Consider the following 72089-nt stretch of genomic DNA (forward strand, 5'->3'; position numbering starts at 1 on the left):
GAGTTAAAATACTATAAATGTATGGTGAGCTATATGCCATAAAGGGGTTTGAAACACAAGCTTGACGACCAAGTCTGCAAGACTAGCGGCCGTAGTTAGCAATGAATTGATTTTTAAAGTTACAAATTAAAAAACATATACAAATTGCTAGCACACAGAATATTTAAGTACAAAATACATTTTATATTTAAATAAAAAAAATAAAAGCAGTATGTATATAGTTTTAAAAATAAGATTGAATAAAGTATTTTATTTGTCGCTTCAAACGAAATATTTTAGCATCAAACTGTGATAGGCTAGGCAAACGGCCTAGTGACCGTTTAATATCCTTGTTGGTATTATTCCTAACGCTGAAGGGAAAGAGGAGGAAAGGTGTGCGTGTCCGGGTCGTGGTAATATCGTTCCTTTTTATATATTATCCTGAACCCGCTTTTATATTCTACTACGCAGTACGTGTCTCAAATGCAAGACTATAATATAGGCCCTATTCGCCCGTCCCGTATTTGGTGTGACCCTGTTTTGGAAACGGGAGGGACAATGCAATAAATAGCTATTATTTTTCAAGTTTCCCGGCGGTATTGGTTTTCGGAAAGCCTAAAATACGCCCGTTTCCGATTTTAATTATATTTGTTAATTATATGCGTTATTTAGCATGTAATGGGTCCACTTTTATTTGTGTATAAGCCGGAATAAATAGTGCCGAAGTGGGGCTGTCGGGGTTATCGGATTCTCCGTTATATTTTATATTACAGGAATTGCGATTTAAGGTGTCAACGAATGGGGTTTACCGGGTTTAACACCCACCCTGCACGTACGAGTTAATTACCCTATATCGGGTTGAAAATTTACCAGATTAACAAATTAGTGCGAACCCAGAAATGGTTTATATGGAAATGAGGGTGTTTTTTTAACAACGCATATATAATAATTTTTCGGAAATTCGTGTGCGGTACCAGAACGCTTTTTGGCGTACGGACCCCCATTTCGATGTCGGAAAATATGTAAAAAAAATCAAGCAAATTCTCCCCCACCAATGAATTTGAATTATTAATCCCAAAATCATTAAACCATTTTGATGAACAACTTTAGTGCATTTAATGCATTTAAACCCTGTAATTACAAGTTTTTATAACGCAATTAACACCAAACCGCACCTAGGCTAATACCTAAGCCCCTATTAGCAACCCATATTGTTAGTAATATGAAAGCCCGGCAAGGTTTTAGTTTGTGCACTAAAATGTATTTTGCATCGCTGGAAACCCTGAAGTTCAAATTTTATTTTGGTTATTGCCGCATTTTTACAGCACGTATATTGACGAAAATATTGCTGTTTTTGTATGAAATTGTTAGTTATAGGCGCTAATTTAGCATTTGACCCCCTGTATTTACAGTAGGGACTGCTAAAAATTAGCGTTCGATTGAAGCTTTTTCAGGTATTGCAACGATCGCTTGCATTGCAAATCCAAATTTTTTTGTTGTGGTTTTTATGGATCGTGCACGCTATTATAATTGGTTTAAATTTTAATAAGGTTTACGTTAGCGAATTAAGGCCAAAAACCCCTGTATTCGTTTGCCAATAGCCCATTAAACTTTTTTAGTGCGTTTAATAGGGTTTATAATAACCCACAAACCCATTAGCGGAATTACGTTCATTGGTTCGTTATTTTGCACGATATGTGAGGAGGTTACGAGATAGAATAAGCTTAATCTTGAACGCGGGGAAAAGTGGATCACGTATAAGGCTGATGGAACGTTGAAATGGCAGATAACCGTCTGCTAGCGGGTAATAGAGATAATATATTGTTGTTGCACAATCGATTCGTTGAATCGTTGAATCGATGAAGGTTATGAAGGTAATGAATCTAGGGCTAAGTTGTGAATTACGTGTTCGAATCCGTAGGTGCAGATCTTCGATCCGGATGTCCGGAATGCGGGGTCACGTCACATGATTTGGCCTTATTCATGTGACTGACCTGCCGACCTATTGAGCCTAACGGCCCATTGAGCCTAACGGCCTATTGTGCTTATGCATGCACAGAAAATCTGCGACCACAACGGGATTCGAACCCACGCACTTCAACGTATATATGATATAGATTATGGTACGTGCATTATACCACTAAGCTAGATTAAATATGACGTATTTGTTTTGTTGTTGAAACTATGAACAAAGACGTAATATATAAAGCTTTGTGTATATGAACGCGTATACGTTTTATTTGTTATTTATTTATTTATTCGATGCAGGGTGACTAATAAAACTAGCCCGTGCTAGCCGTTATAAAATAATGCAGGGTAGCTAATATAATTAGCCCTGTGCTAGCCATGTTCACACGATATTTTGCACGTTACCCTGCACGATACCCTGCAGATTATTTTGCACCTATTTGACGCATTAAATTCGTTACGTGCACCTGGATTGGTATAAATACCAGGGCACCCACTAATTGCGGATTTTAGGGATTCTAACCCTGTAGTTTTTAATGGACTTCGACCACTGAAAATAGCAATAAACCCTGTAAATGGCAATTACAGGCCTATGCCCGTTAAAAGGCAAACGGTATAGCAAATCCTAAGTTTAATAGGGTATTTACCCTTAGGCGACGAGGTTAATTAATTATAACTATAAATTAGCGAATTGCAATTATAATTTAAATTACCCTGCGATGGAAAACAGCCCTATGTCGGGCTTTTCAACCCCAGTTCCAATAAGTAAGGCGCCTAAACCCAGCTAAAACGAGGTTTTAACCGCTACATTACAGGCCTTAAACCTGCAATTAAAAGCGTTAATTACCCAAATAAATTAATTTTAAAGGACAATTTAACAGTTAACTGCCCTATTAACCCTAAAAGGCGGTAATTCCACTAATTTTAATGGTAATTTGGATGTTAAGCCAATTACCGCTACCGCACCCCCTAATCCACCCGGTCACTTAATTTTAAGTGACGGGACAGGTAAAACATTATTGAAACGGGTATTTTCCTTCCCCGAAAATTGTAAATTAGTATAGTCCCAGGGCTTATCCCTGAAGCCCAGAGCTCCACAATTGATCCACTCCGTTCGCTTCGCTCCATTTCGTGGCTCAATTGCGGTTTTGCAATGTACCTGTGGGTCTATCCAAAGAACGCTTCGGTTCAGGTTTGAGGATAATTTGTCGATTTTCGCCGTTTATGGCGGTATTTTTGGCCTTTTTCGACCGATATTCCCTTATTATTCCACAACCACGTAAAATATTAAAAAAGGAGAAATCGTTGAAAATAGCGTTTAGTACCGTTATTAGCAGCGATTTGATTTATTTTATTATTTGTTTTAACGGCCGAATTGGATACCATTTGCCCTTAATCCGTTGATGGCGGTACTGTTTTTTCGATTTTTTTTTCGATTTTCGATTTTTTTTAATATTATCTTTAATTTTCAACCAAATTTTATGATTTTTGCACGTGGAGGGTCGTTTATATAATTATACCGTTATGTCAAGTTTTGGCTCGGAGTCCGGACCATGTAAACCGTTAAATAAGCGGATAGGTAAAGTAAACACATTTTTATATATAATTTACAATGGAAATTCGTTTATATTTTGACCAATTTTAACGACAATAGAACCAAACTTACAGGGATTAGAATACGTATATAGAAACACGTGCACGGTACACCCAATCCATAATATTCGCCTTAAACAATTCTTTATGAAAGAAAATGTTAAATATATATGTTTTATCCATTTTTTGCTTTATATAATTAAGTTTAGCTTATTTTATTTTGCAGCCAAACTTTATGCATTTTGCACGTGGGAGATGGCATATATATACATAGCATAATGCTGTGACTTGGTATATATATCAAGTTATATAAGCCGTTAAATAAGCGGATAGATAAGATCTATGTAGCTTATTATATAATTTACGATCGAAACGTTTTTGTATTTTTACCAATTTCTACGATAATAGAACCAGAATTTCAGGGATTGAATGATATTTATAAAAAAAAGTCAACGTGAAATTTGATTTTTAATACCCGTCTATATTATTTCTTTATAAAATGAAATGTTGAAATTGTGCTATTTTTCTATCTTTTGCTTTACTCAATTAAATGAAATTTATAAAAATGAAATTGGTTAACGATTCTATATAAACCTACAGGAGAATGGAACTATTAAAATTTCTTTTTACTTTTAAGTTATTTGCGTAAATTATTCAGCTTTTCGACAATTGAGTAAATAATATAAAAGTATTAATAAAAGCTTTATTTCAGGCGATAATTGCATGCACTTTGTAGTCTTAAATGCGCTCAACTATAAATATCAAAACTTGGTTCTAAACCAGTATTATATATTATTATTGAAAATAATAATTAAACATAATAATAAAATACAAATTCAACCAAAAAAAGTCTCTTTCTACATAAAATTAGATATGAGGACGCGGTTTTCAATTCCCAAATTCTTCAATTCCAATTAATTTAACGCAGGTTATTTTATATTTTTATAATTTTTATTCAATATTCTAGTCGAATATTTAATTGCTTATTATAATATACCATTTTTTTTGCGATTATATTTTAAATGCAATGTGTTGATTATACCGCTGTTCAATTGGTTACGCTTATAAATAATGCAACTAATTGCATTTAACGAGCGGTCGCAGGGCGTTTATAAAACCTTTTTCTAATATAATATATATACCCGCTATAAACGGCGAAATGCGACAAGATGTCCTTAGACTAGAACGAGCGCGATCTTTTCGGCCAATGTAATTGGTCGAAAAACCATGTGGCTGAAAGGTACATGGAGCGCTCGGTCCCCACTGCGAAGCAGGGGGGTCTACTATAAGCACTGAGATTAATTTAACCCCTGAAAATACAATGCCCGCCAGGCCTGTACAGCCTACTGTTCGCCCCCCAAAACCTATAACGGTAGCGGTATTTAATCAAGTACCTAAAACAATGGAAATTCCGGTGTTTTCAGCACTTAAAATACAGAATATGGAATTAAATTCGCAGTTCGAAAACCCAAATTTAATGGATATAAATTACGTGAATTATCTTTATTTTCTAGCAAAAATGAAATAAAAAACCCATTAAAAACGGTAAACCAAATAATTACCACCAGGCCTTAAACAGCCCTGAAAATGCTAAATAGTTAGCTGTTTTAACGTTTAAATTCAACTAAGTCGTCATTGCAAAAACCTTCCGCTTTATCCCTAAAATTAAAATGCCTGCAGGCCGTAAACTCGTTTCTACCCGGCCGGTAATCGAATTAAAGAAGAATAAAAATAATAAACTTATAAAATACGAAATTAGGTTCACTATTAAAGGCTTTTTACAAATCGAAGACCTAAATTATATCGAAACTTTTACCAGCATCAATATACCACCTATATGGCTTATATTCTTAACTATAGCTAATACACAAAATTGGAAAATAAAATAAATCGATTTAATCGGTGCGTTTTTAAATAGTAATTTTACCGACGTAAATATATATTTGCAAATTTTAAACGGTTTTAACGAATGGGCCAGAACTTATAACCCTACCACCGCTAAAATTTCAGTGGAAATGGGTTATAATCCGAACAAATTGCAGGTTATACAATTGGAAAAAGCGTTATACGGTTTGAAATAAGGTCCAAAAGAATGGTAAAACAAACTTAAAACCCTATTTTTTAAAAAAGGGTTTTAAACTATTAATTTCTAATCCCGTTGTTTTTTATAACGTTAAATCCAAATATTTTATCGCTATTTTTGTAAACGATTACCTGCTAATAGGTCCTGAATTGCAATATATTCAGGATGTAAAAACCCGTTTTAACAAAATATACGCGTTAGAAAATAGGGGCCCTATAGCCTATTTTTTAGGCGTTCAAATTATAAAGGATAAGCCTAAACGCCTATTTTGGCTCCATTAAAGTCAATATATAAAGGAAATATTAGCAACGTTCGGATTAATTGATTGCAAACCTATATTTGTTCCTGTGAACATGGCTAGAGCAGGGCTAATTATATTAGCTACCCTGCATTATCTTATAACGGCTAGCACGGGCTAATTTTATTAGTCACCCTGCATCGAATAAATAAATAAATAACAAATAAAACGTATACGCGTTTATACACACAAAGCTTTATATATTACGTCTTTGTTCACATTTTTAACAACAAAACAAAGACGTAGTATATAAAGCTTTGTGTGTATAAACGCGTATACGTTTTATTTGTTATTTATTTATTTATTCGATGCAGGGTGACTAATAAAATTAGCCCGTGCTAGCCGTTATAAGATAATGCAGGGTAGCTAATATAATTAGCCCTGCGCTAGCCATGTTCACAGTTCCTTTGTAACCGGGTGTGTTAAAATATAGCGGGGGTAAACCCGTAAATGCGTTAAAAATTAAATTATTACAACGTATTATCGGTATTTTTATATATTTATTGCTTTAACCGCGCCCGGATATCGGTTTTGCGGTTTAATGGTTTTTACGTTTTTTAATAAAAATTATTATAATGCATTTAACGGTAGCTGAAAATTTATTACGTTATTTAGCGGGTATTAAATCCTTATTTATTTATTATGGAAATAAAGTATTTAAAGCCAATTTACCACCCAATTTTTAATAGGGGGTTTTAAAGGTTTCAAATTATTGGGTTTTAGTGATAGCGATTTTGCCGGGGTTAAGGAAAATTCAAAATCCATTTACGGATATTTGTATACCTTATTTGGGGGCCTTATAACGTGGAAATGCAAAAAAGTTAGTATTATAGCTTTAAGCATTCCAAAAACCGAAACCGATATTTTAACGGAAGCCCTGCGTGAAATATAATGGTTTAAAAGCCTATTTATAAAGATTGGATTACTTATAAAAGGTTTTATTGCAATATTTGGAAATAATACAGGTTTTATAATTAACGTATATAACCCTACGCACCCATAACGTATTGAATATACGTTACTAAAATTTTATTACGTACGGGAATTAGTTATAGAAGGATTAATAACCCTAGAATACCTGGAATTCAAACAAATACCCGTTAATAACCTAACAAAACCTTTAACGCTCCCAATTTATAAGGTCTTTTTAATCTTTATAAGGTTTAAACCCTTAAAAACTTAACTTTTACCTATTAAATTTTAAAGCATTTAATCAATTCGTTAATTAATTTCCCATAATATTTCCTTTATTTGCAAATATTAAATTTTTATAAACCCAATACCGGCCGTATTACCCGAATCTACCCTGCATAAATTAATTAATAAATAATTTATACCGACCTTATACTAAAAATTGAATTAAAATTGAAAAATCTCGTGTTTTAAGCGATTTACGCATTCGAAATACCTTATATAATATGCTTAATTTGGATTATTACTAATAAATAACCAAATTAGTTATTTGGTCTAATAATTAATTCCGTGGGTTAATATTATGCAAATCGGGGGTTCGAATCCGGGGGTTATTACAATTTTGGGGGTTTTTTCAAATTCGGGGGTTCGTCCATTTCGGGGTTTAGAGGTCGGTATAAAAGGTTTAATTATCCAGGGGGTTTATATCGGGAGTTTAAATCGGGTGGGGATATAAAAAGGATTTGTTTTTGGGGTTTTATTTTTTCTATTATATTTTCTCTTTCCGATTTTATGTAAATAGTAGCAAAAAAAGGGGGTGTTAATTATATGCGTTATTTAGCATGTAATGGGTCCATTTTTATTTGTATATAAATTATAATAAATAATACCGAAATGGGGTTATTGGGGCTGTCGGATTTTCCGTTATATATTATATATTGCAGGAATTGCGATTTAAAATGTCAGCGAATGGGGTTTCACCCTGGACTGGGTTTAATACCCACCCAATATTTATAAGTTAGCTACCCTGTACCGGGTTGAAATTTTCACCACATTAACAAATTAATACCAACCCAGAAATGATTTGTATGGAAATAAAGGTGTTTTTTCAACAACGTATACAAAATAATTTTTCGGAAAATCGTGTGCGGTACCGGAACGCTTTTTGGCGTGCGGACCCCCATTTCGATGTCGGAAAATATATAAGGGAGATAAAACAAAGTCTCCCCCACCAATAAATCGAATTTATTAATCCCAAAATTAGTGAATCATTTTAGTGAACATTTTAATGCATTTATTGCATTTAAACCCTGTCATTACAGGTTTTAATAGCGCAACTAGCACCACGCCGCACCTAGGCTAAACCCTAAAGCCCTGTTAGCAACATATATTGTTAATAATATTGATTAGTGTTAATAGGTTTTTCGTAATGTCGATCGATGAATAGAACGTTATTATACGGATATAAAGATCTTTATTGTGTGTTTTCCATCAAACTGTTTAGAGGTGAGCTTTTGAACGTCCTTTCGTTTTATACCCGCAACTGGGCGGGTGAGTCACGTGTAATTGGCCTGTGCGGCATTGCACGTTGATTATCGCTCTATTATTAATTTGACCGCGATTACCTCTATTCCAATATAACTATAACCGTTAACTAGGCAAACTAAGCTGCTAAGTTTATATCACTAATTGTTCTATGATTTATACTTTATTATGCATTTATAATATTCTAATTCAAATTTTAACAAATAAAAATCGGGTTTTGCCCAAAAACTTAATATCTCGTTCAAAAAACGCCCTTTGAAACCAAAACCTGCACCAACAAAGAGCCAATATTTGGTTTTATATACCTACAAATTTTGGTCTCTATTGAATCATCCGATAAATAGTTATAAAAGATTAAACCACAACCTTGGGGTGTCCACTTCCGAGTCATGTCCACTTGTGGGTCACCCACTGTAGGGACAGCTCTGCCGGATTCAGTGAAACAACAAAAAAGGGATTTTGACATGGAGCGGGGCAGTGGAGTACGTACTGACCGGCTGGGGTAAGAATCACGTGGGAATTCGGCCTAACACACGGTTTCCACCGCCTAATCGTTCACCCACATGATATCGCGGGAGATGTGCGGGGTCTAATCCCGACCCTCTTGCCTTATCATCGGTTTTTCCGCGGAATAAGCATGACACAGTCACCACACTTGATGGGAAAGATTCTTTGTCTTGCTTTTCCCGATCAATATCACATAAACTATCAAATCTTTATTCCGCGCAGACGCCTCACAGACAGTGGCAACCATGTTTGATCCTGTGCTTTCCACTGGCGCCCAGGAAGAGTTGCCAAACCCTGGGACGCCGGGCGCGGCAACCGACACACCCAAGGCTCGGCTCATCAGACGACGGAGGCTTCGCGCCGTATGTTCACTTTGCTTGCCATTGCTGATTTCTTTTTCTTTTTTTTCCGTTTTGGAGTTCAGATCAGGTAGCTGACTAACTCCGATTTGATTTTACAGTGTGATGGCTGCAGACAGCGCAAGGTGTGTTTTCCTCCACAGCCGCCGGAGATTACGAGAGTGACTTGTGGGGTAGCTTATATCTCTTTTTGCATGCCTTATTAGATCCGATGTGACAATGGTCCAGGGTCGTGCCGCAACTGCAGGATATATGGTGTGGACTGCGTCATCACTCGCGCCGAGGATGGCACAGATATCAAGCGAGGGAGCTGCAGGTCTGACTGCAGTCAACATGGAGCGAAATCCAACTGCCAGTGTCAGAACCCAGACTCTCCCCCAAAGACGAGGAATGTTCCTGTATCCAGGCGTCCGAGTCCAACCCACAGTCAATCCACTCGGCAGATAACTGTTGGTTTAGAACGTGACAGCAGCAACAGTAACGTCAACAATACCAATGAGGTTCAGACCACCAATGGTGAATCGCCTAGCGCCTCATCTCGGCCACACGATGTGTTGGAGGGCGTGGTGGTCATCGAGACGAGCAGGGTTCCACAGAAGAGCAAGTTCGCAGGGATGAGCTCTGTGCATGTGCTGGCCAAGTCTGCTGAGGAGCTATTCAAGAGCGAGGACCGGACAGGCCAGGTCGACGTCATGGCCTTCTTCTGCCCGCTGATGGCATTGTCTGAAGAGGTCGCCACGCCGCCTTTGATGCTCCGACCCCTAGTTGAGCGCGAAAAGGCGCAAAGATGCCTGCAGAGTAAGCAGTGGCGCCGGCGATGGTATCGCTAGTCAGTATGGGAGGAGATCAATGACTAACGGCTCCTTCGTTTGAAGAGTATTTTGCTACAGTGCATTGCATCGCGCCGGTATTGGATGAGGACACAACCTGGCGTTTGTTCGAAGATCTCTATCGGGACGGAAGCTCGAGCGACGTGAGCAGGATGTGCTGCCTGTACCTCGCTATCGCGATAGGAGACTCATCGCCGGACGGGCACGCAACCCGAAATGTGCACTTTACGACCGTATGGAGCTTGTACGACCGATTAATCGCAACTCCATACCTTCCCAGTGTACAGGCACTCGTTCTGTTGGTAGGTTTACCCGAAGAACCCATGAATTAGCCATGGCACCTGGCCTGATCGTAATCCGCTAACCTCCGCTTTGCACATGGCAGACGTTGTTACTCATGAACCTGCACCGAGACGGACAGGCTTATCTGGCCATCGGGTCTGCAGTACGCATGGCCCAATCGATAGGCCTACATCGACGACTCGCCGCTCACAAGCGAGCACAAGAGCTCGTATTTGTTCAAAAGGACATTGGGCTGCGGAGTAGGGTGTGGTGGACTTGCTATTGGTTAGATAAGTGAGTGTTGAAGCACCCTAGTTGACACTTGATTTGAGTGATTCTGCAAACATCTTTCATGGGCTGACAGCCTGATTTGTAACTTGTTACCAGGAAACTATGCTTCGAAGGTGGCCGGCCATCGTGTATTAGTGACCCAGACTGCGATGCCGATCTCCCCACCTCGGACGAGGTCCTGTCCAGCTCATCATTGGCTCGGCAAAGCAGGCAGCCTGCGCACCCCAACGTCTTCTCAGACCTGATAAACTTATGCAAGGTCCTCTCCTTCATATCGTCGAACCTCTACTCACGCGACGTGGCTGAGTGCTCGGAGGAGGAGCTGCTTGCGCGAATATCTCAGGCCGAGCGGGAGCTTCGTGGCTGGGCCGAGACGCTCCCAGATGGCCTCCGACCCGGTAGGGCTGAGTCACTACTGGCGGCATTCGAGGCGCAGCCGGCCAGCCCTCAGTTTGGGTCACGAGTGCTGCATTGCATGTACCACAACGCGCTGCTCACGATTCACCGGGCGTCACTGTTGAGCTGTGCAAACATGTCCAGCGAGAGCGCACAAAAGATGGCGGCGGCGGCGAGGCCAGACGCAAGGATCGTCGCGTCTGCCAACGCATGCTTGAGTGCTGCGGCAGGGCTCGCCAGGTCGGTTGATGAGTTTGTCTGTACGCCAAGGTGCTGTGCCATGGTGCGGTAAGTCTGGTTCTTGTCTTTGATTTGCTTATGTGTTCCCAGGCGAAGTCCTTTCTAACTGATGTGCAAAACAGCTGGGCCATGCCATATATACTCAACTCAGTCTTCACTCTTTACATTGGCGTGATGAAGTCTTCACTGAGCTGGTCTTGCGAGACCTATATAGCGATCATGACCAGCCTGTCGCGCTGCGTGCCATTGATGCACATGGATGCGCAGACGACAGAAGGGTTCAATGCACTATTTGGGCGGCTGAGGGCTGCAATGGAGGCATCGAGACAGAAGGGGTTAGGTGTCGGCGGTGGTAGCGGCAGCGGGATTGGTCAGGGTCCTGCTACTACCAACTTCTCTGCCAATGGACAGGTACAACATCAGCCGCCTGCAGGCGACGATTCACCATCCTCTCTGTTGATACAAGATTGGCGAGCGGGCGATGAGACGCCACATCAGCAGCATGGTCCAGGAGAAGTAGGAGAAGAGGGGCTGGGTGGCTTGCTTGACTATCAACTGCAGGACTACATGGGCGACGATTTTGGGTTGTTGAACGTGGACCTTTGGCCAGCGGCTGGGGAGGATCTGGGAGCGGTGGGCAGCAGGTAAATCCTGGCCTCGAAAGTTCTAGTTATCATCTCAGTTGAAAGGGTTCGTCTTCGATTGCAGGTCTGTGGGATTTCCGGGAACAAAATCAAGGTCAATCATGCAAGTGTTATGTTGTCTTTTATTGTCTAGGCGCCCGGCTCCCCAATCGTAGATGCGAGGGATGGGGCTCGCTGTGTATCATATACCTATGACAACCTCCAGTGTGCCCAGAGTAGATAGATACATATTCATGCCAGTGAATACCGATACCCGACAATCCATGGCGTTGTCTCTTCTATCACAGTCCGTCTCTGCCGCCCGCTCCGCCGCCCCCAAAAACGGCCGTCAGTCGCACCCTGCCGCCTTCCGCGCCGTAGTGTCTACTAGTGTGATGACGCCTCATCTTTCTCCTGGTATCACGGCGACCTTTTTGTAAATATGAAGCCTCCAGTCCCTCGGCGTGTTTTCCTTGACATGTTTCGCATTTGTGGGTTGGCAGTGTCGGTCGACGAGGATTGTAACCGAAGAACGAAACTCCATAGGGCGAAACCTAATAGATCCTCCCGCCGGCAATGCGCTACCGTAATGGGATGCTTGTTCCCCAGGTCGGACTAGACCATTGTTACAAAAGGATACAAAGGCCGGATGGGGGCCAACTTATGCCACGATTTGGCCCGTTGCCTAGCAATATCAGTAAGCAAAAGCGAGCCCGCCTTTGCTCAATGGCAAGGGGCGCATTGAGATGGAGTCTAAGCTTGAAATCGTGATGGATAATAACCTCGTCAACCAACGATGTGTCAAGTTTTTTTTTTTTTTAAAAAAAGCATCGTAAAACTCTGGCTGAAACAGTCATTCTATCAAAGACTTCCCTGGAGTTATTCAGAAACTGAAAAGTAGTTTAACAATGCGCTGAATAATTTCATAAAGTGGAAGGGAACTCGAAAACTCATCTGTTCCAGTTCGTTTGAGTATTGCACAGTCTGTTGTCAGCCATCGCTTCGTATGAGCTCCTGCTCAACACCAAATCAGGAGCTCCTTAGTTGCTTGCTGGACTTGACCAAGGTGTTCAACGGCAGGTCCAAACAAGCTGTGGCGTACTTTGGCTGGGATGCTCGCGTGGTGCGAGAGCCTTGGTTTGTATGTGCCTGGGTTCCCGGTCAGTTTAACGCTAGCCAAAGCATTTTTCTTTTCTTCTTTTTTGGGGGTTTTGCTTATCCATTGCTTTATCTGTGATTAAGGTTGCGCGCCGAAGAGAATATGTATGTTGTACCAATGGCAGCTTTTTCCTTCGCTCTCGTGTGGGATTATTTGAAAAAGCCGAGATAGCAAGGTCCGCCGGGGGAATGAAAGGAGAATTTACAAATACGAGAAAATTCTCATAGTGAGATTTGCCCCATGCTGAACAGAACTGACACCTTGAGGGAGTGACAAAACTTGCCAAGTTAATGCCGGATAAGGGTATATATCCACACGGAATTATAAGAAGATAACGTCGGGTACCCCCTGCTCGGCTCCCCCGCTCCCCCTGTTCGGCACCCAAAAATAACTGTACAGCCACGTTCACCTCTCATGTTCTTTTATAAATATCTCGACCAATTTTTCACTTTTAGATTTACTTTTTTCTGTTTTTTATTCTCCGTTTTCCAATAAAACAGTATACCAAAAATCACTCTATATTTGCAATTAACGACGTTAATAATGGCGATTTAATTGTAAAATCCTCCCGAAAATGGGGAATACCTAAATTTACATTTCAAAATCGATTTAAAAATTCTTAACTTTATAAGCAAATATAAAACCCTTTTTAGAAGTTTTTTATAGAATAAGAAAAGCATTTAATTAATTGGGTATTTACCCAAACAATTTTAAAACTTCCGCCGACGTATTAAAAATTACGTTTTTTTGGCGAACGAATTTTTTAAGCCGCCGGAAAAATAAATTTTTTTGGAAAACGTTGGATAACCCGTTTTTTGGTTCGTTATCAAATTTTTAAAACCCAAGAACCCCGTCGAATAAAAAACGGCCGGGTTAATAGGGTTATTACGGAAATAATTAAATTTTGGTAATTTTAAATTATTAACCCCATTATTAATAATATTAAACCGGAAAATCGGTGGAATATAAACGAAACCGGTATAATGGAAAGTAAAACATTTAACGGTTTAATATTAAACTTTAACGGAATTCGGCCGTTATAGCGAAAAAAAACCCAAAACACGGGGTTGGACAATTATAATCGAATATATATTGGTTGCGGGTATTACCTTCCCTCCCCTCGTTATATTTAAAGGTAAAAACGTATAATGATAATAATTTCCAGCGGATTTAAACCTTTTTAATAATTGGCAATTTTATATAACCGAAAACGGGTGGATAAATAACGAAACGTTTATCCAATAGATAAAAACAATGTTTACTCCGTATACACAATTTTTAACTTTTAAAAAGCGGTTATTAGTTTTCGACGGTTATAAATTATATATAACGGACCGATTAATGATTTTTTATTTGTAAAATTATATATAATTCGTATATCTACCCTTTTATTCGTTATACGTCTTCCAATTATTGGATTTATCGTTTTTTGGGCCGTTAAAAAAGGTTTATCGACGTTTATTTGGATTTATTAACCAATTTTGCTGTTTAACAATTATTGGAAAACGAAATTTCTTTTTATTATAATATAACCAAATCAGAAATATTTACAGCAAAAGATTTTCAATTTAGGTGGCGTATAACGGGTGTATAACCGGTAAACTTGGTTAAATTATTTTGAGAGCTTTTTTTGTCAAAAAATAACAACGACAACGTTATAAAAAATAAAAATAAAGATTTGTAAAGGGATAAAATACCGGAAAACCCAGCCCAAAAAATTAACGACCCGTTTTTATTTATTTGGAAAACCCTGAAAACAATCCGAAATATTCGACCTTAATTGCAAAATTTTCCCAATTTAATAAAACCAACGCGATTTTACGTTTTTTATTTATAAAAGTCCAAAAAAGTTTCGAAATTAAAAATTTATTTTTGGTTAACGCCCAGCAAAAAATTAGTTTATTGGAAATACAATTGGAGGTAATACGGCAGGTTAAAAAAAGGAAGGTAATTCCGGATCCAAACGAGTTTTTAGTTAATAAATAAAATATTATTGGATTGCAGGAAAATGATATAGAAAATTTGGAATTTTTAGCTGATAAAAAAGAGGTTATCAAACCGGAACAGCTTAAAAACGATTATATTTTTCTTCGTTGATAGATTTATATTTAAATCAATTTATAAAAGTAGGTATTTCATTGTTAGATTTTCGGGGTGCCGAACAGGGGGTGGAGCCGAGCAGAGGGTACCCGACGTTATATGTATACATATATATATATATATATATGCGTGGTTATTTTACCGCAACGAAACGCCAAATCACCGCAAATAGACCGCGAGATTGGTTACACTTCAAGACGTCGATGTCTTTAGGCGCTTTGCTGGTCCATAAATGTCCGCCTCCAAAGGGAATAGCTAGCAAGTATAAAGACCACAGATTCCGGCGGAGACCTAGTGCTGGGACGTACAAAGAAACTTCTCAGTACTCTGCCATTTTGCAATCCGGAATTTTCTATTATATTTGGAGCTCCACTGTGCCAACCACTGCGGGGGTGATTTTGTTTATTTTTGCTATTTTCGTGCCCAGTAGGGGCAAAAATCCCCATTCCTCAACAGTGGTAGCAAATTTGCAACCATCTGGGAGTATGGTTTTTTTTTTTTTATGACGATTTCTACCAGATAATAAAACGAAAAAGGCACGCGCTTTTATTGTCTTTTGGTAATATATTTAGTTGGATTGGTGTTTCAAATTTATTTCTTGCATGATATAACAATTGGGATTAACCATTATATAAAATAATAATCAAAATACAATTCCGATTCCAATTACAATTTCAAGTTTTAAAATTGTCAAATCAACTGATATGTATCAACTGGCTGTTACATGCGCCCGACTATAGGCCAATAGATTAAAATATCCTGCAGCACCTGCACTTAGCAAATACTTCGTCGGTCCCAATTACAAGGCGTGTTATCTTTTGCTCGTGAAATGTCTTAAAGCCGAAGTTAGTATACTATACCTATTCGTTTGCTGTATTTTATCTTAACCATTTGTGTATCGACTTGTATATTATTGGCGTTTTTGCCCCTGAATTACTACCAAAAACGGGAAAGGTCTGATGGTCCCAGACGGCTGCAGATTTGCGAACACTGTGGAGGGGTCGGGACTTTTACTCCTACCGCCATAGTATTGACAAATGCACGGTAATAGGGTTTATTTTTTCGCCTGGTTCTTATAGTATCTACCACAAAGGCTTGTTTCTCCAAGAACCCTGGATTCAGATTCTCGGACTAAGAAATGGGTCCAAAGCATTTGTTTCTCAGAAAACCCTTATCAAATACCGATGGGCCTTCACGCCTTGCGGAAAAAGGAGCAATATCCCCTACTCAGATCATCCGTCATACAGCCTTAATTATTCATTTGGTGTCAGAGCAAGAAGGACGAAGTTTACTTACTCACGGCACTGTTTACCTTTACCATAGCATTTGGGACACTCGTAACTGCCCGCTGGACTGCGAGCGGCGAGAACGTTGTCTCCTCGTGCAGCGATCTCCGAGCCCCCGGGAAGAACGCCGGTCGGCAAGGCGTTGACGGAAAAGCCAAGGGCTAGGACGGTGAGGACTTTGGAAAACTGCATATCGGCTAGCTTGAATAAGAAACAAGACAAAAATGGGGGAAAATGAGAAGAAAAACAAAATAAAGTAAAGAGGTAGAAAATGCAAAATAGCTTATAGGATGAGGTGGTGAAAAAAAAGAGACAAAATGGTACGTTCAAAGTAGAAGGGGGCTTAATATACTTATTAATTGCTGCTAAAGATAGTTTCGAATCGGTGAATAAGTTATGACGTTGTTAATACCGAGCATTTATTTTGAATGACGTCGTGGCTTATAGTTCTTTGATTAATAGACGGCAAGTTACTGATTAAAGGGAAGTAAACAAATGTACGAATTCTATGCGGCGAATCGAAATATATGCATGTGCGCGGCATTTCATAAATTGATGGAATACATAAATAGCTAACCGTGATAATGCCGACTCAATATTGCACCATATGGCGGAAAAAAAGCAAATCAGAGTAGAGAGTAGTAAAGAAATCGACAATTGCGCAAACAAAGTATAGCCCGGGATTGAACTGCTGTTTGGACTGTTCCTAAATCTACGTCACCATTCTTGTAACGTCTGTGCTCAAGTTTTTCAAGACATGCAAACAGCAAACCTCATGAGCTGCCTTGAAGTTTATCGATAACAGCCAGAGCCTCTGACCGGACCTCTTTGACAATCTCGCCAGCAGACTGCGACTTGTGAACTAGACCGACACCGGTACCACTGGGCAAATGTCAGACTCATCTTCTTTCCTAGGGAAACAAAGGGGGGAATAGTGACCCAAGACTCACGCAAATGTCACCATTCTTGTCTCGTCGCCTTCTGCCACGGCCTTCTTGAAAGACTCGTGGACCTCGTGCAACGGGACACCATTCGCAAGGTCTTGGAGACCTGGGTGCCTGATCACCCTGCCGGCGTACAACTTTGACCATGTCGGATAGCCCATGATTGCGTCGTTCATGGAGGATCTGTGGATGGTTGGCTTGAGGCAAAAAGAAAAGAAACACAAAGCCTTGAAGCTTGACTAAAATGGTAGTCTTACCTTGCGGTTGTGGAACCACCATCGCTGGCATTCAGGATGGCTTTCCGGACGAACGCGTTGGAGTCTGCTTCGTCACAGGTAACAAACTAAACAGCATACATTAGCCCAGCCGCCGCACAGCATCTCTTGACAAGAGAGGAGACGTTTCTTACCCTAGTGCCCATGGTAACGCCATCCGCACCCAGCGCCAGCGCCGCCGCAACCCCCCTGCCATCCATGATGCCCCCGCCCGCCACGACGGCAACCGCCTGCCCGCGCAACGCATCCACTACCTCGGGGACAAGCGTCATGACGCTGGCCGCCTCGGCCCACTGGTGGCCGCCGGCGTCGCAGCCCTGCGCGACCACGACGTCGACGCCGCAGCGCACGACCTGCCGCGCGGCCGCGACGGACCCGACCTGCGCAAACACGCGCATGCCCCACTCGGCGCCGGCGTCGCGGAACAGCGCCACGAACTCGCCGTACGCGGGCTCGGCGGGGTCCGAGCCAAACAGCCACACGAACGCCGGGCGGTGGCGGCGCAGGATGGGTAGCGCGTTGGCGCGGTAGGCGTCCGGCGTGGCCAGGAGCGTGAGGAAGCCGACGCCGATCGGGAGGGGTGTGGCGGTGTCTGGGGGGTGATGGTTCAGGAGGCGGCTGGCGATGGAGAGCTGCTCATCCAGGGCGGCGAGGTGGGGCGAGTTGGCGCTGGGGTCCATTCCTGCCGGGACCATGCCTTTTTGGTTTTGGTTGGTATGATGAGAAAAGGGTTCAATCTCTGGCGATGCCATGTACGGCCGGGTAGAAGAGGGCCGGCGGAGGGAGCGGAATTGACGTACCGAGGCCTCCGGCTTGAGTTACTGCGGCGGCGAGTGCACCATTTGCCACGGTGAACATCGGGGCGCTGATGACCAGGGGAAGTTTGGTGGTGGGGAACCACTTGTGAAGGATGTTGCCGGCCATGGTGAGTACCGTAGAGTTGGTGAGATGTTTGAGATGGAGTTGCCTCATGCCAGGTTGCAAAACAAGAGAGGAAAAATTGCAGAAGGCCGAATTTGTATGAGTCTCGTTGCGAATAAACCCCGCAGCTTGCCAAGGTCACTGCTGACAGGTAGATCGTCTTACTTTTGTGGATGACTGCATAGTGCTGAGCGAATAACTGCCTACGGATCCAAGATGATAGTGTGCAACTAAAAAGACAATCGGTGTTATCAGCGGGTAAAAATACTTGGTATTACCAATATTATAAGCTTGTATCACATCGGTGGTTTTTTTGGGCCGACTTTTTGTGAACATGAACAAGCAGCTGGCATAAAATGGATTGCCAGGAAAAAAAGGATGTGTAGACCAAGTCGGCATTGTTGATGTGGCCTATGACGGGGTGCTCAAGCCATACTATAGGCCACACACACACACACACACACACACATTAGTACGGTCCAAAAACTACCCATATCAGATTTCCAAGTCTTGACTCACCCCATCTACGTGATCTCCCCTCCAGTCCCTCTTCACGGGCTATTCTGTAGTGCTGTTTGTACCCGATGAGGGATCAGATAGGTCCAATCTGTGAGGCCAGGAAGAGTTTATACAAACACTGTGAATCGTCCACTCGTGGCAACCACTGCACGTATCTGCAACGGCCCGCATATCGTAGATGGTAAGCGATCCCAGGCATGACACAAGCACGGAAAGGTGGGTTCATGTCAGCCCTATAATGGTCTACTCGAACAAACTGTGTGGGGTCAGGAGATGTAAACCGAAAAGCATTTTTTATTGTAAGTGGTGTGGAAGACAACTTATGGTAGGTATCAGTGCCGAGATATGGTTTGTGTATCTCCAAAGCTTGCCACAAAGAGACGCGGAAATCTTGAAATCGGGGTTGATCATCCATGAGGGCATGAGGGAAGGTCCAGCCCATCAGCCTCTCCACATGGCAACTCCACAAGTCGAGCGGGAGCAGTTGCCATCTGAATTAGCTAGCACTGCATCTCGCCAGGTTCCTTCTCAAAGCGCAAGCAATCGAGTTTCCACCTAGCTTTGCCGTACATTATGCCTTTGAGAAGGCCCCACCCACCCACGCTTAAATCCAGCGCTCAAAGGAGAGCAAGGCAAAATCGGCGACTCGCATAAAGAACTCGTCTGAAGGGAACAATGTGAATCTGGCGATGTGATCCAATACCACCATATTGGTAAAAAAAAAAAAAAAAAAAAAAAAAAAAAAAAAAAAAACTAGAACAGAATTTCTGTCCGCTTTCCTCTTTCAGCCTAGATCTACAGCGCAAGGGATGGGCCGCCAAGATGTCGACCCAACCACGCCCAACAGCTCTCGGCAATAAACCACACCGCATCACCGGGGGCGCACTCTTTTCCCCGCGCCCATTTTGTTCAGTCTCGTATTCTTTACGGTCGATTTGGTCCGGGCTATTCCCAGCAGGATTTTCATTTGCAGCAGGGTTGGGAGGGTTAAACGCAATAGACCCGCACTGCGAGATTACCGACTGCATCAGCTTTCCTCCCTCCCTTGCGTTCGCTTGGTGTCTCGTACGATCACGGCGGCATCGTGTGCAACCAGCGATGCACAGATCGCGTATCGAGGCTTTTGCATCGCGAACCCAAAGATCTGGGAACTGGACACTGGCAGTGGATTCGATCTAGTATCAATGAGGATCAACGTCTCAACGATAAAGACGACCTCCAAACTGGCAGCAGCTTCATCAAAAGGCTGCGCTGAGTCCAAATTTGTCTGCTAACAAAATCGAATCGTAACTATGACGCAGATCAGTGAGCTTTGATGTGTGCTGGTTGCTGTACTTTTTGCACACCCGGCTTCGCGAGGGGGACAAGAAGGCTGCTGACACTTGATTGGACACTGTTTTCCCCTGTAGCGTTACTTTTCGAGTCCAAAAGGCGTCCTGCTTGCGAGGCCATCCAGATCATTACGTTCCACCACACCATCTAGAGACCAGAAATCTTGGTCTAGTCTAGTCTGGTCGTAGCAACCAAGGGATAAAGAATGATTCAGCTTTGGGCTCCCGCTCTATTCACGCAACATGGCCCCCATCAGCCCGTTGCTTTTTCTCGATTTTGCATCTTTGTTCTTTGTGTCGTAGGGTCCTGGCATTGGGGGGTTAGTCTTTATGCGTGTCTACCGTCTCTATATAACAAGATCTGTGAAACCAACCCCTCTGAGCCACAATCTTCTTTCCCTTATCACTGCTCCTTCGACAGAAGTACTTTGAGCTTGTACTCCTCATGACTCCCTTTGGGATCGAGATTCCATGCACCAAGATCCATCACATCTGACTGCTCTAATGATCCAGAACAAAACCTTCTTTTCAACGCTTGCAGTGCTCCATCTGGACCAACCAACAACGGATCCATATGCAGAATTCCCACGGTCGAGAGTCCCAACAAAGCCAACATTCATCATAAATCAGTTGCTACCCACCCCCTGAGCCGGACCCCCCACCCACTTTATAACCAACCAGCATGGAACGTCACCCCCTCCAGTCCAACCAATCCCTCATCGCCAGCCTCCGCAGCCTCACGGAATACGAAAAATGGCCCGAGTTCGACGCGCTCGAGGCCGAGTTCAACCGGTGCTTCGACGCCGGCTCAGAAGACGCCAGGCAAGTCCGCGAGCACGAGTCTCTGGTGCAGGCGATGCGGGCGGCCGAGGCGGGCGTGCACCGGGCCCTCGAGACCAAGACGCGGTGGGCGGCCGTCGAGATGGCCAGGGTCAAGAGGGTGCAGATCCAGGCCGACGCGCTCATGGCCGAGGCCAAGGTGATGCAGGACGAGGCGGGCAGGGAGATGAAGCGCGCCAGGGCGGTCGAGGACGAAGGCGAGACCGAGATCTCGCGCCACGAGGAGGTCGTGGCGTCCATCAAGGGGAGGCTTGGCAGGATCACCAGGGAGAGGGAGGGGAGGCGGGTGGCGCACGAGAGGAGGTTCAAGGCCGCGGTGGGGAGGCTGTGGCAGACTGTCGAGGATGTGCAAGGCGTGCGGCCTGTGGCGGGTGAGGCTCCGGCACAAGGACCGGCGCCACTTTTGTTGTCGACTCCCTTCAGCCACAAGAAACCAGGATCGACTAACCCTAAAGCCTTGTCCATCTCTCAACTGTTGATCAATACCAAGGAAGAACCATCGTCTGCCACATCTCATCCATGTTCACCACCTCTCTGGGAACGCACACAACTACCAACCCCAGAGAGCCGTGGTCCGTTTTGCTGGCCAGCCCCCCACCGAGGCCCTAATGCATCGCCACAACCAAGAAACGAACTTTCACCTCTTGGCTCAGCAAGATCTGATGCCAAGCCATCGTGTCTTGTGACCCATCTCAACTATACCACATGGCATCAACACCAGCCAATGCATCCACAATCCCAACAAGAAACAACACAACGGAAAAGACGTGCCGTGGAATGTGCGCCAAAGCCTGATTCAACCCCAGCCCTGGCCGTACCACAACTCGCGATACCATCCGGCGCTTCCACCCGGTCCTTCTCTCCAGCCAGTTGCTCTCCACTATCGACAACCTCATCTCTCTCACACATCCCCACGGCACTGCGCTTACCACCTCCGACCCGGTCCTTCCCAGGTGCAATCCAGCTATCCCCTACCCATTTCCCACCACACGCACCGACGCCTGCACGACCAACCACCGGCCAAGTGCCATTCAAGCACAGGCACAACACCATCCCGCCACCACCCCTATCCCACAGAAAACCCAAGCCCCTCACCACCACCGCCGGCAACGAAACCGAAACCACGGAGAACTGGGACACATCCTTCCTGACGCCGGAACCAGGCCTCCTGGGCAGCGTGTCGTGGGAGCAGTTCCACAGCGACCGTAGCAAGTACCCTTTGTACAAGCGGTGGCTGTGCCAGCGCCGGCAGCGGGTGAGGGGGGTGCGCGGGATGCGCGGCCCGCCTCGCTGGCTCGTCTTCAAGTGTCCCGCGCACCCGGCCCACGTCATCGACAGCCAAAAGGAGCTCGAGAGGCACTACCGCCGCGACCACGTCGACGTCAAGACGAGCGCGCAGCGGCTGAGGGAGTGCGGCGTGCACGTCAGGGGCTGCCGGCTCGCGCTGGCGAGCAGCCACAACGCGCGCATCACGAGGGATACGTACGCCGTGGATTGGGGGAGCGAGGAGGCGGTTTCTGGTGGTGGTGGTGGTGATGAAAGAAAAGGAGGAGGCGTGCGGGAGCAGGTTGTTAGGGCGGTTAGTGAGCCTGGCGGGGCCTGGTCGAGGGGCGAGTAGCGCTTGATGGCTGTTGTTTTTTTTTTTTTTTTTTTTTTTTGCATTTCTTTTCATGTCGGGCGAATCCAAAATCGGTGGGCTTTACTATGATGCAGAAACATGTCTGCATGTCAGATGGTATAAAGACTTGTGTGAATTTGCATGTCATATGCGAGTCTCTTTCCCCCATCGCTCAGCTGTGATAAGTGGCCCGCATTAACCATCCGAACCGATCAACAAACCCAAACACACGAACCCAAAGACGCTAGATTCCCCCAATGCATCCATCGTGAAATCGTGCTTTCGCCAAAAAAAAAAGAGCTCGCCAGCATGCCAAGAAGAAGAGAAAAAAAAGAGAACCCCCGTGAACGCCCGAATAAAACGCAAAGATGACGCGCGACGCCAGGTTTCGCGTTTCTTGCCCTCGAAATTCAGCCCCTCAAGACCAAAAGCCGCCCGCTTCTCGTGCTTTCTCTCAAAGTTATTTCTTCGGGTCGCACCCGGTTCTTTTCCCGGTCCCAACAGTGGAGGCGCCGCAGAAGGTATAAGTGTTGGACGCCTTGTCAAAGGCGTACTGCAGGACGAATTTGCTTGCAACGTTGACCTAGAGATGAAAAGGAACAGCAAATGATTGTCAGCATGGTTCAAACGAGTAGTCCGAACAAGACGAAACTTTCCAAATGTATATAAAAAAAAAAGAAAAAAAAAAAAAGCTTCATAGGGGTGGTGTGTGGGAGAGGCGGAAGGGAGCAAAAGAGAAACGGAAAATGACAGGCCACACCGACTTACCTGGAACAGGGGCGCCGTCACCTTGTTGCAGTGCGCGGTAGCCAGGTTGTCCGCCCTCGGTTCCCTCTGGCTGCCCTTGGGCCCCACCATGGCGGCGTCGACCTCTGCCTTGGTGGCGCTGGCACCGTTGCCGCAAGAGATGCCGCCGGCCGTGAAGCCCGTGAATGTCTGCGCGGAGGCGACAGCGGCGAGGCTGAGGATGAGGGTGTTTTTGGCAAGCATCTTGTCGGTGGTGGTTGGGGGGATTTTGGGTGAGAAAAGAAATGAGTAACCAAAAAAAAAAAAAAAAAAAAAAGTTGAAGATATGAAGAATTGTGCAAAAAAGGCCAATCAATGTTCAAGCCGGTTGATGTTGGCGATGGAGATGGAGAGATTTCATGAGGGGAAAAAAAAAAAAAAAATTGTTCTTGGTGACAGACCCTTTAATAGTTGATAAACCATAGATCCAGCACCTCTCCCAAACCATCACCATTTCCCTTTTTGGAGTAAAAGAATGTGGCGAAAATAGAGTTCACGATAAGTGTTCTGTTTCATTACTGCTAGAAACGACCAAACTTAGCAATGTGGGTTCTTGTCACCCGCGGAAGCGAACATGTTTGACCAACAAGGGCCACATGCCGTGCTGCAAATGGAGCTCATCGAGTTATTTTTGGCTATAAATCGCCCCCTTTTGGTAGGGCGGTAACCAGCAACGGCAACGGCAACGTTGGGGTATGGGTGGAGAACGAATTTTTTGGATTTCCCCCCCTTGGCAGATCGTGGCTGTCGATGATCTGCATCAATGCGTTCTTGAACATAACGCCACTTTTGAAACAGACAGCCCTTGGTCAAATCAGGAAAAATCCAGTCAACCCACATCAGACGAGCATCGTTTCCGCCCCTCCCAAGCCGTCGGCCCCATACCCGTTCATTCGGCAGTGTTCCTCGCCAATCGACCCTGCATGACCTATTCGGGTCAATTGGAAGTATGATATCAAGGCATGAGAGAGCCTATTGCAGAAATAAGTTAACCTTTAGAGACATGCTGATAGCCTTGACGCCGTAAAGGCAGTTGGTCGGCCACACAAACAAAAGGGGACGAAAACTGGGAGCCTGTGGTCCAATTAGCCTGATCGATATAGACGCCGCCTATTGCGGACTATAACAAGGCCCTTCAACAAGAGCTACATAGCACAAGGACAAGAATATGATGTGAAAAATACCACTAGTAAATAGATTTCAGTGACAAAAAAAAAGGGCCTGAACTGAGAACACCGGCAAACGAGTACTAAAAACGTATGTACACTCTTGGGACTGACTGAAATATAAAATCGCCCTTTAACTTCAGTCCCAGCTCTTGCTCTCTTTGCCGGCAGTAAAACCCCGTTTACAGAAGACAGATTAACATCCAAGAAAGCCATTGGGAATCTATTACCCGGAGCCAGATAATGATTAACTTGCTTTCTATTGCATTTGCATCGCACTGTACTGCCGGCCTCGAGTCCGCAATTACACGCGCCAATGCTGACAATATCGATGTTGGCAGTCCACGAAAAATTTCCTTTTAGGCATGTGAAGAAAAAGAGAGAGAAAAAAAAAAGACTCACCATTCCTTCGCGCACAAAATCTTGCCGTCACCGGCGACGGAGAAAGCCGCGGAGGGGAGCATGGTCACAAGTCACAAGTTGGATATATGCAGTTGACGAATCCCTCGTCTTCTGGCTTCCAAATTTGTCAAAACTGCTTGTGAAACAGATTCGTTTCGAGATAAGCTTACCCAAATAGCTACTCCTCGGCCGAGGCACGCTCAGCGAAAACAAACGATCGCCTAAATTAGGCTTGGTTTCTAAAATTTCGAGCAGTCAATAATTGATTGTACTAATGCTTTTCGAGATAACAATCGAATATGCGCACTCCAATGCTAATTTGCAAGCATAATCATAATCCTGTGTTTATACTATTGCTATCCCCAAGCCGATATATGATGCTTAGATGTTATCCGATTTATGGCTGACTGAAGCAGCTACTATCTCGGGCTGTACCAACGGTAGAACGAGGTATGGGCAAGCAACACAACTACTTGTGGTTTGAATTTGACACTCTCGGTGGATGCTATTTAACCTTGTAGGGTAGTTGCGCTTGCTTCCCCAAAGCCCCAGGTGTTCAATAATTTTGGTCAAGCTTTGTGCCGGTTGTCCGACAAGACTGAAAGACTGTTGATATAAGCCAATCACTCCGAAATCCAGTATACATGATCTGATGGTTCTCTACAGACGAATTGCCCACGAAATCCTTCAGAACCTCCCTGCGCGACAAATACGGCCGCAAGAGAAAAATAATCGAGTGTACAAAAAACTACAGGCCAACGTCGCAGCGCAGGTCCGACGGGGCCATGCTCCTGCGTGACGAGATGTCCCTGTATGGTATCTGGAAACGAGAGAGCGCTTGTAGTCTTCTTCTGGAGGAGCGCGTCGGGGAAAGAGACGCACAAGGTGCAATAAAACCCAACGTTGCCATAGAAGAGGCTTGCATGATTTGTTTCTTTTTTGCCAAGGAGATGCTCTCCAGATTCGGATGCCATGCAAAGCTTCCAGTGGATATATAAAAAAAACTCAGAGAGAAGGTATCTGGTCTGGCTCGGCGCCAAGAGCAGACTGCCGCCTTGAGCAACGATCAGCGAGAGCCAAAATACGGTAGCAACTCTCGAAGGAGCCTAAGATCCCGGTGTAAGATACCTTGGCAGTGGTTGGAGGTCCCACCGGAAAATAGCGGTAATGGGAGAAGAATGTGACAACCCCGCTATATAAAGTTTATGAAAATAGCAAGCGTGCATTCCTGTTCCCCGTTACGTAAAACATTGACGGGGCTGCCTGTTGTGGCCTCCGAGATCCATTGCAGCTACCACTAGGCCAAAAAGGAAGAAAGAGAAAAAAAAAAAAAAAAAGAAATCCGACCGTTGCTGTATTTACAAAAGCACAAGAAAGTAGCGGGTCAATTCTCTTCCCATGGACTATGACGCATGCTTTTTAGATCTCAACGTTACAAATTCATAGATACACAAAACCCCTTTTCATCTCGAAAGCTGATCTTATGGTGTTTCTTTCGACACTCTTCAACAGCGAGAGAGAGAGAGAGAGAGAGAGGATAATAGTGATAATAGTGCAAACTTTAAGTACTCAAATTCCCAGATTCACTGTCGCACTCATATCTTGAGACATCACCTTATAGGGGGGGTCCTTCAGACCATCACAGGAAGTGGTGGAGCAGTCCGCGTTAGCGTGGCACCAATAGTGTCCAATTCTTCCTGATGTCCCCCCCTGGATTACTCCGTGGTCAACAAAGCTTTTGTCCTTAAATATAGAGACGTGACATTCCGGAGCAGCGAGTACAGTCGTTGAGAGCGCCATAGCGACGAAGGCAGCAAGAATAGATTCGAACCTCATGATGACGGCTTGCGGTATCTGTTTTTCTTTTTGTTAGATTCCCGAGCCACTACGGCGAGCGAGCGGCGATCCTCGCCGTTGAAACTAATTGATTATTCTACGAGGCCATCAGGGTGGGTAGGTACTTGCTGTAATTTATTCCAGGTGAAAACAGGAGCAGATGATTGGAGTGACTTGGGACTGACATCGAGCGAGACCAGGAGGAGCTGTCGAGCCGATTGCATTTATACACAAAAGACAAAAAAAGAAAGAAAAAAAAAAAAAAAGTTTTCGCTAGACTTCGATTACTGCCCCGTATCTGAAATTGATGATTCTGTCATTCAAGAACCGTCATCCTGGTAGATGCTTTAACTTTCATGCCCACAGCTACCGAACGAGCCGAGCGGACCAATCAGCTGCACTAGACACTACCTGGTCTCCGGAATGCGCATTTAATTTAAAGCCACCATTCTGGTATACAGTCTGCACATTTATGCGCGGCGTCACCGAATATAGGCCATGGGCCACGGCTAGCATTTGAACAGTCGTGTCCCCAAGAAAAGATCCCCATAGCACTACACACCAAAGCCTCGATGCTTGGGACTCTAGTATTTACAGAGTGGCTAAAGCTTTACCCTGCATTATTGTTGTCGCCCAATGCTTTTCTGCTGGTTAGTTGGAGCTGCTGTTAGCATGGTACATGGAGTTTTTTGACTGACGTCTTGAGCAATGGACCCGACTTGGCAATGTGTAAAATCACAGGACTTGTTGCATCAAAGGTTTTCATTTGTTTTGAATATTGAGCCTGCATATAAGCTGGCACTGCCAGTATCCCCTCATATGCTTTCACTGTCCACGTGGTATCCTCTGTCTATCATTTATGCCTAACGTAATTTACTAATTCCCCTAAAGAGGAAGAGTGCCGGATGCGCGCTAGTTACTTACTGGCTGCTGTCCTTATCCCAAGAAGAGAAACTGTTTTCCAATATCTATACAGCCATTCTCTGCATTCTACAGGATAACGCGATGGACACAAAGACCAAGGCAACTCTACTCGGCGCTATAGTCTCAAAAGTCTGGACGCGGACCACCGGCGGCAAATTTCGGGGTTGTTTGTCGCCCAGGATCAACAAAAGGTGTAGGGATCATGCTCTACTCCTTGCAAGCCGGCGATATGGGTGTCCGAAAGCCTCCCCCTTTTCGAGAATAAAGGCACAACGCGTACAACAATCGCAGAGGATGGGCATTGATGATTATACCTACTGCAGGGGAAAGAAATGTCGTTTTTGACGAGTTAGCTAGCTGGTCTACAGTAGCGCAGGCCTTGGGCCCTGTCAGCAGTCACAAGGCCGTGAGCCTAGCGTGACGCGGCCCGATCCATATGTCTGCTGTGCGGCCACACCCAAGCTGACGGGTTCGAGGGTCCGGGTGTTGCCGGAGGGCCGATGTCGCTTCCGGCAGGTTGGTGTACTTGTGATGACACTTTAGCTGCTTTTTTTGTTTTAGAGAAAAATAATCACATACTGTTAATGTAAGGGGAAGAACGGTATATTGGTCTGGGCACAACTTGCACTGAGCAACAAAGAAACAGCAAATTAGACCTATTTGTCTTGCATAGATATCAGGAAACGACCGTACTGATGAATTCTACCGCGGGTATGCATAGTGTGCGCCGGACAATAATTATTAACAGCTGCGGGACTTGAAATGCTACCTTGGCATCTCCGGCAACGTGCAGTGACTAGTGACCACCAAACAAAGATACGCAAGAGGGATGTGTATGTTGAGGCCCGAGGCCAGGCAATACGCGCGGCACAAGAATTGAAGAGGACTCAGAAGAGTTATATATATAAATCACAGACTTCCTGTCATCCAAGAAAGCAAAAAAAAAAAAAAAAAAAAAAAAAAAACAAGATTAGTATTCAATCTATCAGAGCCAAATAACCAAAGCCCAAAATGTCCGTCATCTCGTCTCTCCTCTTCATCCTTGCCACGTCAGCTGGGGTCAGTGCTCAGTTGAAGCTTAGCAGGACCTACGACAAGGACAACTTTTTCGATCAGTTCTTTTTTCGGGATGTAAGTTACTCCATTGGGGGAAATTTCATGTTTTGCCAAAGAAGGAATTCAGAAAACAGCTGCCTGATCGAGGTACTAAAAACCGACATGCATCAAACTCCAGAGAGCCTACTTTCAGAAACTCATCAGGGCCAACGAACCAACCAACGGCTTTGTCGAGTATGTCAGCCAGACAGAGGCAAAAAACTCGGGATTGGCCGAATACCGCGGCAACCAAATCTACATTGGCGTCGACAGCAAAGAGCGCGTGTCCACCAACGGCGGCATTGGCAGGAAGGCCGTGCGGCTAGAGTCCAAGCAGACGTTTGACACCGGTCTCCTGGTCGCTGACATTCAGCACATGCCCGGCAACGCATGCGGTACCTGGCCAGCCTTGTAAGCTTGGCCCTGGCTGACAGCAACGGATTTGAGCACTTGGCAAGCAAGACAAAACCCCTTTGTAGTTTCAGTCACTGACAAAAAAAAAAACTCTATGATTATGATTCGGCCAAAACAGCTGGACCTTCAACTTCGAAGAAGACCCATACAGCGAGATTGACATTCTCGAAGGCAACGGCTCGCCCACCCAGGACCGCAACACCGTGTCCCTGCACACCTGCGGCACCTGCAGCTTCCCCAGCCTGCAGGGCCCGGATCTCAGACAAGACTGCGACCTGCACGCCCGGGCAAACTGCGAGGGCGGTAACAATCCGTGCGTGTTTTTTTTTTTTTTTTTTTTTTTTTTTTTTTTTTTACCTCCCACCCTGGCGGTACCAGATCCCTATGTGTGTGGCAGCCTGATCGAACAAAAAACTGATAGGCAGTTGTGACAAACAGTGGCGGGTGCGGCGTGGATGGCGCCAAGAGCTCCTACGGGACCAGCATGAACGACAACGAGGGCGGCGTCTACGCCACGCTGCTCGACAGCTCGGGCGTCAAGATCTGGTTCTTCCCCCGCTCAAAGATCCCACAAGACCTGGCCAGCGGCAACCCGACCCCGACCGTGTCGGCGTGGGGCGCGCCGCAGGCAAACATGGAGAGCGGGAACTCGTGCAACGTGCAGCAGAGGTTCAGCAACCAGACCATTGTATGTCGTGTGCTATTTTCTTTTTTTTTTATTTATTTTCTTTTTCTGTGCTTTAACGGATCTTAGCCCTGTTCCATCGCCTGGATCACATTGCTGACAAAAAGACAAATCTGGTCCTGAGCAGATCATCAACACGACTTTTTGCGGCGACATCATCGACAACTGGGACCAGCAGACCCAGGGCTCGCCCGAGTGCCGGTCTGCGCCGGGCGGGACCTGCGAATCGTACGTCGGTTCAAACCCCGAGGCGTACAAGGAGGCTTACTGGTTGTTCAACTCTATCAAGCTCTACCAATGACAAGGTGAAAGGATGCGGCTTTTACTGCAGCGCTACATGTAGGAGAAACCCACCAGCGCCGCTTGGTCATGTCATATTTGATAGATGCAATGTCAGGTCTTGTAAATAGAATCGAATAGACGCACGTGAAACGAGATCTTCCAGAGACGTTGTCTTTAGGCGGCGCCATACGTGATTGATTTTTTTTCAAACTCTTCCAGTCATGTTTGACTGGTGATTATCTATTCGACAGAGACGACATAGCCTATCCTTGCTTCCCCAACCACCCTTTGGTTCGATAGGGCTCTCCATTGCATCATCAGCCGTTGATTGGCCAAAATACTCAATCGGAATTTATTCAAGGGATAGTTCGCTTGTTTACCATGCCGCGAAAAAAAGCGGTTCCATGTCAAGATCTCGTGGTGTCGGGCCATTTTGCCCGGGTTTCCCGTTGACTGCTACTCTTCACTTTCTTTCTCTCCACCAGCATGAAATGTTGATCGTCATTCCGGACTAAAGCAATGTCCCTGGGTTTCCAAAAATATGCAATCAATCTAACATGCAAAAAAAAAGACCAGCGGGTGACCATCGCGACATGAATCGTGGCCATGTTCATCGGTCCAAGAATAGTGCAAACCAGTAGCTCGACGGACGGGAGAGGATATGGATGTTGCCAGAATGTTTGGCGTCGGTCCAATGTTTATAAAGACTCTTTCAGAGACCTTTTTTTCTTTTTCTTCTTATTTTCCTTCTCTGTTCACCCGACAATCCTACCACTCACGAGGCCACCACACAAGACATTCGCTTTCACACTGTCGCTTCAGCAATAAAAGCATCCACTCGTTTGACACATTCTATTTTTTACCCTTCTGCAACAAGTCAGCAGATCCTGCTCAACAACAATAACAAAAAACAAAAAAAAAAAAAAAATGAAGTTCTCAACCGTGCTTTCCTCCTTTGCACTGGCCAGTGTCGCCATCGCCGCCGGCACCAGATCAGGCCGGCCCCCAAGAGCTCCGACGTCGGCCCAGTACTCAAAGTCCCAGATGCAGGCCGGCGGCCGGAAAACCAGCGACCAAATTTTTAAAGAATGCATGGAGGGATGCAGAAAGGCGCTCGCTGAGTTCAGGTCTACACAAGATATCGAAACTAAGTGCGAGAACGTATGCAACAAAGCCGTCGAAGACGCAAGGAAAAATGGTTTGACATCTGATTAAGAAACTCTCGGCGGCGGTTTGTGTTTGTTGCAATACGGCAGTGGCTATCGCACTCGGCTTGTGATCCCTAGAGAGATGAGATATGAAGGTGCCATCATCATCCTGGTGCTTTGCAGGTTGGGCAGCTATGGATCCACGCAACGACTTTAATTCGTGTTTTGGAACAGACTTTGATAGTTTTGTTTTGTACCTGGAAGATAGACAGAGGCGATACAGCGATTCGCACTAATTCTGTGCGTCAATATAAATCCCTAGATCCAGACGAGGTCTACGAACTGTACTCGTTACCAATGAGGACGAAAGCAAGAAATAAGGGGAAACCTAAGTCATGAAAACCACAATACAGCACAGTCATTGCCAAGTACAGTCGCATCTAGACCCTTAGGTACCAACATCCAGACCATCATTTCGATAGTTTTTGTTTTCTTCAATATACGTCGTGAACCGATCGCTACCAACGCCGTTTTGCACAAACACATGCAGCCATCGGCCCTTTTGGTGGCCAAGCTCAAATAAATTGAGGGCATATAAAAGTTCCTGACACCAATATGTTGTACTTCGCAAGTTGGTATCAAAACATTGTCGGGGTCATCCACGAAAGTCTTCAGGTGGACATTGATGTTGGCAGAGCTCTTTGTATACGCAGGATAACACCGTAAAGTCGATCTGGGTCAGATGAAAAGAGAAAACTTCAAGGATTAGGTAGTGCGTTCCAACTTGCAGGATCAAACAGAGCTACCAATTTTGGCTGGTGCTGGTATTCATCGTCTAGAATGGTTGCCGTCATATATCGTGTAATTGAGTCAATATTTCTCAGGAGCTGCTTCTTTTTGGAGAATTCGATATGTCATAAAGACTTCTTCAGTCAGATCCGGGTTTAGGCTGTAAACTGTGGTTTTTATATTATTGGGGCTTCACTAGTATCACTGCCAAACTGCCATCGCTCCTCCTTTCCACCCGCGCCTTCTGTCGTCCTGACCAGCAGATGGTACACTGCTCAGGTAAGGAGAATCGGACTTTGCGCCGACTGAAGAATGAATGGATGGAAACGTCACAGGTTGTTACTGGCTAGTCCCACCAAGCGCCTATCTCCAGCTTGATATGCTGTCGGATCAAGCAGGAGGCCCTCAATTGGCTTGGCGCGCAATCCATAGGACGACAAGCTAAGAGGTTCAAGAGGAACCAGAAATCACCAACATCACCCTGGCTCGTGATAATAAGTATTCCTCTTGGTTTCACATAGTAACCCACCCCGTGTGCGACGCCAAGGTTCGGGAATTCTGACAAAGGCTAGCAAGTTATGTGATAGCTGGGGCAGGGGGGGCAATATTGCATAGTTTTCGACGGTTGGAGAACAACTTTAACTGGCCCATAAGCTCACCGACGAGAATGAATCCTTGTCGCCATTACTCCATATCTAGTTACACCAGTATCACTGGCAAATCCCCATACGTGTTCTAGGCTTCTCGATCCCTCGTTATGGCACCAAAAGGAAACATACAAGCTCTTGAGCAATTAACACCTTTGGATACCCTGCACTGTTGAGAAGCCGGCTTTCTACTTCGCTCCCGATTCGAGGCTGCTGCGTAACCACATAGTGTGCTTTGCGCACTGTCACTATCTGGTGCCCACGAGGCGAGCCCGAGGGAATAGGCAGCATCCGCGAAAACACTCATGGGTCTTGTTGACGAGGGCTGCAACTTGCTTATTGCAGTCGCTTCGCCCGCATGTGCCTCCAAGCGACCGTATCTGGAATGGCGCTCATTTCAACGAGAGGTCGATTTTTTTCTAGATCAGCGCCATGATGAGCGTTCAATGTCGTATCAAAACTAAGCTTTTCCTTATGCTTACTTTAGTACACTCGCAACAAAAAAAACCTCTGAGCAACGGCTGCGGCAAAGGGATTAACCTGCTTCTTTACAAATTAGACGCGCGCAGGTAGTTGTAGTTTTTTTTTTCCCGAAATATACGACAATTGACCTCCATAACCAAATCTATGGTGATGTTTGGCGTAGGCTTTTATCTTCCTGACCTTTTTTTTTCGGCGGGCAGGATAATCCAGAAAGATTATACACAGGGGTTATAAGTTATAACTTGGTGTGAGAGGATCATTACATGGGTCAGTAACAAAGTGATGGAAATTTTGTGAGCTGCTTAACGCAATTGATTTTGTCGGTTATCTCATTTCTCGTGCTAGGATTTTGCGGAAAAGCCTTCCTAATTGCATGAACCGACCGAATAAAGACACCTGTTTTGGAACTTTATATCCCTTTTTTTTTCTCTTTTGAATGACGGGCGCGCACGTTGGCCAATTGGCCTGATAGAAATATGCTAGCAAGCCAAACCAACATGTGTACATTGTTCTAGCGTAGCTGCAAGAAACAAATCCCCCTTTGCTCTTTGCACCAAGTCTTCCATGTCGGTCGATGAAGCCCTTGTCGATCAGGAGTTTCCTCATTTCCACTGAACCGAATGTTGTTGGTAAGGTTATGGCCGCTCTCATGGACACGGGGTGAAGGATTCACAGCAGGTAAGATGTGCTTGGCCCTGTCCGCCACATTGGGTGGGAAATCCCTTCAGTTTGGACACGGGGTGGAGAATTCACAGCAGATAAGCCGTGATTGGCCCGGTCCACCACACTGGGTGGGAAATCCCTTCAGTTCGGCACAAGTCACTCCCTGTGGTGCTTCGGTGCATGCCGCCAACACTAGAGAAGGGCCAAACGCCAGCGAGGCCACAGTAGTGAGAAGAATCGAAAGCTTCATGATAAAGCGATAGGATGTTATTTGGAAATTTATCCTAAGCACATAACCATTAGCTCGGGCAACAACTGAGGGGAGATAAATGTCTTACGGAATTGGTTTATGTAGGCTTATTAGCTTGTTGGTAAGGGTTGTCCGTTGGATGAATCGATAAAGAAAAGAAAAGAAAAAAAAAAGATAAGTGGTGATTGGATACGATATAAGCGTGGAATCGTTATTTGTTCTTATACTCCCGTCGTCTTGGTTCGTGCGTCGCGTCCCGTCGCACCATAACCACAACCAAAAAAGACAAAAGCTCCCCCGTCAATGACTAATGCCAGTGACTTTCGGTAAGCGTAAACTGCAACAAAAGCCGTAATGATACTCTAGCGGCGATCGATGCGAGTCAAGCAGGTGGCAGCCCGGATCATTATTTTGCACGCGAAATTAACGCAGAAAACGTAACATTTGGAGTGAAAATGAAGCCGTGATTTTAAAGTCCTCGAAACTACAACTGATAGGTATCAAGATCCCGTGCTTTGCACCGAGGCCAAAATATTTCAAATGTGACGCAGGTGGCACTTTTGCGTGTAAAACAGCAAAGATAAAAGCCTAATACCCACAATTTAACGGATGTTTGGAGCTCATCCAAACAGCTAAATCCAAAGAGGTTGATATGTAGATACAATTCCAGGAGAAAGGTCTGCGGCCTGATTCGTACTGTGTTCTCTTACTCTGCATTACAGAATGGTACCTTGTTTGAACGACTTACATAGTGATAGCTGCCATGGGTCAAACAATTAGTGTTTTATCCATCGATTAATGCGCCTTAAAAGATAAAGTTCACAATCTGAAACCGTTCTTGCTTTGTCGCTTGATGCACGAGCTTGTAGGTTTAAAGTCTGTAGATCTCTTGTTGATCCGTTTGAGTCATTGACAACGAAAAAGAAGAAGTAAATCTAAAGTGGGTAAGAAACCTTTTGGCAGACCAGCGTTCTCGGGGCTTTCTTTTTTATTCATTTGTTTATTTTTTTTCTTTTTTATGACTAGCTACGACGGTCTACTTTAGGGCTTGATCTTCAAGACTAAGATCTAGTTGCCAACTCGAGTTGTTGGCGATTAGGTGGTACTTTAGTTTGCCAAAGCAAGTGGGCAACTGTTGTAAAGTTATTTTTTTAAAACATGCAAACTAGTCCCAAAAAAAAATAAAGCATCGAAAAAACGTAATCTTCTTTACGCATTTAAACCTTGAGGCTTTCAAATATGGTTTCCAAAATGTGGCGGGTTTGCGGAAGTTACTTAGACGCGAAACATGACTTTTGAAGAACGGATCTTCAAAGCGCAGGGGGACCCAGTCGCCCAAGCTCGAGTAAGTTTGGTTTAATGAGCAATCCAAATGAGGTTAGCCGCGCGGTTTGTTTACCGCTGTTCCCGTATCCTGACCTTATCCAGAGGACTGCATCTGCTTATTGTCAATGCTGCAGCTGTTCCAACAATGAGAATATCTGCACCTGTGCTTGCTGAATGACGAACAGGCTGGCCTGGCCTGTCGATTCCCATGCATGCGTATTGTAATCGACAAGTTCTTCTGCCTGGATTGAATGATAAGGGTAAAGTGCTGGAAGGGATATGAGCAGATGTATCTGGTGCATTTTTGCCATGTTGCTTATGACGAGTACTGGAATATTGTATCAAGATTCCGGGAACCGATCTGCAGTCTCTGTAAAGTCGTCATTGTTTGGACCAAGTCACAGTCAAAGAATAAGACGAATTGCTCCTAACAAAGCCAAAATTAGGGCTCTCTTTACGGTGAGGAATGTGTTTTTCCATAAGATAAAATGGCTTGTATCTGATCAGTCAGTTAGCAACATTCACATTACATCAAGATCACACTTGTGAACCATGTTAAAATATCAGAGAAACCTCTGGAAATAACCTGAGGCTCTCGGCAGGATCACAACAGACAGTCGCTTGTGACATGCAGTACGAAAAGAGCAACCGACAATAACCATCGGTGAGAAACTATAAATTCTCGCAATATCCTCCGGCTTCAACGGCCATTTCTTCCCATATCAAAGTTTACAGGACCGCACACTGGATTTGAGGGAAAAAAAAGAAAATCAGCTACAAGGCCCGCACAAGAAGCTTTGAGGACAGTTCTCGCTGTTTCCTCTCAAACCTTCCATCATCGACTCAAACCATCCACGCCAAGCTTTTTAACCCTAGATATGAATTCGACACAAGAAACCTTTCTTGGGGAGAACCAGCGGCAGCTAGCAGGTTCACTCGAGCTCGTCGACAGGCCTCCCAAGCTGCCCAGGCCGATGCCGATTCCGCCGCCTCTGAAGCCTCTGCCTTGGCCAAAGCCGTGTCCACCGCAATAACCGCAACCAGGCAATTCTTGGGTAATGGGGGCCCAAGAGAACCGAATCAAAGTAACAAAAGTGCTCTAAGAGGGCTTTCTTAGCCTTGGTTAGAAAAAGCTGCGTACATTGCGCTGGACTCAAACTGCGTAGGCACGACCGCCGCAGACTGCGATGCTATGTCGAGTAGCCTAGATAAACAGATTGTTTTTGTTCATCTGTATCCGCTTCGACTTTGTAGCCTTTGGTCAAGTGATTTGATAAACTAGAGCTGAGACGACTGATAAAACATCGCACAGCCCATTTGCGAGGTGTTAGCGTCTGCTTGTCATCCATAAATATGTGCTCTTCCTGTCGACCAAGGTCCTACACCTCGCAGAAATATCTAGCTCATGGCGTAGCTTGGCAGATGATGTTGTCTTACATGGCCAACACTCGAGAGGATTTACAGCTCGGCTGATAAGAATCACGTAAGCTTGGCCCACCACCCTGCCAATGAAACAATGCAGCCAGCACCTTTGTGCGCTCAATGAGACAAAGCAGATCTTTAGTAACGGCGCCGCCGGGAGGGCCGTGCTGATGTCATACCCCAAGGACAAAATTCATAATGCGCTGCTTCCACGTTGATTGGCCAAAGTCCCGACCCTGGGGATAAACAGGATCCCGGGGAGATGGTAATATTGGAGCGCCAGGAATGCCAGGGTAGTATTTGGTCAGCTCAAGGCAGCCGTCGTGCCCTTGGGGGATGACAACACACCGCTAACCCCTTTTTCTTTTTTTCGGCGGCGCATGTTGATTGTCGACATGGTTAGATATGTAACCCGAAACTATATAATGTTAGACAAAAGTCATACTCTCTGCTCGACGCTGTTTGTGTTTTGGACCATATGCCAGCACCAATCACCATCCATTGCACTACCGACTCCATGCCAAGCCTCAAAACGTCCCTGTACAGGGCAGCGGCCCTGGCCGTCCTGGCCTGCCGAGCCAGTGCCACAAACCAAGAGCAGAAGCCGCTGACATTCCCCGACGACGCTGTCACAAAAGGGATGCTGGGTACAGCTGCCGCACTCGACGACCAAATCCCGGACCCGCAGCCGCCACCGGGAGGAAACTGGCTGGGCTGGGGCGCCGGCGTCTACAACAACCGCTGGGCGGCGAGCGACGCCGTCGTCGACGCCTCCAACGTCGCCAACCTGACCAAAGTCTGCTCCGTGCAGTACACGACCGCCGGCCAGAGCGCGCCGCCCCTCGTCACGGGGGGCGTGGCCTACTACCCGACCTGGTCCGGCCTGATCGAGGCGCTGGACTACAGGAGCTGCCAAAGGGTGTGGACCATCAACGTGACGCGCGTCCTCGACCAGTACCGGCCGGGCCCGGTGCAGAACGGCAGGGCCAAGGTGTCGCGGACCACACCGGCGCTGGGCGACGACGGCGAGACGCTCTACTTTGGCACGGTCGCGCACGCCCTCGTGCTCGCCGTCGACCGCAGGTCGGGCACGGTCGTCGACAGCCTGCAGCTCGACGCCAACCCGTTCGCCATCGTGACGCAGTCGCCCACCTTTTACGACGGGAGGCTGTACGCCGGCGTGTCGAGCAGCGAGTCGGCCGCCTTCCCGGGCCACCCGTGCTGCTCGTTCGTCGGATCGCTGCACGCCGTCGCTCTCCGCCGTGGCCGGCTCCGGCCGCTGTGGAGCGTGCAGACCATAGACCAGACCTCGGTCGCCAGCCAAAACTTCAGCGGCGCCGCCGTCTGGGGCAGCCAGCCGTCCATCGACCCCATCCGCCGCCAGGTCTTCATCGGCACCGGCCAGCTGTACTCCCTCCCTCCGGCGTTCGAGGAGTGCCAGCGCCAGACGGCCAACATCACCGTGGTCAAACAGGGGCTGACGGGCCACGACCCTTGCCTCCCGCGCGCGGCGTACCAAAACTCCATCCTGGCGCTGGACCTGGACACGGGCCGCGTCAACTGGGCCCGGCAGCTGGGGCCGCTCGACGCCTGGAACGCCGGCTGCATCGACTTCCCGGGCGTGCCGCCCAACCCGGGCGCGTGTCCGGACCTGCCCGGCCAGGACGCCGACTTTGGCATGGCGCCGACCTTTGTGCTGGGAAGCGCCGCGACGCCCTTTGGCGTGGACGTGGTGGTGGCGGGCCAGAAGAACGGGATGCTGTGGGCGCTGTGCGCGGCGTCGGGGACGACGGCCTGGGCCACGCAGACGGGGCCCGACGGGCTGGAGGGCGGGCTGACGTGGGGCGTGGCGGTGGACGAGCGCGCCATCTACTTCACCAACACCAACTCGCAGCACCGCCCGTTCCCGATCCCCGGCGGCGACGTCGTGTCCAACAGCGCCTTTGGCGCCGCGAGCCTGGCCGACGGCCGCATCCTGTGGCTGACGCCCGCGCCCCACAACCACGACAGCTACGTGGCCCCGGCCGTGGTCAACGACGTGGTGCTGGTCGGCACGTCTGGCGCCAGGGGCGACTGGATCGAGCCCGTCGGGCCGGGGTACCTAACGCCGCTGGACAAGAAGACGGGCAAGGTGCTGAGGCAGATCAAGCTGGATGCGGTGCTGAGAGGGGGTCCGGTCGCCGTCCAGGATTACGTCTTTTTCGGTACCGGTTACGGTGGCATCCACACCCCCGAGCCGGGCTCTTTCAGCGTCTGGAAGATCAACGGTGAAGGGGCGAGGACGGCGGAGGAGGAGCAGGTGAAGGGTGGCATGGGAGACTTGTGATTGAGCCTTCATGGCCATGGTATATGAGCTCGTATAGATTGAGGAGTAGTGTCATTGAAAGTCTTTTTTCCAAGTTCGTGTGGGTGTGGGCATGTACACAAAAGTATCGTTATTTGTCATGCTTGGAGCTGTGATATTCGTAAACCCCAGCCGCAGCCACGAGGAAAAAGTCCCAAGACGCCATTGGAGATTGATGTAATTGTAGATAAACACACAAGTACAAGATATATTTGCACTCAAGTTGAAAAAAAGTACTCAACACTGCGAAGAGAAAAAGTCTGGAATAGTAGCTCCGCCGTGCTCGTAAAGCTCACCACAGTCGGTCCCAAGACATTCCCTCATGTAGAGACACAAAAATATCCCCTGTCAACCATCGCAGTCTTCCCTTCATCCCCAGACAACCTGCCCAGCCATCAACTCCAACCAAGACAAAGGCACACCAAGCCCCATTTATAGTTTCGGTTTGCGCTTGTTTCGCACCGTCTCCGGTCGTTCGCGTTTAAACGCTGCGTAAAAGAGCCGGAATTTGTTACAATTTACCAAAAGCTAAAACCGCCCCGTCGTTTCAAGAACCGCGACGAAATACCGTCGATATGATTTTGTTGCCGCAGATTAAAAAGAACATTCGTGGACAGTGCATTTTCAAGACCAGTCTTGTTAGTTAATATGAAGACTGTAAAGTCGACGTCGCTATGAGTGACGCACTGACGCCGTACAACTAATGTGCCTAGTCAAGAAAAATTCGATTGTATATTGCACCCCATTTCACAAAATTAACAACGTCTTCCATCGGAAGGCGGTCGAAAGGTCGTCTTCCATCTAAGGCATTCCAAACCCCCCACGGGGGCCCGTGTCAGCCCAAATCGGTGGGGCGGGCGACCCGTGGGTGGGTTGAATTTTTAATGGGGGGGGGGGGGGGGCCCGGCCCGGCCCAAAACTGAACGCGGGTTTTTTTGGCAACCCGCGGGCCCCCGTAAAAAACCCGTAAAAATAAAAATTTGTAAAATTTTATTTATTAATTTTAATAATTAAATTAAAAAAAAAATTAAAAAAATTATAATTGGAGTACAAAATATAAAATATATTTGTTAAATTTTAATTTATAATTAAAAAAAATTGGTTTTTTTATTTTTTTAAATATTTATTATAAAATAGAACCCGCGGGTTACCTAATTCGGGCTAAGCCCGCCAGCCCGCGGGCCCCCATTAGCCCGCCAAAAAAACCTGTGGGCTATTACGGGCCCCCGCCAAAAGCCTATGGGCTGGTGGGCCGGGCTGGGTTAAACCTGTTTTCGGGTTTTGGAATGCCTTACAAGGAGTTCAGATATGAGCCCGGTTTAGAAACTCGCTGGAGGGGGTTCAAGATCCAAATTGAGTTAACGGCCCACTTATTTTCTGAACCCCTTTCAACTTTATAGATTTTGATAGGTCAAATATATTAAATAGCCCCATTTAGAAAAAATGATTCACGTACTGTTAATAACGTATACCGCATCTGCCCTGCGTATGCGCCGCGTATGGCTAGTCTCAGTGCTCAGACTAGACCCCCCTGCTTCGCAGTGGGGACCGAGCGCTCCATGTACCTTTCAGCCACATGGCTTTTCGACCAATTACATTGGCCGAAAAGATCGCGCTCGTTCTAATCTGAGGACAATTTGTCGCATTTCGCCGTTTATGGCGGTACCACCAACAAAATACCCAATGCTGCGATATCGCCAACCACCATTCCCCCCGATACACAAAAAAATAAAAAATTTTTACCACTATACCATATATTTACGCACATTAATTTTCATTCGATACATTATTAAACCAAATAAAACCCGAATCCAACAATGGAAAACACATTTCCAATAATACCAATAAATACACCCGAAAAGGTATTCCCATCCGCGCAACCTGCAACCCAATACTTTACGTCCGACCTAACCCCATTACTTCCATCGATATCGCAATTATTTTCGTTTTTATCGCTATCCCAATTACCATCGCCCAATCGTATATTCGAAAATAAATGGGAATTTAGGCCTTTTTTAATCGATTAAAAGCAATTACCGAGGGAATCCGAATCCGAAACGGAAATAGACCCCGAAACCAAATTTATTCGCGATATTACCAAATTTTGGCGCAACCGTTACCGACGTACCAATTTCACGCAATTTATCCACGTTTGGGTAACAGCGGCAGATTTTCACGAAATTACCCGACCTACCCCATCGCGAATATTTTTTTTTAAAAAAGTATTACGAAACCTTTAAATCCGAAAACGTTTACGCGCCAATGGGGTCGAATACCGTTTTAATAATGAATTTTTTGCGCTTATCGAAGCCGACCTTTTGCGTAGGGAATTGTAGCAATTAATACAATATTTACGCCTTTTTAGCCGGTTCGAGCCCACAAATTTCCAATTTTCGGGAATAAAGGATTATTCCGCCAAAAACGTGAGCGATATGGATTGGTTTAAACAAATATTTAACACGTCCACCCAGGAAATCCCGTCCAAAACGCCAATATTATACAAATTTATATTTTTACTATTATTGCATTCCCGGGGCCACCGCCCGTTTTATCCATCGTTATAAATTTCGAACGTGGTACATTTGGAACCAAATACCTTTTTAAAAACCACAAACCCCCCAACGTTAAAGGACTAACGCGTTATATTAATATTGGCGATTTTAACCCACGGATATTCCCCCCAAAAAAGCAATTATTTGCTACGCGCATTCGCATTATACTTTATAAATAATGGAATTCCACGACGTATTGTAAACACATTATCCGGGTTTGGAATATGCTTATCTTATAAAGCTATTAAACGGTAAACCCAACAGCTTGTCGCCGTTACCCGAATACGTCATTAGTAATATCCATATTTATATTTAGCTTTTACCGCGAACAGCAATAATAATTTTTTTACATATATATATATATATATATATATATATATATATTAACATATAAACAAATTTAAAAAGGATCGCTCGTAACCCAACACTATCCTTCGTATATAACAATTTCAATTTTCTGGACAAGGTACAGGACCTTGGACATGGAAAACGTAACCGAATGCAAAATTTGATATCGTGTCTTTTTATATTAACGCCAGGATTTGAACAATATACGCAATCCCAGTGGCACGCCACCGTACCTTTCCGCTAAAAATGGTTGCAAACGCCCGCCTTTTTACAATATCCGGACACCTATTACGAAGGCGCCAAATATCATATAATGCACCAAATTTGTGGTTTTTTATTCCCCAACCGCCCATATACGCCTGGAGCAACCCCACAATACCCTACCCTCGCACGAGCTACACCAATTTCCTACCTTATCCAAACCCCCGCTATTACCGAAAACGAAGGGAAATACGCAGGAGTTATCCAAATCCACGAAATCCTTTTTAAACGTTTTTTAAACCTATTACCCGACCATTTCGACTATTTTTCCGTCCTGCTCCTCGTTTATGGGGATTAAAAAACAACGTTATATATCCGTGCTATTTAGGGAACTTATATCGAATTATTTCAACCTTTTAACAAAAAATAATGGATATTACCCGTACCAGCGTTTTTTTATATCGAATTTAATTTTATTAACCAGTTGTGGCAATATTACGCCCCCATTATATCCATAAATATAATAGGGTTGGGGAAATATAGCCAGTTTTAAAAGAATAAAAAGGAGTTTTACCACGTTTTACGGCTTTTACAAAATGCATTCCGGTCCCGCATTTTGTGCATTATAATTGCTGTTTTAGTCCAAAACGGATTATTGGACAGGGATTAAATTTTTAAAGACGCCCTGGAAAAGGTTTTTACCGATATACCATATAATATATATATTTCCATGGTAAACCGTATTTACGATAATATATTCGCTGGTTATATTAACGGTTTAATAGGTATTGGATTATGGGATACAGAACCCAAAATCAATATCGCCTTCCGCACGTAACGCCGTTATCTGCAAATAATTAACTTTTTATAGATAATAATAAGCGCGTTCCACTAAGGAAATTACGGCGTATTGGAAACTATAATACCGCAATTGGTCCTATTTTTCTACGGTTGCAAAACAAAAAACTATGGCCCTAAAATGCTATATTTAGCCTGGTTATTACGACCAAAGGTTACAAATTAGCCGCTGCGCACCGGGATTTTAAAGTCAGCGTTCGTAAAATGTACCACGGCCGGGAGTGGATTTAAACCGGTAAACCTAACAATTAAACATATTAACAGGGGTTTCGCCATAAATATTAAAAACAACCGCAATTCCACGCACAATTTGCGAAAAACATTCCTAAATTATGCAGCGATGGGGCCAATCGCAATTACGGTGCGCAAAATATTGGAAAATATCGCCCGTACACGCATTAATAACAAACACCATATAATATTAACTAACCAGGATATAATCCATTATACGTGTTTGTTATTCCAAAATGGTTGGGGAAGCGAAAAGGCCGAGGTATTACCCAATTTCGACTTCGACGGCCCTAATTTATTATACCTGGGTTTGAAAAAGCTAATGGGCGATAAATTGGAGGCATTTAATTAAAAAGTCGTACGCCTTAATAGCGTGCTATTTCAGGCGGATATTGAAAAAACAGGGGCAAATCCAAAGGAGGGATACAACCGGACAAACGGTTTAAATATTAATGGTATAATTAATACCGAAGGAGATTTGCTGGACGGAATATACGAAAAATCCGACGAAAAAGGCGTATAAAATTTAAAATGATAAAAGGTAAATTACGCAAACCAAAACGGGTAAAAACGAGGATCGTTCCATTATAAAAACGAGTTAAATGGACGAATAACGGTAACCTTACCCGCGAATAACGGAGGTAAAACAGCGTCCGCAAAACCAGTAAATACAAACAAACAAATGCCAATCGTAAATTTGGTTTAAAATAAAATGCGAGGTATAATTTCCTCCAAAATTTTCCGCATAAATAACCCGTTTTTTATCCATTTTTTTTACCCAAATAAACTATATCTTCCATCCACCGCCAATTATAAATCCAGCAAAAAGGATCTTGGTAGTAACCGTTATTACAATACCCTATTAACCACGAATAATAAATCCATTAAACCGGATCCCAATAGTGATAATTGTTACAATATTACATATATAAAACCCCCAATTTTATAGCACCAAACCCCAAAAAAAAAGCAAAACAAAGAAACCCAAACCGATTAAAAAAGACGAAAACGTTTGGCAGCGTTAAATATCTTTTTAAAAGTGGGTTTATTAACGCCACGCCTCTTTTTCCGAGCTGGGGTCGCGGTAAACGATCCAGGGACCGAATCGTCCTCCTTTTTATCCTTTTTTAAAATGGGTATGCAGGGCTTCCTTAACGAGTCGAATATAAATTTATCGTAATTAAGGCTAAAATCGATAAATGAAAAAGACGGAATGACGACCGCCAAAAGATCGGCGTTATTGTTACCAAAAGTGCTTTTTTCAAACGGTTTATTGGTCTCCCGGCGTTTAATAACCCAGGAGCCAGAATCCCTTATTGGGGCCCCGATAACCCGCGCGGTCGCGGTTTCGTCGTAAAATCCATCGTTGTTTTTAATCCATTTTATTAATTTAACCACAAACCCCTAATTTATAATGGTAAAATCGAAATAAGGCAAATATGTACGATTAATGTAATTAATAAACGTATTACGGCCACCATTCTGCTCCTGGTATTGGTAATTAATATAAATTGGACCCAACGTTAAAATAAAAGCTAACGTTTTTTCCACCAAGTCCTGTTCGTTAAACTGTTTAGGGATATTTGATACGAGCATTAAAATTAGGCGAAAATAAAATTCGCCCATACGGCGCGTCCTGTTAGAATAAAAGGTATTAAAATGCTGGGGGGGTTCTGTTATCCAAGCGAAGCAGTTGAAAGGCCAGGAGAATATAATTATTATTACCTCATACGTTAGGAGTTGTTTAACAATTGGAGACTGGATAATTTTGGGGAAACGTATACGCGTAATATATTTAAATAACATTTATTATATATTAGCAACGGCCGGAACAGTAGAAAAAGGGGCATTAACCTTCCGGAATATACGATTTTTTACCCAGTCGAAAAGGGTATTTCGCATTTCGAAAATGCGCCAAATGATAGGCTTGTTTTAACCCAACCGAATTAAACGACCACAAATTTGCAATTATATATTGGCGTTCCACATTAAAGGGATAATAATGCCAATGCAATAGTTGGGGTGCAAATTAAAACCAGCGCTGGAAATATTAATATTTAGGATATAAACGTTAAAATTGGAATTGGAATCGGTAAAATCGGAAACGGTTTTATCGCGTTCGGCTTGGGATAGGCCTAATCGGATAGTAACCATACCGAAGCTGGTTTTTTCCAAAATAGAAGCAATAAAATTAAAAAAGTTAGCAGGTATATTAAAAATTGTAACAATTGTTACAAAAATGGAAAAATAACAGCTATTGTAATATTTGTTACAATCCAAAAATATAAAAATTGTAACAATTGTTATAATAGCTGTGGGGAAGGAAAGGGATTGTAACAACTGTTACCATATGGCCAATTTACGTTTAAATCCAAAAATTGGGGGTTATAACCAGGACGCGTTAACCCTTTTTCTTTTTTTCCATGCAAATTTCGACCACGCGGGTAATAAATAGCGATTCGTTTAATATAAAATGGACTATTTTAGCCCTGCCCGACGGAGGTAACGTTTTAAAATTAATGCAGGTTTTCGAGTAAACTTAGTTAAAGGGACCGTCGCCGCTATACTAAATTAAAGCGTCCACAATTACCGATCCAAAACGGGTTTTTTTTTCCTGTAGGCTTTTTTTAAGGTTTTGTCGGACGTTGCGGTGTTTGGCCTTAAAATCCATTCCTTTTAACGCCAGCATTTTACCCAGTTCCGCCGAATTAATATCCCGGGTATCGTCCTCGGCGTAGATTATTAACCAAAAAAGGTAATTAATTGCCAAAAACTGCAGCAGGCGGATAAAACCTATATTAAGAAAAGCCGAGGTTTGGCGGTTACCAGTTGTGGTATCCGCATTAGTGGGAACTCCTAATGGAGCGGGACTAATATCGTCGGTATTTTCGCCCACGAATGCGGTAGTAATGTTTTTGAGAATTGTTTCGGTGTTTGTTATAACGTTTTCGAAACGGTGGCCAAATTGGAGCTTTTTAATGATAATATTATGGGGCGGAATGCGTTTACGGGGATAAATAACTGTACCGTTGGGCAAGGTGAACCCGGTATCCATACCCCTGCGTACCGTGAATACGCCCGTGTGTTTAAAAATTATTAACGATTTTTCGTTTGGTATGGTGGTAGGAATTATAAAATTTAAAATTCGAGGGTGAAATAGCCACTATTTCCAACCCATCGACTCGAATTTTTGTAGGGAAGTTTTGGTGTTTTTATCGATATTAGAAGCGACGAAACAACCATTATTTTCCTAAATGTAATCGACCGTAAACATGTTTTCCTAGGATAGGTTTTTAAGTCGGGCGAAAGGGATCGCAGCTTTATCCCAAACCAGGGCATTAAGGTTAGTAATATCCCTAATTTTGTTAATAGTCGGCGTGGCAATGGCCATGCCCCGATTAACGTAAGGGATAAGGCGAAATGCGCGGTATATTATCGATTCGCGGTAACGGAGGTATTGAATTTCGTTTCCAATTATACGTTGAAAAAAGGTACCGGATGGTAAATATATAACCAGACGCCGGATATTTTTGGTATTTTCGCCCGTGGAAAAATCGGCCTTCCGACCGTTTTTGCGTTAACGGTTCCTAATAAAATTATTTAATTTAAATAAATATATTAATATAACGAAATTATAATAACTGTTACAAAAAATACTTATTAGGTATTATTTTTAATATCGGAATCATCGTCGAAATTATCGACGTCGGGGGGGCGCTGCTAAAAATTGGAATCGATAACTTTATTTATGCATTATGGGTTAAACACCTTTTCCGCGTTATGGATTTCGTCCAATTGCTTAATTTTTCGGATTAGGAATGTCGAATAAAATATAATAATAACCGTGCCCGCAGATTTGGGATTAGATTTGCGGGCGGCGAATTTGGTTAAAGTATTGTAAAGCTGCGCCTGGGTAAAAGTAGCAGCCGCTCGCGGGGTATCGGCAACGCATATTTCGGTTAAATTATAATAGCATTTAACGTCGAAGGCTGGGAAATTGGTTATTGCTTTTTTAAATGTCTGCGAAATAAGGTTGGCCGGGACGAAAATTAAAGTGGGAAAATATCCGTCGGTATTTTGGATAAATCGGTCGTATTGGTAACGGATATACCATATATAAATCGCCGTAAGATAAATAATCGTTTTTCCCGTGCCTATTTCGTTGGTTAATAGCCAATTTTTAAAAGTTAATTACTCCAATTTTAATAGGGTGTGGGTATTTAAACCGAAAAAAAAGTTAGTTTAGCAAAAACAAAAATTGTAACAATAATTACAAAAATAGGGGTGGGATTGTGACAATAATTATAAAAATAGGGGCAGGATTGTGACAGTAATTACAAAAATAGGGGTAAAATTGTGACGATAATTACAATTATTAGGGATAATGCATATATAATTTACCAACCAGTTAATGGGGTAACCAATGGCGATTAAAAGGAGCATTAGGTATATTCCAATTAAATTAAAAGTATTTACCCTTAATTTTTTTGTATTTAAGACCGATTTTGTTGTCGGTATTTAAACCGTCGACAGGTAAGGTGTTTTAAAAAAGGCGCAACTTTTTTATAGCAGCCTGAATCGCGTCCGAATTAGAAAGATAACCAGTCCAGGGATAACCTTTGGTTAAAATAGAAAATTGCGCATGGTATGCCAAGGAAGCCGCTAGGATCTTTTCGCGGGCGTTCTCGAAAATTTCCTTTTTTGCGCGGTCCATATTAGCAAATCGATCGGCGATGGTGGATTGGGTTTATATAAAATTGAGGAAATCGTTTTATTGGTCGTCGCCAAAAAATTTGGGATAAAATTCGGTGATTTTTGTTTTGGGTTTGGTAAAAATGGGACAATGGAACCGCCCTTCGTCGTACAAATTGTTAAAAATACCTTTAAATGTTAACAAATCCAATGGGTGTATTTGAATTTAATTTGCACGTTTTTTTTTCTTTTTCAGCCGTCCGACCTTAATGGGTTTAAAACGGGACCAGGTGTCGATAGCGAGCATTATTATCGTTTTGTTGTAGCAGGCGCGGTTAAGACTAAACAAATTGGCGACGTCGATAATTTAATCGGTTCGCGAACGGGCAACCAAACGATGTTAAAATTGCATTAAATGCAAATTATTTAGGGCGATAACGTTGTCGGCGATAGTTATATAATCGGCGACAGTAAATAGGGTAAAGGATTGTTCGATATTAAATTTAAAAGGGTTACGGCAATTTCCACCAAAATTGTTAGGACTTTCCTTATTTTTAATAACGATTTTTCCTTACCGGCGAAAAATAAAGTAAAGGAAATGGTAGCAAGCCCTAAACCAATCGTCGATATAGTAACCGCTATATATATATGGTCCAGGGTTAACGGTTTTAAATTTCAAATCGCCGTTTTTAAGGTTAGGTCCGGTGGTTATTATCCGCAGGTAAATTAACATCGTGGCGAAAATTGTGGGAATTATAGCCGGTTTGAATTTGTTTGCGAATATTTTTAGCCCGGGGAGGTTAATATCGCTTTGGCGGATAAGGGGGGGGACAGGGGGTAGGCGACGCCGATTTGCCAGATTATCGAAAATGGGTTTGGTACCCCTGTCGTTAAATATATCCGGTACGGAGGCCAAGGTCTTTTGCCAAACGGGCATTTTATTACCTTTAATTTATTTACCGGGATTGCCTGCTTTAAAATAAGTTAAAAAGCCGAATACGTCGGCGATTGAAAATAAATTAACCAACAATTAAAATTGTGCCCGTTGTCCCAAAATATATAAAAGGGTGAAAACCAGATTGTGACAATTGTTATATTGTAGCAGTAATTGTTTGGTATTACCGCAAAAGATTGTAACAGCTGTTACAATATAGTGAATAGCAGGATATATTAATGCAGGGATTGTAACAATTGTCGCAATTTAATAAAAGGAAATATTAACCTATTGTATTAATATATTGTACCAAAGTATTTGTCGTTTCGTAACCAAGTACGATTATTATTTCGCTTGTATTCGACGAATTACTGTTAAAATAATATGCCAAAATCTGGCCATTAACGCGTGCTTTTGCTGCGGCGACGCCAGCAGCGGATTAAAGGCGCTTAAAGGTCTGGGCGATTAGGGTTTCGTTCGTGTTGCGGAAAATATTATTTCCGCGACCGAACCAGGCGGGCGGGTTGGTATTGTTATTAATTTTAAAGCAGTTAATATAACCCAAATGGGGTATAATGCGAGCTATTTTGGCAATATTCGTATTCCCTGCCCTGCGCCAGGTTATAATAATTATCGCCGATACGGATTGGTTTTTACCCAGCTAAAAATCCTTTTATAACGGGACGGGCAGGCGATCCAGGAAATCCGTATTTTTATGCGATAAGAAATAATATTCGGGTTATGCGAAATTTACTGGTCCATTGTTTGGCGTCGAATTAGGTTTGGGCTACGTCCGCGATACCGAAATAAGGTTAGCTTTGGCTGGCCGAACGGTGGTGGTTTTATGTGTACGGGGTGCGGGCGGCCTATTTAATGGCGCGGGTGCCGGGTTGACAATAATTTCCGGTTATGGTGCAAAGGGCCGGTTTTTGGGGTCCTTTGGTGGCGGGGATAATGCGCTGGCAGGTGGTTTAAAGGATGCCAGGGGAGTTTGCAATTGGCGGTTGTCCAAATCCGGGGCAGGTTCGTTATAGTTGTCGTCCATATTAGTATTATTATCGCCTTTATTGGCGGACGCGGGGGTAGGTTGGTTATCGTTTTCGCCCATGTAGGTATCGTCGTTATTATAGTCGACGGGGGCGGGGGCAGGTTCGTTATCGCCGGCGTCCATATCGGTATTATTTCCATTTTTATCGACGGGGGCGGGGGTAAATTTATTATCGCCGGAGTCCATATTAGCATTATTTTAATTGTTATTATTATTATTAGGAATGGGGGGAAAATTTAGGGGGATTCCGGTTGCATCCGAATAATTTTGTAATGTAAGACGGTTTAACCGAGTAAAATTTAATTCCAAAACAATTGCAGTGTCCGCGTCGTGATTTTCCAAATTTTTAAAATATTGGTTTATTTTTTTTGTCCGCGTTCCTTTCTGTGGTGTGGTTATTAGGTTGGTAGGTAATTTAACATTATTAGGTATATATCCCAACGTAAATTTGGTGGTGGTTTGGGCGGAGGTTTTGCCTTTTTGGCTTTTTTTGGGAGCTATGGTGATAAAGGAACGTAATTGTGACAATTGTCACGGCTTTTGGCGAATTAGAGCAATTATTGTAATTATTATTACAATAAGGTTAATTAGTTTGCCCCGGACCTAGCCGGGTGGGGGTACTTTTACGATGCAGGGGCGCTAATTATAATTTACCCTCGTTACGATTGGGTTAGTGCCTGCTTGGGTGGGTAGGGTATAAACAGTTTTATCCAATTAAAAATGCTTTAATTAGGTTTCCTGACGAATATGTTTGCAGTATTTGCTAAGGCAATTTTGCGATTGTAACAGTTGTTATATTTGTTGGTTAAAAATTAAACGCTGGTTTAATCGTTATAATTTTTTATTAATCGTTACAAAAAGAATCTGGCGGTTGGGAAAAAGGTTTTTGTTGTAAAAAAAAAGAAAAAAAGCTAATAAAAATAAAAAAGGAGGTATTTATAGTTGGGTTTACGTGTGGGGTTTTTTGCTAATAAAATAAAATTAAAGTGGAAACGCCAAAGTTTCCGGAGTTTAACCGTAACAATTGTTATAATTCGTAATATCGAACCCTTTTATTTTTAATCGGGGCGCCGTTACGCCGTGCCAGCCTATATATGATCCAAGCTTTCAATTTACGTGATAATTATTATTATCCAATATTTGGTCGTTCTATTTAGGCCGTTAATTGGGGATTTTAATATTTGATAATTGTATGTTTTGCGCTGTTTAATCCTCCCCCCATGGTTAATCCAATTCGGCGTCGCCTTTTTTATCGCTCGACCTTTTTATAATCCAGGGCACGTTATTTAATCTAATTAAAATTTAACCTTATTCGCCCTTTAGTTTTTGGGTTATAAATTTATGGGCGTTCCTATGTTGGATATTTTTGCAACCGTTAACGTTAACCAATATTTTAACCTGTGGTTATAATACCGTTTAATTCGTTCGTCGGCGTTTATTAATTTGTTTTCCCGAATAGTTGTTAATTATATCCATCGTTTCCTAAGGTGCCACCGTGTTTTAATTCCGCCGCCTTTTTTTTTGTTGTTTGTGCAGATAAAAGGCGTAATTTCGTATCCCATTTTCGTATATTATTGGGAATTAAACAACGAAATAATCGCTATATTGTTTAAACCATTTAATTAATTGTAAATTTGGAACATTTTCCAGCAAATCGTTTTTCGTCCATTCCCGGTTATAGGAATGGACGAACTTTTTAACGATATTAAAAGTTATTGGTTTGGGTAGCACCAGCTGGGATGGTAGGTCGTATAACCGCCGCGGGTTTGGGTAAAGGATAGTTGTTGCAAAATGGGTACCCCATTTGTCCAATTGTTTAAACATATAACCTTTTTTGGAATCTTTCCTGGGTATTTTAATTGGTTGTTTTTTAGGGGGTAATGCGGGTAAAATTCCAATTTGGTGGACGCAGGCGTTGTAACAGTTTTCAGGTTGGTTTATTATAAAAAATGGATTCGTTTCCTGTATAAAATCCAATATAGTTCGTCGAAAATATTTAGCGTTGGCGAAGGTTTATATATTTGGCGCCTCCTTTTTTAATTTTTTCCTATTTATTATTTCCTATTGCGTCCAATGGGGCGGAACGCGTGGTTTAAATATACCCAAAAGGCCGGTTTATGGTAATTCCGACGCTTTTGCCCGGTTATTGTCGTTTAAATTAGATTTAGCGATACGTGGAAAGTTAATAGGGAATAACCGCGTTTGTAAATACGTTAAAAAGTTTAAATGGGTAGTTTGTAAACCTTTAGCGTTTCCTCGTAATATTACGGGTTATTTGGTTAATTTGGTTAATAATTTTGGTTTGGTTGGTTTGTATTTAACGATGGACCCCTGCGTATCGAAATACCAATAGGGCGCAAAAAAATATGCGGTTTTTTTACGGTTAGGCCCGCGTGCGGTTCGTCCGAACCTTTACCACAGGTTTGCGGGGTCGTTTAATATTAACGCGCCGTATTATATTATACGTTCCATATTAGGTATATTTATACCTATGCCCAAAAATGAAGTGGAAAATATAATGCGAGCTTTAGAATCCGGTTTGGAAAATTTTGCGTAAATTTTAGTTTTATCGATTTTAAATGTAAATACATCGTACCGGATAATTATATCGGTTGCGTTTCGTTTAGTAAATTTCCTAAATACGAGGTTTTTTATTAGGAATTGGCGTATTTGGATAATGCGGTTTTTGGCGTCTATATATATAATGGTTTTAGGAATACGGGTGGCGGATAATGGTATAATATTCCCTATTAGGAATAGGAGGCGCCGGTAATCGTTAATAAGGGTTTTACGTTCCAAATATTATATTATAATCGTAATTTCGGGTCGGTTAAAAGGCGTTTTAACGAAACGTATTATCCTTTTATAATATAATTGGTCGAGGACGTAAGTTTTAGTTTTTGCTGTAAAAGTTGCGGTGCACCCGAATATAAGTACGTTTGCTGGTATAATTACCCGGATTAAACGCAGTATAAAAAACGATTCCCTAAAATCCTTCCACTGTAAAACTATGTAAAATTTATTAATGGTAAATAAAGCGATGCGTTGGTGGAATATGGGGTTTCGAAGGAGTTTAAAAAATCGGTAATTGGTGGCTTGTTCCGGGCCTAAAAAAATGTGCGTGTGTTTATAAGCGGTTTACGGGTTCCAAAAAAGGTTATACTAAATAAAATTAGCTTTGGTAATAAAAACCGCATATTTATATTTACGTTTAAAATGGATTGGTCGATTAATTTGGGGTTCGCGGCGGGATAACGTTATATATTGCGTAATTGTTTTTACCCTAATTTATTTAATAGGATTATTTGTATAATAATGGTATTATTGCGAATTACCGAAGTAATTTGCAGTACTATACTTTTCCCGTACCCGGTTTTTGCCAGCAAAATAATATTTTTTATATTGTATAAAACCCGGTGTATATACTGCATTTGGTTATAGTATGGGATTCGTGCAGGAGTATTGGGGGGTTTGTGGAGGTTTAAAAGCTATGTAGCAGTTGAGGAAACGAGTTTATATTGTAGGTTTAAATTACCAAAAGCTTTGGTTTTGGCGTATAATTCCGGGAGGATGTATACGTCGGAGGAGGTATTTGCCGCCGCGTATGCGGGATTGGGACCGCGAAAAATTGCGTCGATTTGGTGGGAAAGCGAAATATATGTGGGCGTGTTTCGGGATATTATATATATGTAATTTAATACGAATATATAAAGATTTGCGGAAATAATGGTTTTTTTTAATGGGTGGATGTATAACGTATTATATAATATATACTTTATGCGGATTGTAAAATTAGTGGTTTTGCGTTATTTATGTTAAAATTTATATGTAAAAATTCCTTTCGCTTTTGCGATTCTCTTTATATAAATTTTAACGGATTATAATCGTTATTGGTGAAATGCGAAATGGGTATCGATGGTATTTATGGGTGGACGTATAGTATATTAAATGGAATTTACCTTATAAGGATTGTAAAATAAATATTTTTGCGATATTTGGATTAAAATTTGTATGTGAAGGTTCCTTTCGCTTTTGCGATTTTTTACATATAAATTTTAACGGATTATAATCGTTATTGTTAAAATGCGAAATAGGTATCGATGGTGTTTTTGGGTTAATAATGGGGATACCGCCATAAACGGATGAAGGGCGGGTTATATCCAATTTTTGACTGGCGTACCGGGTGCAAAAAATTTTGAATTGATAAAAAAGGCCTACCAATTCCTATTTTCAACGATGTTTTCTTTTTTCGATATTTTGCGTGGTTGTGGAATAATAAAGGAGTATCGGTCGCAAAAAGGCCAAAAATACCGCCATGAACGGCGAAAATCGACAAGTTGTCCTCAGACCTGAACCAAAGCGTTTTTTGGATGGACCCACAGGTACATTGCAAAGCCGCAATTGAGCCACGAAGTGGAGCGAAGCGAACGGAGTGGATCAATTGTGGAGCTTTGGGCTTCAGGGATGAGCCCTGAGACTAGCGTATGGCATTATTTTCGAATTTTTTATTCCCACCACCATTTTTTATCACCACCACCACCACCACCAACAATAATAATAATAATAACAATAGTAATAGTACGTATAACCAGTTTTATCGTTTTATAATAAAAATTCGCATTATTATTCAATATTTTGAACATGCGCGCGTTTCGCGCATGTTTTGCGCTTCGCGCAAGCTTTTTATCAAATTATTTCACCCACCATTCACTTTTTCAATTTTAGTTTATTTCCGCCTTAACCCTACCCGTTATTTTAGCTTAAACCGCCCTCCGCACCACCATATATTATACCCCATAAATATGCAATTTATATATTAAATATCTGCTAATTATATATAAAGTATACAAATAATTAAAATGGCACGTTAACAAAATTGGAATTTCCTCAATTGGTTAACCGTAATAGTAAATATTTTTTAATTGCCTATACCGTATTCGTGCTGTACATATGTTAACCGCATTAAAAAGGATATTAATTTGCAAAACCTTAATCGAAATACCGTTCCTTGTATAAACGATAACGGTTAAATTGTTGGTAAATATTAATATTGCATATACGCCGCATATGCGGGATATATACACCTTATAGGCCCTATTAAATATAAAAATAAGGATTACATTAAACTTAAATTTATGTCCAAATCCATAGTTTATGCGATGCATATATATAATTAATATACGTATAGAATACCACCGAAAAAACGGCAAAAAGGAAATGACCGAAAAGCAGCTTGCTGGTGCGGCCCCTATATACCTGGCGTATACAAAACATATATTAATACCACCGCAATATACCCCCACCCTTTTATTTATTTTAAGAAAACCAATATTTTAATATGAATGTTTTTTCCTATTATATATTTTACATATATTTATTATATGCAATTATCTAGTAAGTATAAATATTAACGTTATCTGCGGTACGATTTACAAAAGCAATAAAAAGGTAAATATTTATTATGCATTTCCAATGCATATACCTAATATACGGGACCAATAAATAATTTAGTTTACCCGCTATATAAAAAACAAATACCCTGAAGTTAATAAATGTAATTAAAGCATATAATATTTATATACATTCCATTAACACCATTTTAATTGCAAAACATATTCGCGCCAATGTTATAAAGGACGAAAGGCGTGCGGGCCGCAAATAAATATTTCCAATACACAGTATATATTTTGCATATACTAACTATTCAAAAAGTTATCCTTCGCTTTATCGCAACCAACTAATAGGCGAAATTTCGTATAAAAATTTTGTTTTAAATAAATGAGCAAATGCATTATATACATAGGGCAAATATATTAATAATACATAAATTAGGATACCAACAGACTAGAGGCTGGGCGGTAGATGCTATTATATCGTTTAAATAGGGCATTGCTAATATTAATACTGCTACCCTGTGTAAGCTTTTCGCTATGATATATTATTCCAATGCAAATATTAGGTATATATGATATATTAATATAATTTCAACTAAACGACGTTTTTGCTCCCGGCAAAAATGGGGCCAGTGAGGCTACCATTGTAAATAACGTCGGGTACCCCCTGCTCGGCCCCCCCCTGTTCGGCGCCCAAAAATAACTGTACAGCCACCTTCACCTCTCATGTTCTTTCATAAATATCTCGACTAAATTTTCACTTTTGGATTTACTTTTTTCTGTTCTTCATTTTCCGTTTTCCAATAAAGCAGTATACCGAAAATCAGCTTATTTGCGTCATTGAAAACGTTAATAATGGCGAATCAATTACAAAAACCTCCCGAAAATGGGGAATACCTAAATTTACACTTCAAAATCGGTTTAAAGGTTTTTAACCTTATAAAAAAGCATAAAACCCTTTTTAGAAACTTTTTACGGAGCAAAAAAAGCATTTAACTAATTGGGCATTTACCCAAACAATTTTGAGGTCTCCGCCAACCCATTAAAAATTACGTTTTTTACCGAACGAATTCTTTAAGCCGCTGGAAAAGTAAAAAACTTTGGAAAACGTTGAATAACCCGTTTTTTAGCTTGTTATCCAATTTTTAAAACCCAAAAGCCCCGTCGAATAAAAAACGCCCGGGTTAATAGGGCTATTACGGAAATAATTAAATTTTGGTGGTTTTATATAATTAACCCCGTTATTAACGATATTAAACCGGAAATTCGGTGGAATATGGACGAAACCGGTATAATGGAAGGTAAAAAATTTAACGGCCTAATATTAAATTTTAACGGAATTCGGCCGTTATAGCGGAAAAACCCCGGAACGCGTGGTTGGACGATTATAATCGAATATATATCGGTTACGGGTATTACCCTCCCTCCCCTCGTTATATTTAAAAGAAAAAACGTATAAAAACAATGGTTTCCAACGGATTTAAACCTTTTTAATAATTGGCAATTTTATATAACCGAAAACGGGTGGACAAATAACGAAACGGTTATCGAATAATTAAAAAAAGTGTTTATTCCGTATACCTAACCTAATACCCCTGAAAAGCGGTTATTAGTCTTCGACGGCCACGGATTATATATAACGGATGAATTTATGTTTTTTTACTTGCAAAATAATATTTAATTCCCATATTTACCCCTTTATTCGTTACACGTTTTCCAACTATTGCATTTATCGGTTTTTGGGCCGTGAAAAAAGGTTTATCGACGTTAATTTGGATTTATTACCCAATTTTGCTGTTTAACAGTTGTTGCAAAACGAAGTTTTTTTTTGCTATAATATAACCAAATCGAAAGTATTTATAGCAAAAAATATTTAATCTGGGTAGCGTATAACGGGTTTATGGGCGGTAAATTTGGTTAAACCATTTTTAGACCCTTTTTTATTAAAAAATAGCAACGTTAAGGTTATAAAAAAAAATAACGGTTTATAAAGGGATAAAACACCGGAAAGCCTAACCCAAAAAATTAACGACCCGTTTTTACTTATTTGGAAAACCCCTAAAACGACCCGAAATATTCGATTTTAACTGCAAAAACTTTCCCAATCCAATAAAACCAACGTTATTTCACGTTTTTTATTTGCAAAAGTCCAAAAAAAACTTCGAAGCCAAAAATATACTTCCGGCTAACGCCCAGCGAAAAATTAGTTTATTGGAAGCACAATTGGAGGTAGTACGGCCGGTTAAAAAAAGGAGGGTAATTCCGGATCCAAACGAGTTTTTGGTTAATAAATAAAATATTATTGGATTGCAGGAAAATGATATAGAAAATTTGGAATTCTTAGCTGATGGAGAAAAGGTTAATAAACCGGAACAGCCTGAGAACGATTGTATTTTTGTTCGTTAATAGTTTTATATTTAAATTAGTTTATAAAAGTAGGTATTTTGTTATTGGATTTTCGGGGCGCTGAACAGGGAAGGGGGCCGAGCAGGGGGTACCCGACGTTATATAATTTGCACCTATTATATATATATATATATATATATATATATATATATATATATATATATATATATTAACCTAATGAAAACGGATTTATTTAATAAGCAAATTTTTAACGAAAAAATGGAAAGTAAATTTGTGTAACCCATATATATGCATGGTATATGGGCCGTATATGCAAACGTTCGCTAACACTTGACAGCCGCCCTTCGCGAAAATGCTAAAAAGCTTCGACAAATATATATTATTTATGGGCCATTTGCTATACATATATATTGCTAACACAACCAAAACTTCACGCATTCGCGGCGTTTCCAAAAATAAATTTCATTATTTTCTCCCATCATGCAGCATATTTAATGCATATGCTAATAATATAAATATAACGCCCACCAAATCTAATAAATATACGCCATTCAAATGCATTCCATATACAATATTAATACACAATTAGTTCGTAGCCTCATTCGCCGCAAAATCAATAAGGATGGTTTTGCTTAAAATAAATATATTTTCAACCCATATACAATATATATGCAATACGTGAACTAATATTACATAATTTGACAAATTATTTTATCCGAATATATAGGCGCCGCATATGCAGCGTATTAGGGGATATTTGGATTTAGTAGTACAATTAATTTTATACTTTAAGCATAGTTTTAATAAGCATATGCGCTATATATGCGCTATATATGCGTTGTATTTAAAATTTTCATAATACCGTTTATGGGTATTTACTGTATGTGCGTTGCATATGCAAGGTACAAATCTAATAGTAGACGGTTATATAATGGTTATTGGCGTTATGCTATGATTTAAAGTGTGCAATTGGAATGCATACGCATATAATAAGGAAGGAAAATGCTTAAAGTTTTTTTGTACTAAATTATATTATAGATAAGTATAAATTCTGGTATTGTTTTCGATATATATATAAATATATATATATATTACTTACAAACAGCTGCTGTAACCGTTAATCTTTCAACCCGTTTACCCCGGCCAGTATTTCATATAATATCCGGCTATTAAAACGAGGGTCGAATTGGGAATTGGGGATTATATCCCCTTTAAGGTAGCCGTTTGCGTGTTGTATGTGCACCGCTTTTGCGAGGATAAAATATTAGCTTTTCACGCGTATTGGGCCGATTTGCTAATTCTTTTTTTGGTTTTTGCAATAAATTTGCAACGATTTTCCTCACAATTCCCTCTTCTTCCTTTTCCTTTTTTTCCTCCTCCTTTTCCTCCTCCTTTTCCTCCTCCTTTTCCTCCTCCTTTTCCTCCTCCTTTTCCTCCTCCTTTTCCTCCTCCATTTTTTCCTTTTTTTTCTGTTTTTTTGTTTATATTCGGGCGTTGTAAATATATCGTATTTACGAACAATTAACTGGTTTGCGGTTTTATCGTCACTGTCGCTTATTATAAACGGTATTAAAGTATTGCTTTTCCGGGTAATTGGCCGTTTGGAAACGGGTAATTGCCGCGCAATCGCATTACGTTTGCCTGGTATAAATATATTATCAATTGCAGGAATTTGATGTTAATGTAACGTATATACAGTATTTTCAATTGCAGCTATTATAAGTTTAATACGGTTACGCGGCCGCGCATTTGATGTTTTTACATGCAATAAATCTGCATTACGTTTCCGGTTTATATTGGAAACGGATCCTTATAAATAGAAATTAATAAATAATTAAATAAAAAAGAATAATATAATATATTTACAAATAATTGGCGTTGGAAATGCGAACCATATTTAATACGGAGCGATTTATGGGTTAAAACGATTCATTCTGCTGTTTGTGCAATAATATCCAAAGGATATATATGCCTAAAAGTTATTAATAAAAAATTATAAAAAAGAATTCAAAAAAACACTTACACCGGCTCTTTCGCAAATTTACTTTATCTCCAATGTTGGTCGAAAACGAGTTTTTTTAACGCACTAAATTAATAGACGTTAATACTAATACTAATAATAATAATAATAATAATAATAATAATAATAATAATAATAATAATAATAATAATAATAATAATAATAATAATAATAATAATAGTATAAACATACATATATAAATACTTACTTAAATCCAAATTCTTTTTCGGTTAAATTCGGGATTCTAAAACTTTCTAATACCACTATTAAAGATTAGCAAATAAGCGGCGAATATAATGTATTACGGTAATGGAATGTATATGCAATACATTTACAAAGCCCTGGGTGTTCGCAACGTGAATGCCGGCGAAGGTTTGTAAATTGTGCGTACGACGCACCATACATTTTACCGCTTTTACCGTTCAAAAACGCCATACATCTATAATAATTAGCTTAATATATTTATAAATATAAATTAAAATAATTATTTACATGTTTGGAATTACGTTGGATAAATGCAACGGTGGGTTGGGTGGTACTATAACAAATGTTAATATATTATCGTGCACATGTTGGGCGTATGCACCGCATAAACAACCAACGGTAACATTATACTTACACTTACTTTCATCGAATTTCCCAGCATTCCAATTGGGTTTGTTTTGTTCTGTAAATATATCAAATATAAATATAAATATAATATTTATATATATATAATATTTATATATATATATATTTTGCAAAAAGGGTTATCTTACTTAGTGGGACCCAATCCCAATTCAGGTTCGCAATACCTCCAATATGGTAACCGTATTTGGAGGTAAATAATGCATTCTCAACGTCTGGAAAAATAAAATCAACTAAATCCTAAATTAACATTAATATAAATATTTTTAAACCATTATTAAAATTTTATAAATATATACCAATTGATTTTCAGATGGTACCCAATCGCTTTTGCTTATATTGCCGGCGGGAAAAAATCATATTTAATTCTATGTGCAATGAATATGCGGAAATGAAATTTGGAAAAAAAGAAAAAATTGCAATCGTTGTTAAAAATGGGTTGGTACATTGATAAAATAAACAATTTCCGTAGGCAATGCATCTGGATCACTCGCCTATTGCATAGGCTTTATATAAAAAAAAGGAAATAAACGAAAAAAGTAAAAAAAAGTAAAAAAAAGTAAAAAAAAGTAAAAAAAAGTAAAAAAAAGTAAAAAAGAAAGTTGGAGTTTTAACCGAAATAATGCAATGCATGTGGAAATAATATAGATCTTTCCAACCACGTTTAATTTCGTATTTTAAGCTTGAAACGCTTAAATATGGGGCTAATAATAAACGATAACCATTACACCTAGTATAGAAATTAAAACCGAATTTTTGCAAAATTAATGGTTTATTAAATTTGAATATCAAAAATAAAAATCGTCCGTTAAAAAAAAGGTGTTGGAAAATAATCGTTCGATTTGATATACATCCGTTGTTTACGCGGTGTATATGGTAAATATTCTGGTTTTTATTCCGAATCAATTTCTTTTTGCAATATTTCACATTCTTTTTACCGTTTAATTTCCAACAGTTTTATTTTAATAAACGTTCCTTTTGAAGTTCTTCGTTTTTTTGTGCAATTTTATACACGTATTTAATGGTTAAATACTACGTCGTTGTTGCAATATTATTGCAAATATTATTATAATATCGTTATTTGCAAACGTAGTAAATGAACGTTTACCTGTTAATAATTAAAACGTTATATTTGATATTCCTTTGCTTGTGCGTTGGAATTGCGGCTTTGGATCTAGCACCGGCTTTAATATTTCTGCTTCATTATTTGTGCATTGCAGTTGCGGCTCTGGATCTGGTACCGGTTTTAATATATCTACTGCATTATTTGTGCATTGCAGTTGCGGTTCTGGATCTGGTACCGGCTCTAATATATCTGCTTCATTATTTGTGCATTGCAGTTGCGGCTTTGGATCTGGTACCGGCTTTAATATATTTTTGTTATTGCTTGTACGTTGCAATTACGGTATAGGAATATAATGAATTTAATTTCGTAAAATTGCATGTGCGTATTGCCCAGTGGAAACAATATTATATCTTCTTTTTTTTGCGTTAAAAACTGCGGGCAAATTTAGCAATATTAGATCGATTATCCCATATAATAAGAATACCATGCTTAAGCGTTATTTCGTCTTTTTCGGTTTAAGCAAAACATTTGCGTTCCAACCTAAAACAAATAAATATAAAAATATTAATATTATTTTTCCCAAATATTTTTAAATATATATATATATATATATATATATATATATATATATATATATATACCTTTAATAGCGGCCAAAAGTGGTAATTTTCGCCCAACTAACGAACTATTTTCTGCATGCCCTATTTCGGCGATATTGGTATATTTAGGCGCTGTTTAACGCCAAAATTGGTTGATATTTGAACAGCATGCAAAAATTGCAGCTTTTAACCAAAGGATTTCCTTTCGTTAAACCAAGCCTTAGTTTCTGGATATGCATCGATTATATATTGCATATACGTTTTATATTCGGTTTCCGTTGGTAAATTAATCAATTTTTCAAACTGTGTCCGCGCTTTATACAAAGGAAATTTCGTTTTAAAATTCCGGATTATATAAATTGCACAAATAATGTAAATGCATTAAAAATGCTTTTTTTAATATTTTGCTTGTATTAAGGGAATCAAAGTATAAATCAAATCCCGAATTATATTTTATTAATTAATATTTAAATATTAAAAACGATATAATTATAATGCTTACCGAATGCTTGTATTTGGTTTGCGTTAGCTATTGCTGTTATCCGATTTCTAACTTCACCTCCAAAAATATGCCCCCATTTAGCAATCTAACCAAAAATTTGTTAATAAATTTAAAAATAACCTATAAAAAAAGCTTCCAATCTTTTTAAATTTATGGGTTTATAAAACTGTAAAAATATGCTTGTTTTCGTCCGTGAGGTAGATTTAATAGAATAAAACTAATATACTCCATATAATATATAAAAAAACATATGCATTGTAAATATATACAATTTGCTGGACCTTCCCATCCTTTAAAAAAGAAAAGTTAATAAATCATGCAACCATTTTCCAGGATAAATCCATTTTTAAATATTATTGTCGACTAAAATGTTTAAGCAGTGTACGTATAGTGTATATGGTAGCGAATCTTCCTTATATTAAATGGATAATATCCCAAATAAGACGTTGTTCGTGTGGTCTTTGTTATTGGTTTCGGAATTCCGCATATGCACTAAATATAATATTTATTATTAATATAAATGCAATATATAAAAAATGTGTATATATACCTAAATACCCAGTTCCTTTTGGATTTTTAATAATTCTAAACGCTTTAGTTATAAATGCAATTCGATTAAAACAGTTTAAATATCTTTTAAATCCACGTAAGGCATTTTCGTTGCCCCATTTTTCCTTAAACGTTTGAGACGCAATGCTTATAGCAAATATTCCTGGATAGCCAAGTGAATAAATTAATAAAATAAAAAAAGAAAAAGAAAAAAAGAAAAAAAGAAAAAAAGAAAAAAAGAAAAAAAGAAAAAAAGAAAAAAAGAAAAAAAGAAAAAAAGAAAAAAAGAAAAAAAGAAAAAAAGAAAAAAAGAAAAAAGAATAAGATACCAACGTAGTTTTAAAGTTAATATATCTTGCGTTTTAAAAACTGTTAAAATATCTTTTTTAATTTGTATTGGCATTCGATTTGGAAAAGTTGGGTAATACGTATACGATCCACGGGCAAATATAAATATTTATGGATTCCGTAAATGGTTTACTGGAATACAAATATTAAAATTTATTTCGCATTTGCATCGTTTTATTTTACCAATACCGTTGGAATGGCGGAATCCTGGCGAAAAATTAGTATTATAAATATATATTTAATATTATAAGGGATATTTACCACAAATTTTACGTTTATGCAAAATATTTCCAATATGAATGCATTGTAAAAGATTTTGTTCTGGGTTACCGTTTTTTAATAAAAATTGCAAATAGTGGGTATTTAACCCAATAAACGATGGTAAAAATATTTGTAAAATATGCTAAAGCTTTGCTAATAATTTATTTAAATATAATAGTTGCATTTCCTAAAAAAATTAATATATATAATAAATAAATAAATAAATAAATAAATTTACGTACACTATTTTCTCCTCGATAAAAATAGGTTAGATATTCGAACAGGACCATTTTCCTATTATAACGTTTTTGCAATGCATTTGCCCGGTTGGATTTAAATTGGTTTTACGTTTCCAAAATTCCAAAAAACCGAAGAAAACACTAATATATATTTAATATATAAAATGTATACGTTAAATATATACGGCGCACTTATTTTTTATTTTATTCCGGATATTTTGTTAAACCGTTGGGGCCGGATGTATACAAATTCTACATTTAGAAAATTATTCTGTATGAAATAGTTTAAACCGATTATAAGTAATGCAAAAATTACGGAGGTTTGCCCGAAAATTGGAGCAATATCGAATTCCGCTGCATTGAAAATTCCAATGGAATGCATAATAATTGCTAATATAAAAATTAGTTTTTATATATTAATATTATTATATAAATTTACCCAGAAAAATTTAGTTTTTGACGTTCGAATTTCCTATTTTGTTAAGAATTTGGAAGTAAAGGCAATATTAAATTTAAAAAGAAACTAGTTTTAATATTTGCAATATTTATATTTTAATAAAATAAATATATTTACTCGTTCGACAATCTTTTTAATTTTAATATTGCAAATGCTGGTAAAAATAAATCCATTTAACTCTATAAACGATATTTACCATAAAAAATATGTTAAATTCCCGTTATTAGAATATTTGGATAATATGGAATAATAATATAATGTTAAATTTTTGTAACGGTAATTTTGTATTTATTATTTCCGGTAATATAAAAACCAAATTGGTTAATAATTTCCTAATATTTATTAGCGATTAAATACCGTATATATAACGTATATATAATATTTATTTTGTTTATATAACTATTAACCCATAGCAATTCCCAAAAGTTCTGCATTTTTGTTTAGTTAAAAAGTTTAGCATTTATATTATATATAATTTATTTTGTATTTTTAATTGGAAAATTTTCCAATTATATATGCAAATCCTGTGGGATTTTACCATTTGGAAATAACGGTATTATTACCCATTTATTTTTGCGCTTTATTTGTTAAATACCCAAATAAAGGTTTAGCAATAAATGGGCGTTGCGTAAGGGAGAAAATGTTTTTTAATCCCCATTGAATCGGTATATTGAATCGCCGATTCCGGGTTTTTATTTTTAATTATTTTTCTTATAAACAGCCAATTAGAATTTGTTATTTTGTTAAATCCCGTGCATCCCTTTTGGGATTTTGAACCCCCGGTCCTTTTACAGGATCCACTTTCTGAACCCCTTCCAGCGAGTTTCTGAACCGGGCTTAACTCGTCCCTCCTTAGAGTAGAAGTTCCATCCATCCCTGTATTTTTAGCAAAACCTGTCTCTTCTTTATGCGGATATGTTTGTGTACGAACCAAGTTGTCTAACATCGGACCTTTGCTCCGGAGCTTTCGACTCAATCGTCTAGCTTATGCAACTTGCGCGTGTTAATCATCTACTCGTCGTACAGGTAGGTGAAGCTTGGTATATTCTTTCTTTTTCTAGAATGTCGGGAGGACGTTGACTTGGTCCACAATGACTTTCGGAAGGTTTGCCTCGATTGCGGTAGTGATTGGGCCAATTTGGGGGGTGAGACTTTTCATAATTCATGCAACAATGGATATAGCAAGGTATATACTTGACATACCTGAATGGACACGAACAGACCATATGGTAACAACAATTTATAAACGGTGCGCCAGTCCACTGTTGAAGCAGTACTTTCAGTCAAAAGTATCATTCCTCAACACCGTGAGAAATAACTACTCCAACACCATTTTGCCACATTTATCCATCTCGACTCTCTGTCACTTTTACCTCTACCACATCTACAGCAAAGACCCTTTTCTAAAATGAAGGCCTCCATTATTTTTACCACTTTCACGTTCGGCAGCGTCATCGCCGCGGACTCGGTCCATGACAACACTGGCCAGCAGCATTCCGATGCAGGCCTTGAACGGTCGAACGCAGGTTCCGCCGTTCAACATCAGGCCGTGGTACTGCCACGATGGGATGGCCCAAAGGCGATCTGTATGCACGAGTGTAGGACAGACATGAGAGCGGCTCATACAGACATGCCTGCCGAAGAGATCGAGCGGAAATGTGAACAGATCTGCAAACACGCTTAATTTAACGGAATGAACAGTCGGTGTAAGTGAAGCCAATCCAAACGCGGGTTATACAGTGTTCTGACTATACCCCCGCCGCGTAGGCAAAGTGTGTAGGCTTTTTGTTAATTGACTCTGGTTTAACGGCTTGGCAATTTGAAGTGCAACTCTGTTTTCGCGTCGAGTTTAGCGTCTTTTTATGTAGCTTTTTTTTTTCATCTTTCTCTTTTTTCTTGGGGATGGGGGGCTTTGCCTTTGTCGGCTGCTGTTGCTGCCAAGTTTCCACAGTCTCTCCACAGACCGATTTGTACCTAATTATGATTGTTTTGGTACCAATTCCATCAAATTTACAATGTTGCCACCCATCTTCAAGGGAACTGTCACAGGCAGGCTGATGATACAGGGTAGATGCACGCAACCGGGCAATGAACGGTATATATTGCTATTTAGTCGATGAGGTACCGGTAGGTTGTCAACGTAGACATAACTCCTCGCGCTGCGTATTAGCGATCGCAGAGACTTTAGTCATACAATCAGCCCGGTCGACTTCAGCAGAAAATAAACCGATTTAGACTATAAATACTTGGTCCAAGGGATTGTAAAACGAGTTCGATTCCACCAAATAAGTTAGAGCGCGGTAAGAATACCCGAAACAGATCCTTAATCATTCCAGAAGCTTTTAGGTTCATTGACCCGGAAAGAGCATCAGTAGTCTTTGGTGAATCAGGACTTGTTTCAATTGATAAATACAAGTACAAGATTGGTACCAATACAGCCGTTCTCTCTCATTCGACAAAAGCACCTTGTCTAGTCCCAAGGCCCGAGAAAATGAGTCTGGAAGGTAGTGACCAGCCTCCAGTAACCGTTTGCAGTCTAGCAAGCTTCAGTCTGTCATAAACCTCATAATCACCGCACTATAGGTCTGCTGCTACCGAGGCTTGTGTCACAGGATAAAGCGCATGCGCAGTTTCTCAATATGGTGGACGGACCCAATGACGAAACAAGAACGCAAAGGTGCAGTAACCCGAATCTTCAATTCTCAAAGGCCTAGAGGTCTGGTTCTAGTCTGGGAACTTGCCTTCAAACCATCCGCATACCATTAAATAATCGATGTTGGACAAAAGTTCGTGATAAAAGGCTACCTCTAATCTATTAATCTATAAAACGTGTTCATACAACATAGGGTATTAACCAAAGTCAACCAACCAACCAAGCTCATCAAGAGGCTATTCTGAAATTACCCAAAAAGCAGCCATAGCTCTCATGACTTTTGATCCGTCATTCGACCCCAATGTGCGAATGTGTGCGTAGTCATCCTGCGTGTTAAAGTCGTGTTCTGTGTAATTCAATGTATGCCACAGGGAGGTGTACAGGCAAAAGAAACAAACAAACGCCATATTAACATGTGTTGTACAATTTTTATGCTTTCCCCTTCATCTAACCAAACAATAAAAAAGATTTTACACCTTCTCTGACTCGCTACCACTCCCATTGCTCCCCTTTCCCTTCTTGGCAAATAGCTTCGTCATAGGAGCAAAGGCTCGTGCGCAGACCTCGTAGGCCTTGACAAATGGCCTCGTCACGATGGCAACTATCCGGCCAAATGTCTCATCCGGGAAGCAGCGAACCACCATGGCCCAGGGGATAGAGAGCATAGGCAAGATGATGCAGACAGCCCACTGAACGCCGTCGATGGGAACGACCGAGAACACTTTGCCGCCTACAAAGACGATGGCGACCTGACAGCCGGCCATGAAGGTGTTGATGGTAATGAAGAATGGATTCCGCTGTAGTCCCTCGAGGATGTTGAAGTCATTGTCGAGTCGACGGCAGTTGAACTCGTTGAAGATCTGCATCCAAACAAACGTGTTGAAAACCATGGTCGCAAGCTGGTCGATGCGGTTAGGGTCCGACATGTCGTAGCCAAAGATTTTGCCTCCAGCAAAGTACAGAATCACCGTCAGCGCAACCTGGAAAATGGACTGCCCAATAATCATCTTCCACATGTTGAGCGTGATGAGAGGTGCCGACTTGCCCTGCGGGGGACGATCTAGGATCCGGTCGGTCGGTGGATCCGTGGCCAGGACAATGCCGGCGAAGGTGTCCATGAAAAGATTGACCCACAGGAGCTGAACGGCTGTGAGAACCGACTTCATTTCAGGGTGACTGACTGCAGAAACAAAAGCGAGGATGACAGCCGTAATGGAAACCGTTATCTGAAACTGCAGAAACTTCTGCACTGAATCGTTGACGGCTCGACCCCATTTAAGGGCAACGATGATTGAGCTAAAGTTATCGTCCATAAGAATGATTTGGGACGCTTCTTTGGCGACTTCGGTGCCCGAAATGCCCATTGAAAACCCGACGTCTGCGGCCTTAAGTGCAGGCGCGTCGTTGGTGCCATCTCCGGTGACGGCAACAGTCTCGCCAAGAGCTTTGAGTTTGCGGACGAGGATGCGTTTGTCCTCGGGGGAGGAACGAGCAAGGACTTGCAGGCGAGGGACGATGGCCATCATCTCTGCATCGCCCAGCGTGCGGAAGACAGGACCCTCCATGATAACCCCTCCGTCCGAGCCAGTGTAAATTCCGCATTCGGTGGCGATGGCCTGAGCCGTAACGGCATTATCACCAGTAACCATGCGCACCATGACGCCAGCCATTTTGGCCTTGGCCACTGCCTTGGGTACTCCCGGGCGAACAGGATCTTGGATTCCAACCACACCGAGGAACACGAGATTTCGAAGAATGTCAGAAAGCTTGACATGGCCTTCTTCATCCGCGTGAATCTCTGGCGGCGGCCACGAAGGGTAATCGCGGTACACGAGGCCAATGGTGCGAAGAGACTGTCGAGCATATGATTCGATTGTAGCGCGGATGGCCATGTTATCCGAAGGGCTCAGGTCATTGATGCCCAGGCTGGTAGCCGATTCAGCGGTGACGACTTCAGCCTTTTGGTTGCAGTAGCTGAGCAGGATCTCTGAGGCACCCTTGACGAGCAGGCGGTACCCTTGGCCACCGCGAAGCCCAATCACCGCAGCCATGCATTTCTTGGATGAGTCGAATGGCATTATCTGAACGATCGACTCGTTGGCCCGGACCTCGGCGACCGACGACATGCCGAGGTGGTCACGAGCAAGCTGAAGGAGGGCCGTCTCCGTTTTGGACCCGATGAAGGCAAATTGACCATGCTCCTCTCCCTCGAACGCCGTCGAGTTGATAGCAACAGACTGGACTATGGCATCCTTGGCGGCTTGTGAAAGCGCCGAGGACCACTGGGTGACGCTGACTGAAGAGGCGGATGGGTTTTCCGAAGCCCTGTCGAATTTGGTCGAGCCAAAGGTGCCAGCCACAACGGTCATCTTGTTCGTAGTCAACGTACCTGTCTTGTCGGAACAAATGGTGGTGGCATTACCCATGGTCTCGCAGGATCTCAGGACTCGGACAAGATTGTTTTCTTTCAATAGGCGCTTGGTGGCGAATGCGAGTGCAAGAGTAACGGCCAGTGGCAGACCTTCAGGCACGGCAACGACAATGACGGTGATTGCAACGATCTGTGATTCCGAGTTAGATTATCACTCTATGTGCCAGCCTGGCGCCTGGTGGGACCTAGTAACCTACAAACATGTCCAGAAAAAAGGACGCCTTTTCTGCTGGCGAGCGAGGGTCATTGGCGAGGTTGCCAAGAAAGCGGAACAAGAGAACGAAAAAGAGGAAAGACGCAGAGCTGACTGCCCATTTGGAGATGTTGATGGCCAGACCACCAAGCTTGACCTGAAGCGGTGTAGGCTCGACCTCGGTTCGAATGCTCATCATGATCTTGCCAAAGCTTGAGTGTACGCCCACAGACGTGCAAACATAGCTCCCAACACCCTCAAGCACACGGGCGCCAGAGATGATGAAGGGGTCGAGATCTTTGACCTTGGTGCCCGACTCAAGCATGCGCATAACCTGCTCGCCGCCAGTCTTCTTGAGCGCGTCCGACTCGCCCGTGGCTGTTGACTCATCGCACTTGACATCGTGCCCAGATATGAAGATACCATCAACTGGTATCACATCACCAGGCTCCAGCTGTATAACGTCACCGACAAGAAGCTCTTCCACGTTGATGACTTGAGCCCGGCCGGAGCGAATGACCTTGATCTCACGATCGTCCTTTTTCTTGTTCAGTCGGACAAAGGCGCGTTCCTTCTGCCAGTCCATAAGCCCGCCGACCACGACGACGATGACAACCGCAACTACAATGGCGACTCCTTCCACCCAGTCCACAGGCAGTGGTGACCCTGGAGGATGCTCAGAACCAAACGTCTCATACAGGCCTAGAGCTAACGAGATGGCGGCGGCGATGCTGAGAACGATGAGCACCTTCTCCTTGTATGCACTCCACATGAGCTTGTATAATGGAGTGGCCTTCTTGGATGGTAGCACATTCTTGCCGAAGACCCTGGCACGGTCGACAAAGCGGCCCGACCCGGCGGGAGCGGCCGTGTTGGCATGCTTCTCGAAGCTCTTGACCCAGGGGTTCACCGCATGCTCGAATGAGATTCTGTAGGGTGCCGAAATCTCATCAACGCTCAGCCCTGTCTTCACGTCCGTCTGCAGTCCCCTCTCAATACCCTTCAGACCGCCGAGAGCCCGGAATGCATCGAGGGACTTGGGGTTAAGAAGTTTGCCGAGCTGCCCGGGACTGAAGGCAAATGGGTTGTTTTCAACCTTGAAGTCGGCCTCGGTGCCTGGGTCAGGTCTCAATGCTGCGCCCACATCGACGGGCGGCGCACCAATTGCAGTAGCCAGACTTGAGGAGCGACTCCTGGTCGCTGGGGTCGCAAACGGATTGAGCTGAGAAGACGCGGCGGTGGGAGGGCGGATGGTTGTGGCGCTGCTGGGAGTGCGGCCGTGGCTAGCTACCATCACCAGCTCAGAGGGATCTGTTGGGAAATGATGTGTCTGCGGGTCCACCGGGGAGTCTTCGTCTATGGGCTGGACCCTGTTGGTAAGTGTGCTCGGGACCATCTTGATCTCGTGAGATCTACTCGAACCTTGACAGGCTGGTGGTTGCTTGGGGGTATAATAGAAGAAGAAAAAAAGAAGAAGCACAAGACAAAAAGGAGGCCTAGTAACCAGTAGGCAAAATTTGAGTTCTAGTCAATAGAACTATCAGTAGAATTAAAGTCGGCATCAAACGGCAGAGGTATAAGCAAATAAGGTGCGTCGAGAAGGCAACAAAGATGACCCTGAGGTTGCGACTCTGTCGACAACCTTGTATGAGTTGGCGGTGGGAAGAAAAAAAAAAGAAGGAGAGTAAGCTCACTTGAGGATAGCGACCATGGCTCATGGCTTCTATTATACATTTGGACGACGGCAGAGTACAATTTACGGCACTGGGACAGCAAGGTCAGTCTCCACGATAACGTCGCGTCAACCTGCCCCGGGGCAATCCGGAGACGGAAAATATCCCATGTTTCGTGGGTGCAAGGCATGGAATGCAACGCGCCATGGGAGGGAGCTGGTTCTGGATCAGCCTGAACTCGATCTGGGCTGGCTGGGATCGACAGATCCAGCAGGGGGAGGAAGGA

The 72089-nt window shown here is 42.2% G+C and overlaps 9 protein-coding genes across 9 annotated transcripts; 4 read left to right on the forward strand and 5 right to left on the reverse strand.

Moving 5' to 3' along the window:
* Nucleotides 1-9130: 9130 nt before the first annotated feature.
* Nucleotides 9131-11931, forward strand: PpBr36_09849 (uncharacterized protein; the record flags this gene model as incomplete). The annotated part of the gene is made up of 7 exons (XM_029896968.1): nucleotides 9131-9247; nucleotides 9346-9369; nucleotides 9451-10042; nucleotides 10120-10376; nucleotides 10460-10650; nucleotides 10744-11331; nucleotides 11406-11931. The coding sequence occupies 7 exons, from the start codon at nucleotides 9131-9133 to the stop codon at nucleotides 11929-11931; spliced, it is 2295 nt and encodes a 764-aa protein (XP_029745342.1).
* A 378-nt stretch (nucleotides 11932-12309) lies between these two features.
* Nucleotides 12310-12450, reverse strand: PpBr36_09850 (uncharacterized protein; the record flags this gene model as incomplete). The annotated part of the gene is made up of 1 exon (XM_029896969.1): nucleotides 12310-12450. The coding sequence occupies one exon, from the start codon at nucleotides 12448-12450 to the stop codon at nucleotides 12310-12312; it is 141 nt and encodes a 46-aa protein (XP_029745099.1).
* A 3907-nt stretch (nucleotides 12451-16357) lies between these two features.
* Nucleotides 16358-16643, reverse strand: PpBr36_09851 (uncharacterized protein; the record flags this gene model as incomplete). Its single annotated transcript, XM_029896970.1, has 2 exons — nucleotides 16358-16413; nucleotides 16466-16643. 2 exons carry the CDS (start codon nucleotides 16641-16643, stop codon nucleotides 16358-16360), a joined length of 234 nt encoding a protein of 77 aa, XP_029745126.1.
* Nucleotides 16644-17224: 581 nt separating this feature from the next.
* On the reverse strand, nucleotides 17225-18642 carry PpBr36_09852 (uncharacterized protein; the record flags this gene model as incomplete). The annotated part of the gene is made up of 5 exons (XM_029896971.1): nucleotides 17225-17333; nucleotides 17402-17578; nucleotides 17653-17738; nucleotides 17805-18367; nucleotides 18471-18642. The coding sequence occupies 5 exons, from the start codon at nucleotides 18640-18642 to the stop codon at nucleotides 17225-17227; spliced, it is 1107 nt and encodes a 368-aa protein (XP_029745041.1).
* A 2481-nt stretch (nucleotides 18643-21123) lies between these two features.
* On the forward strand, nucleotides 21124-22899 carry PpBr36_09853 (uncharacterized protein; the record flags this gene model as incomplete). Its single annotated transcript, XM_029896972.1, has 1 exon — nucleotides 21124-22899. One exon carries the CDS (start codon nucleotides 21124-21126, stop codon nucleotides 22897-22899), a length of 1776 nt encoding a protein of 591 aa, XP_029745125.1.
* A 460-nt stretch (nucleotides 22900-23359) lies between these two features.
* On the reverse strand, nucleotides 23360-23889 carry PpBr36_09854 (uncharacterized protein; the record flags this gene model as incomplete). The annotated part of the gene is made up of 2 exons (XM_029896973.1): nucleotides 23360-23482; nucleotides 23668-23889. The coding sequence occupies 2 exons, from the start codon at nucleotides 23887-23889 to the stop codon at nucleotides 23360-23362; spliced, it is 345 nt and encodes a 114-aa protein (XP_029745129.1).
* A 5135-nt stretch (nucleotides 23890-29024) lies between these two features.
* PpBr36_09855 (uncharacterized protein) lies at nucleotides 29025-30508 on the forward strand (the record flags this gene model as incomplete). The annotated part of the gene is made up of 5 exons (XM_029896974.1): nucleotides 29025-29144; nucleotides 29248-29519; nucleotides 29641-29835; nucleotides 29961-30210; nucleotides 30335-30508. The coding sequence occupies 5 exons, from the start codon at nucleotides 29025-29027 to the stop codon at nucleotides 30506-30508; spliced, it is 1011 nt and encodes a 336-aa protein (XP_029745114.1).
* A 7226-nt stretch (nucleotides 30509-37734) lies between these two features.
* PpBr36_09856 (uncharacterized protein) lies at nucleotides 37735-39543 on the forward strand (the record flags this gene model as incomplete). Its single annotated transcript, XM_029896975.1, has 1 exon — nucleotides 37735-39543. The coding sequence occupies one exon, from the start codon at nucleotides 37735-37737 to the stop codon at nucleotides 39541-39543; it is 1809 nt and encodes a 602-aa protein (XP_029745127.1).
* Nucleotides 39544-67976: 28433 nt separating this feature from the next.
* Nucleotides 67977-71526, reverse strand: PpBr36_09857 (uncharacterized protein; the record flags this gene model as incomplete). Its single annotated transcript, XM_029896976.1, has 2 exons — nucleotides 67977-70067; nucleotides 70135-71526. 2 exons carry the CDS (start codon nucleotides 71524-71526, stop codon nucleotides 67977-67979), a joined length of 3483 nt encoding a protein of 1160 aa, XP_029745128.1.
* Nucleotides 71527-72089: the final 563 nt, after the last annotated feature.

This window comes from Pyricularia pennisetigena (assembly GCF_004337985.1).
Source record: "Pyricularia pennisetigena strain Br36 chromosome 7 map unlocalized Pyricularia_pennisetigena_Br36_Scf_7, whole genome shotgun sequence".
Lineage (NCBI taxonomy): Eukaryota > Fungi > Ascomycota > Sordariomycetes > Magnaporthales > Pyriculariaceae > Pyricularia > Pyricularia pennisetigena.